Source organism: Protopterus annectens, chromosome 3.part1 (assembly GCF_019279795.1).
Source record: "Protopterus annectens isolate FY-2018-M chromosome 3.part1, PAN1.0, whole genome shotgun sequence".
Lineage (NCBI taxonomy): Eukaryota > Metazoa > Chordata > Ceratodontiformes > Protopteridae > Protopterus > Protopterus annectens.
In genome coordinates, this window is record NC_056732.1 from 1425799156 (window position 1) to 1425871244 (window position 72089).

Genomic DNA, 72089 nt, shown 5'->3' on the forward strand with positions numbered 1-72089 from the left:
GTGTGTGTGTGTGTGTGTGTGTGTGTGTGTGTGTGTGTGTGTGCGTAGATATACAGAGATATACAGCTATGATAGGAAACAGCACACAGGAATGACATGTTCACAAGCTATGCTAATGGAAGTGAGGAGCCCCGGCAGGAGGCATGACACATGCAGCATGCCCTTCCACCCCCCCACCCCCCCACAGCCGGACACAGGAAATATACACACAATCAATGTAAAGTGCCCACTGCTCCCCAGACCAAAGGGAGGATACAACCGGGGGGGTACACAGTGCACCCGTTGTTTCTAATCATGGAACACTTACTGGAGCGTCCCTTGTGGGACACCCCAAAAATTGGCCAAATCATACGAATGTGATAGATCATCCATTTTGTCCGTGGTGTATACAGACTCGGAATACAAGTGTGGGTAACACTGATGACCCATGGGCTGAGACAAATTTATGAAATGGGTCCCGTGAAGTGGAGAGTAGGCAGCATGTAGTGGTGTGTCCAGAACCCACCAGGTCCCAGAGTAAGGATAGGTGCTGTTGAGGAGGCGAGGTTGGGGAACTATGGGTAGCTACTTATGGGTCTAGGTGTGCAGGTGTTGGCTGATGTTGGCCAATATGGACAGCCCTAGGGATGCAAGCGAATGTGTTCATTGGGCAGAGGCTTCGCCCAACAAGCAGCCACACTCAGTGCGAGACCCACTAATGCAAAGTGTAATCTATATGGCAAGGAATGAAATAACCAGATGTAGATGTATATATATATATATATATATATATCTGTTACAGTAAATATACACATGTATATAGCTAGGATATGATATAGCAGTTACGAGTAACATATGTTCACAGGTCGGGCATATGTTGGTGGGAGGTCTAGTAAACAAATGAGTAACACGTAGCATCACCCCCCACCCCCCCCACCCCCAGCTAGGCTGGTGAGACATACAGTCACACAATAAAGGTAAACACACCACTGCTTCCCAGACCACCGGCAGGATACTACCAGTGGGAAAGATCTGCAAGGTCTACACTTGAAACATAGACATCGATGTCCCTTGTGGGACACCAAAAATTAATGATCGGAGCCAGTCCCGGTAATGATTTCTCGAAGCAGGCTGTAGATGTACATGGACCAGTAGGTTGTGCAAGCCTGATAACACATGGGTCGACACAACGAATGACATGTGTCCCGACACGGGGAGAGTGGGCAGTCTGTAGTGGTGTGTTTATACCCCACCTGCACCCACAGTAAGGAGGAGTGCTGTAGAGGAGTGGCAGGTAGGGGAACTATGGGTATGCGATTATGGGCCTAGGCATGAAGGTGTTGGCTGACAGAGCAGTATTAGGACCGCCCCATGGATGTAAGTAATATTCTGATGTGGGCATAGCAGATGCCCATACCTCCCAACCCCTAAGAGCACATCCACTGAATAGTCCATAAACCATTGGGGGAACACATAAGGACCATACCATTGAACTGTCCCCGAATACCAGGGACGTCCTTGATTACTACTCAGAATCTAACTCTGTCCCACCTAAACCCTCCTAGAACTAGTGATATTAGGAGGAAAGGTGGTGGAATACATGTAATGAATAACTACAACATTTAAGACTCATAAACAGCATGTACCTCAGACAATTTGTATGAATACATATGCTCTTGGTCTGTCAATGTGTCAGGTTAATAGCACCAAATTTCCAAATGTGTCCCTGATGTTGTTATGCAGTGTCCCTGATTCAGTGTTCATTATTCCCCATTTGTATGAGAGGTCTGATAGTGACAGAAAGCACATATTCCACTGACTACCTTAGAAAGATGATAGATTAATAGGTTAGGGTTACCACCTGTCCACCTTTGTGAAAGACAGTCCCCTTTGGGCAGTTGTGTCCTGCAAAATATTTGAAAATATGGCAAATGTCCTGAGATTTTAGAACAAAGATTTCCCTATATTGTCTGTAGTAGTTGCATAAAACAATTATTTTGTATCTGAAACACGTAAATATTATAAGAAATAGAATAAGCAACTATAATGCTACAAGAATAAGCTGTTATTTAGGCAAAACAGTGAAGTTCTTTCCTTTGTACTGGCTGAGGGTATGCTTTCCCTGCAAAATCTGATGTTTCTACATAAAAGTCCCACCTTGGGCAATTGAAAAGGTGGCAACCCTATAATAGGTATACGGTAGCATGACTCGGCCAACGGATGTGGGTCCCAAAACTCAATTACTTGTCTGTATTGAAGAGTCTCGGTTCCCATGTATCAGCCAGACGGGTGCAGATTGTAAGAGGAATACACAAATAATATGAATAAATCACTGGACAGGCTGCCAATTACGTACAGTCGAACGACATGCTGTCGCCTAAATGGGCAGCCATTCCCGATACTATAGGCATGTAATCCGATGTAATAGGCATCACAACAAGGTAATATTGTGGTCCTCGCTCCCACCCAGGGGTGTGAGTGTCAGATGCAAGCACCAATGTTGGTGCATTTGCTAGTGTGGGAGCGAGCTGGTGTAAGCCTGTTTGGCTACCAGTATGCGAGTATTGCACTGGTAAAGCAATGTAGAGGCTAACCGAGTGTAAGAAGCTGTAACCAGAGGTTAGCATTGCTTAACACCATGCAAACCAACACACACCTGTTCACAACTGCTTTAATGTGCCTTACTCCCTCCGTGTCCAATGGCCTTGTTCTGCCCTGCAATAAAATAAATGGCCTCTGCAAGGCTCGGAACCAGGACCCTGCACACACAGCTAATGTGATTTACCAATATGCCATGGCAGATATACAGACAACGGACAGTACCACAAACATATCATACAGCACAGTCATTCAACAGTATAGGAATGTATCCCATCATGTAGATGCATATTTGAGTGTTTATGTCCAGCATATAGGTACATACATATATAGAGATATATCAGGAACATACCATGTGGCAACAAAGCATTACAAATGAATGAAACAGGAAACACCAGCGACACTTGTATTATGTAGTGGTGTTGTCCTATGTAATCACAAGACTCCCTCAGACAGACATGGGTCATTCATACACGCAAACAGTTGTACATTGGCTGTATACATCACTCTGTGCATATAATGTACATTAACACAACAGTACTCGTCAAATCATTATGTGGAAACCGTACTCTTACAAAGTGCTGTGTGCAACATCATCATCATGATAAAGGTAAATGGGGTAACCATAAAGGGACCGGTAGTGTTGTGTGTACAATGGGGCTGTCCTCATCACATGTACCTGGACCATTTAGGAGTGATGTGCATACCAGGATCGTGTGCCTGTAGGACAGGGGTGAGGATAACAGGAGTATGTTGAGATGCATATTACAAGGGTTACATGTGTCCAGTGGGCACTTGTGTGAAATGGATAGCTATGTATAGGGCAGATGTTGTCCTAGGAGCCGATTAGCCTTATGTTTCCGTAGGATGAGGGTGGGATGTGGGGGAAGGAGAGTAGGTATGGCCATGGAGGATAGGTAGGATCACAGACAAGACAGAGTACAGGGTCGGTATATGACACATGTGGGGGGATACACCTCGGATGGGGATGGGTGTTCGGCATTGACAAGCCCATGGGAACAGTGGGACGGAGGTCCCCAGCCATGGGCAGCTGCCAGTGCACCCAAACAGCTGCAAAAGAAGCAGTGCTGGGGGCTGTCCAGGAGGGGCAGCATTACCTTGTAAATGTGACACTCCGCCCTTGAGCTTGCGTATCTGTCTTCGGAACCCCTTAGTGAGCCCCCAACACAACACATCCGGGACCGCACGACAGCAGACATGTTCCTGTCTGGTCCTGCTCCCAGGGGGGACATGCCCATCCTCAGTGGTGGTACCACCAGAAGGTGGTGCAGAGTCAACAGAGGTTGAGGTCCAAAGCTAGGCCCCAGATGTGCTGGTGCCTGGTGCCATGGTCAGCTGAAATGGGACAGGAGGTTCTGCCAGAACCTCCCAACCCATACAGCCTATGGTGTTGCAGTTTAAACCCACATATGGCTTAGTGATAGACAACAGCATTTGGGATTACCTACAACAGTATGCATGGATATCATCATCAACCCAACACAACAGATGGTATATATTTGCAGAGGGAGCACAACACATGCATATATACTGCATGACATCTGTACAATGTGTAGTAGATGTGTGAATGCAGCTATGAACAGTTGCCCATTATTGGCTTGTCACTGGGAACCCCAGACAGTGTCTGTCATACAACTGTTTCATGTGACATATGTCCAGTCAGGGATGCGATGGCAGTAACACATCCCTATCATCATGTACTGTCTGCAGTCCTCCCACTATGCTCCTGCTGTGCACAGATATGTGTTCAGTGTGTATCACAGGACACAAATGGTTCCACACACTGACCAGTTCACAGATGGCCCTACAGATGGGGGTCCCTCATGAACAGAGTGCTGTCATGTCTGTATTAAAACATGCAGAATAGCCATTACCACACACAGCATGTTAAACAGGCAGTAGTCTCAATGAAGCATATCTACACTTACATGCTGTAGTCATGTGTGGCACATCACCCTCTTGCATTTAGGCTATTTCCCACTGTGTATGATGTTTGAAGTACATCCAGATATCATCTGTGATGCCACTTCAGAACACCACATCCAGGTACCACTCACAGCGACTGTCATGGCCAAATGCCAACATGATTTTCCTAGATAGTGTACTGTGTTTATCATACAAATGGCTATGGGAACACCATCACAGCTGTTCCACATGCAATCAGGCAGAGGAGGACTGCAATAAGTGCAAAGGCCATCACCTGATCATGTCCATCACTTACAATACACATGCTGCTGCTGAGCAGGTGTACACCTCCACAACCACCAGAGAGTGTGTGGGTGGGACAGGCAAAGTACACCAGAGAAGGGCTTTGAGACTAAACCCTAAGCATCGTCTGACACATGCCTAACAGTACAGGGGTCAAACCCCTGACTGACTAGTCATTACTATTACATGTGCATGACATTACTACATGTGCCACAAAGCCGACATGTTGCTGTGCTGTAAGAACATATATGCGTGTAGGTGAGAGACATGTGCAACCGAGATATAGTAGACATACCTTAGGTGTAGCACACATGGCTGCCCACGTGAACGGATGCCATTGTCACCACAATCACATTCTCTAATGGACACGCATTGACACTCTTTGCCAGGGCCACAAATACATAACCTAACTACTTAGTCTGCCCCACTGCAGTAATGCACAGGACTACATGCACCACAGGGGGATATCTGGAGGTTCTATGGGCTAGGGCATGTGAAAGTGTTTGACAGCTATTGGTATGCCAATGAGGGTTATACTGGGCATGACTGTGGTTGGGAGCATCATAACCCATGCGCAGACCCAAGGTGCCAGTACTGACATGCATGTATGCTTTGCTTCATGGGTGTGTAGTGTTTGGCTATGCAAGATGGCTGTACAAGGCTGGGTGAGGGGTAATCCTTGGCATCGCATCACCCAACAATGGTGTGCAGTGCAGTACAGGGGTGTAGTGTCTGCAATGTCCCACACAGATGGGTACTGCATGATCTGCCCTGACATCCTGGTTACCTATGTGTATGGCCATAGCTTTGCAATGCATGCCATGTCTGTGTTTGATAGTCCTTCACATGGACATTGCCTGGGATGTGCATGTCCCACAATACTGTACAGTGACATGTACAGGTGTACCTGGTTTGGCAGGCACATGTTGTGTACACAGACTGTTATCCCTCGATATGCCAATACTGGCCTTGTGTGGCGAAACTTGCTTATAGTGAGCAGGCCGACCCTGCACCTGCATTGATAGTATGATACAGGTATTCCCTGGTGTCAGTGGCATTGGTCCATACATGGCACATGTATATGACATTGTATGGCCTTTGTGGGTCACATTTGATGGCACCACATATGTTGCAGGCATCCAGTGGGGAACATAGTGAAGGCACATTGTCCACAAATATGTGCCTATTGTACCACTGTACAGGGTTCCATGTCCTCTGCAGCCCACTGCATTCACACCATGCCTACTATCTGTCATCATTGTGCATGGTACTAGAACATAGTGGGAGGCAAGTGTGTTTGTGTATGGCACATGGGTGCAGGACATATACCGGGTACTAGTAGGGTAGCATACTTTGTTCACCAGGCCTTTTTCCAGATGTAGGGGTATGGCTTGCCAACACAGTCCCATGGCTGACTGACAGCTGTACTCCTTGTGAGGTGGCCAATGTGTCATAAGATGGACACCATATAGGAAAACTACAAAATCCACTCCCCAACATGCCCAGTGGTTAGACACTCACAGCCACCTCTACACAGGCTCTGAGAGCCAAACACACCCACTTGCCATGTCCTGTATTCGAACCCCTACCTACTATATCACACTGCAGCAATATGCTTTTAGGGCATGCGCTACGTTGAATACTGGGTTACAGCACTCCTTCCGGTGTATTCCTAGGTGGGTGACAACAGCAGGATTGGCAAAGGAGGTCCTGTGATTTGTACAGAGAGTGCATACTCTACAAAGCACTGTACTTGTCTCACGCAGACAGACACACACAGTTGGCAAGTCTGGGATTAGAAAACCGACCTAACTACTTTATCACACTACAACATTACGCAGTTACAGAACGTGCTACCGAGATTACTGGGTCACAGCATTCCCAGAGGTGTATTTCTAGGTGGGTGACATCATCAGCCTTGCCAAAGGTGGGTATAGGAATTGTATGGAATGTGAGCAGTCTAAAAGCATTATTCAATCCTCAGGCAGACGGAAACAAACACACACACACACACACTTGGCAAGTTTGGGATTTGAACACCGACCTAACTATTTTATCACATTACAGCATTATGCAGTTACAGAATGGGCTACTGAGATTACTGGTTCACAACACTCCCAGAGGTGTATTTCTAGGTGGGTGACATCATCAGCCTTGTCAAAGGTGGGTATAGGAATTGTATGGAGTGTAAGCAGTCTAAATGCATTATTCAGTCCTCAGGTAGACAGAGAGAAACACACACACACTTGGCAAGTCTGGGATTAGAACACCAATCTAACTATTTCATCACACTACATCATTACACAGTTACAGAACGTGCTACTGAGATTACTGGTTCACAGCATTCCCAGAGGTGTATTTCTAGGTGGGTGACATCATCAGCCTTGTCAAATGTGGGTATAGGTATTGTATGGAGTGTGAGCAGTCTAAAAGCATTATTCTGTCCTCAGGCAGATGGAGACAAACACACACACACTTGGCAAATCTGTGATTAGAACACCGACCTAACTACTTCATCACACTACAGCATTATGCAGTTACAGAATGCGCTACCGAGTTTACTGGGTCACAGCATTCCCAGAGGTGTAATTCTAGGTGGGTGACATCATCAGCCTTGTCAAAGGTGGGTATAGGTATTGTATGGAGTGTAAGCAGTCTAAAAGCATTATGCTGTCAGGCAGACGGAGACAAGCACACACACATGCCAGTGGTGGGAACAGAACACCTGTCTATTTACAAATTACTATTACAATACTACATAGTTATGAGTCATGCCACAGAGACTACACATTTCAAGGCTGTCATTATGACCTTCTAGGAATGCAGACATCAACAGGGATGCTGGCAGTTAAGATGTACATACCTGTGAACCTGTGTGTTTAAAGTAGGAATCCATCCTGAACTGGAGTATGCCAATCTATGGAATGGACGGCTACTATCACTATACAGGGTTACAATGATCATGCCCATGCACATAGAGGCACATAACCGACACAAGGTGTCACTGGGCATGCTCACACACTTAGTAGCACAGGGCTGTTCGGAATGCACTATGTGTCCATCTACACAAGGTTATATTGGGCATGTTCATACACTTAGTAGCACAGGGCTGTTTGGGATGCACTCTGATTCTAAACACGGAAGGCCACAGTGGCCATGCTATTACAGTTAGACGTAAAGAACACATTGTAATGGACTCCGGTGTTAGTAGTTGTCATTGTTAGCAGGAACACTGCACTACATATATCTGACACCGGTCTTATACACAATGTCTGCTGCTGTCCATCACCTTAAATGTACCATTGTATACCAAGCACAATACTACCACTCACAGTGATGTCTTCCTAGGAGTGGAAACTGCCTGTCCAACACAATGAGACAATGTCCTGCTGTAATTATGAGGTTGTCCAGTGTTTGTCATTTTGGGATGACATGACTGAAAGTAGACAGGCCTTTGCCACATATCGCATGCATCCATGATTCAAAGGAGTGGGGATAATACCTAGGTCACATTTGCCCATATAGTGCCATTCCAAGACAAATGTCCTAAACACAGGATAACACCCTGACACCTAGAGGACAACTGCATTATATGCTTATGCTAACCAGTGCTAGATGTGTAGCGTCTGTAATCACAGCTGCTCACTGTAGATCCAACAATGGGGAATACTGACATCTGTGCAGTGAGGAACACCTGGCTGAAGGCTCTGTAGTGCACAATAGCACTACCACAAAATACCTCAGAACCAGACATGTGGGCTATAACACAGGTACGGGCCACTCCAGGTGGTGGTGCCCCCACATACATAAAGGCCACTCACATGTACTGACCAGTACTCCCACAAAAGGCATCACAAATGAGTCAGGTGCAGGACACAGTGTCAAAAGTTGCATTCAAGGATGTGACCATCAGACACTACCATGGCCTCGTACCACCAACACACATCCATACATGTGGTAGGACACATAATAGTACACCACCATGTGACCCTTGACCAGTGGACTGTACCAAGCTCTACATCAACTGTGCAGAGTACCCATGTACTGACACAGTTGCATCATGTGTTATGCAGTGCAATGATACCACTGTCTGTAACCAGGTCAGCTGCACACATACCAGGGGCCCTCAGTTATTTACAGCATTAACAGATGACTGTTGCTGTACACCAGTAACCACCCTAATGTTTGGATATGACACACATGTACCTGCCCTGGATATATACATGCCACACACATACAACATATATGTAAATAGCATAGCTGTTGTTGTCCTTTGTACAGACAGGGGGCTACAGCCATTACACACATGCACATGGAATGTAGGTCCATGGCTGCTGAATGCTAACAGTACATAAGGTGTGATATCAATGTTGACAGAGGTAACATTCCCTCTGTACTGGTCATCCATTACACCTATCATATCATACAACAGTCCATGTGTCATGTATGTCATTACACATGTCCACCAACTGCAATGCCTACAAACTTGCCCAAATGACAGGATTGTAGGACCTACAAACATGTACATATAGTGGTGTGCATTTAGATACCATGTGTGTGCAGTTGCTGATGTATGCAGGTGACGTGTGTCTTAGTACATCATGTAGTTGCAATGTAGCCTCAACATTGCCAACTGTATATCGTGATATGCTGAAAGTACGGAAAGATGCACCTCAGGTATGGACAGATGTGTGGAAATAACTAAGTGGTGGGGCATCTTTGAAAATGGATGTTTGCTGAGGACAGCTCACAGGTGTGTCACAAGCAGTCCTACAATAACCTGTGTAACTGCTAAGCTATCGTTTTGTTAATTGAAGGGGAACACACACAACATAGACAGCGGTCAGGGTGACACAGACGGTAAATCACTTGACACCTATAACAGATAAGACCTCCCGTGTGCATATATCAGCAAAGTTGCCAAAGGAAGCGTCAGCACACTTTGTAATGCATGCAATACTGTTGTAAGTCTGTCATATGTATCATGAGATAGGCAGGTGTTTGATTCACAGTACTGGCAAGTGTGGTTGTGTGTGTGTGTCCATATATGTCACATATGGTGGGGAATACATCTCAATTGTTACTCACTCTCCTGTACACTGTTGTAGACATCTGTACAGACAGCAATGTAGAAAGCAGGACATAGGCAGGGGTGTGTATCTCACACATGTGAGGTATGTGTATGTGCGTGACATAGGTGTATTCAGTAGTGAATGCCACAGTGTGTGTGTGTGTGTGTGTGTGTGTGTGTGTGTGTGTGTGTGTGTGTGTGTGTGTGTGTGTGTGTGTGTGTGTGTGTGTATGTATGTATGGCTGTCTGGTCCCTGGAATGAGGATGTATGTTACCATAGTGAACTGATAAGACCCCTCCCCCCATCCAGGTGATGCAATGTACTATCCATGTTGATGTCTCCGATCTTAGGCCATACTGACTACCCATACATGTGTAATTTTTGTGGTGTATCATGTAGGTGCACAGTACTGTAATGATGATTTGCACATAGGCAGGGGTTCTCACCTCAACAGTAGCAACTGTGTGTGTGAGTGTGTGTTACTGTGTCTCTGAATACATGTGTGTGTTTGCATCCCCTTGGAACATGGGACTTTCTAACTGTGATGTGGAAGCTATGAGGTGCATGCTGGTATTTACATACATACCTGTGAAGGAGGAAAGCAGAAACCTATACTACATGGTATGCAACATTACACAACAAATGTAATCTACACTTGCATTAGACCATATGAGCACATCCCTGCACCAATGGTGTGGATGACAGGGATGCGGCACAGGCATCATCATATGCACAGGGTGATAATGTTTGCCAGAGGCCTAGGCTGCACCATTGGATGACATCATGTGTGTGGGTTAGGGCCTTTGATCTAATTGGGCGTTTGTGGATGTTATGCATGTGTGTGTTGCGGTGCCCTACATATGTTTCTGGTGTGTGCGTGTATGTATGCACACAGTTCTGGCATGTGTCTGGCCTACACAGGGGTATTATTGACAGCTGCAGACTGTACAGGCCAGGTTTTACAGTTCACGGTGTGCGGCCACGGCCACGTGACCTGTGCCTGCCAAGGGTTGCACTGGCACTACCAGGCAGAGGTGCAAATTGGGTACTGTCTGATGAGACATGTCCACTGGAACGCTGTCCCTGTTGGGACCATCCAGGGCCACGTGAACATGGCCTGCTGTGTCATGGTGTGGACAGCACAGCACCAGCTGCACTGCTACTGCTACCGCCACTATGGGACCGGGCTTGTGAGGTAGCTCATTCACGTAGACCTGAAACAGGCAATGTAGCAGGCCTACATCCCCATGCCTGATGCCTCACTCCTACCAGATGTTCCAACACAGACAGCTCACACTCTCAGATTTTCATGCCATGGTCAAGGACTCCAATCATGTCACCCAATCATCTACCCAAAGCTTCAGCAATCTGCTGTTGAGCATTTACCATTGCCAGGATGTTGTTGTTCAATGAACGGACAGCAGCCCTCTTAAGCCTCTGATCTTCTCTGTTGTGCCGTTCAGCACGTGCCTGTGCCTCCATTACAGCCTGAAACATGCATCTGGTAACACCATCTTCTGCACTCTGTCTTGCAGGGGCATGTTGGCCAGAGGTCCTCCTACGAGCAGCACAGGCCACATGCCTGTGTGGGGCATCGCCATTCAGTTGGCTGACACCATGGTATGCAGGCAGACCTTCCATAGCCTCCACACTTTCCTGATCCAAGCTACCACACACTAACTGTCCCTCCTCTATGGCCACTGGTGATGGGGTATGTGTAGGCATGAGAACTGTGTGCGGGGATGAGGGGGATTTAGGTGGAATGGCAACCAATGGCTCAAATTCAGCCCCTGACAACCCTGCCTGTGCCTCAATCATACATACATCATCACTGCTAAAGTCTGTGGGAATACTAACATCAGATGGACTGCAGGAGGGGAATGCACCTACATCACCTTTGAGGGGCAGACAAGAAATGTACATTACAATCTATACAATACAGACACACACAGACACACACACAGACACACACAGATACACTGCTACCCACCACATCCAAACAAACCATCCTACATTACATATGAGCAGGTGGGCAAGCCCCCCTACACCCCCCATGTGAGTGGCTGTGCCCCCCACACCCACCCTACTTTAATATTCTACCTCCGAGATCGCACAAACAGATGCACAAAGCAAACCCACACCCACACATTACAGTCCCCCAGGAACACACACCACACTCAGAACACACTTACACACACTACAACCCTCAGGAACACACTTACACACAGTAACCTACCTGAACCACAACACCAAAAGCACTAACTAAATGTCCCTTAACATCGGGATTTTAAAACTCGCGCTTCTGGTGTTTAGGTACTGTGGTCTTTCAGTCTTTAAGCATCGTGATTACACGCATCGGTATGTCAAGCATTCAGTATTTGGTAGGTATCCCATTTAAATGTACCTCCATGGTTGTGTAGATGTTGTTAACCTATATATATATATATATATATATATATATATATATATATATATATATATATATATATATATATATACGTCTATTATCATTCTAAAGCCCTGCACTTGCTCATATAAGTAATCTCATAGGTAAACACAAACTAAAGCACTACATACTCTTATCCTTCTTCAAAGCACTTGCTCCCTATTGGTTCTTTCTGATCAGTCAATAAGTAGTTCCCTATATTATTCAGGCATGTCCAAAGGTCAGTTTCGAGTTTACTCTCCAGTCCAGCTGGTGAATCTGTGAATCTTGAGGCAATGTTACAACTGCCTTATGTATACAGACCACCCTCTCCTCCTCCCAACAAGCTCAAATATATGTGAGAGATGCAGCTATATAGCCAAACTGGAGGCTAAGCTCTCTCAACCCAGTACTGGCATAGCCTGTCAGGAGGAGAAGGTAACCACACACACCACAAATCCAGTCTCACATAGACCTATCGCATCAGCAAACCAAACACATAAACACGCAAAAACATACTCGGAGGCTCTAAATAAAAATCTGCCTAAGCAGCAGAGACCTCCAAAGCAGACATCCAAGCAACACCTACCACAAAACAATATCCACATAGCACATAGCTCACAAAGTCAGTGTGCCACACAGGCACAGCCCTTAAGGCTAAACAACACACCTAATACACTTGTAATAGGTGACTCTATTGTCAGACACACTGATGTCCCACTCACCAGGCTGAACAAGGAGAAGGTCACTGTAAGCTGCCTGTCGGGTGCCAGGATCTGCCACATAACACAAGCACTTGGGTCACTCCAAAGCAAGTACAATTATGACTCCGTCATTGTCCATGCTGGTGTGAATGACCTGAGATGTACCTCCCTGGACTACATGAAAAAAGACATACAGGAGCTCTTTGATCATGTAGCCCAGGCCGGTATGACCCTGACCTTGAGTAGCATCTTACCCTCACCAAGAATGATGCCACAGTATAAAGACAAAATGATCAATTTTAACAATTGGCTAAAGTATTAGTGTTATTCAAAGGGGATCCAATGTTTGTCAGCCTGGGATGACATGCTCGACAAGCCACGTTGCTTCGCTAGGGATGGCTTGCACTTGTCACCCCTAGGTTTTCGAATACTGGCTAAGGCTCTTGCCTCCCCCATAGTGCCTGTATTAGGCAAGGCTCAAAAGACAAACCCACCCCCATAGACAACACAAAGAAAAAAAAACTAAGGGTAATGCTGCTCAATGCCAGAAGTCTAAACCTCAAGATGCATGCACTCGAGACTCTCCTCAGTATGGAGAATATCAATATCTTGCAGTAACAGAAACCTGGTTCAAGGCTCCCGAGAGCACCCCAGCACTACCAGGCTATACTTCATACCATGCTTTCCAGCCCCAAAACTCGGACCTAACCAAAAAAGGAGGGGGAGTATCCATATTTATCAAAGATACCCACACCTCCAGGCTAGTGGCACTGCACGAAGCTTCAGAGACCATCCATGTGCAACTAATATTTGGCAAAACTGCCTTTCAGTTTGTAGCCTGCTACAGACCACCCTCCCAAACACAGGAACCTCACTCGGCTTTCCTGAGAACACTGGAGAATATGAAGTTCTCTCCAAACACTATTATACTGGGTGACATCAACTACCCAAACATCGATTGGGAAAACTATTCAAGCCCAAACACCCTCGCCCAACGGTTCCTAGAATTTATAAACTCAAATGCTATGGAATAACTGGTTACCACTCCCACAAGAGGGGAAAACATACTGGATCTGGTCATCACCAACATGGGGTCTCTATGTTCCACACCAGAGGTATACCCCTCATTGGTAAGATCAGACCATAAACAAAACTCAGTGGACATCCATATTCCGTCCCCACCCCTAGCCAAGGAAACCACTGTGAAGAACTTCTCAAAAGCAAACTTCACACTTCTCAAAACTGAGGTGGATCCTTCAAAGCCCCCGGGCCAGTGGACAATATGACCCAAAATGCAGAATCCTTTACAAAAGCATTCTATGGACACCTACAGGAATACATGGAGCATGCTATCCCAAATAAAACCAAGACTCACTCCTCCAAAGGCAGGAGACCTGTCTGGTGGACCCCGGCCATAAATAAGCTATACAACAGAAGGAGAAAGCTACTACATGACAAAGCAAAATCCCAAAAAGGGAAGGTGTCACTGATCAGTGCTAGCAAGAAACTATGATCCCTCATAAAATCTTCTAAGGCCAGCTTTGAAAGAAAAATTTCACAAGACACTAAAGATAATCACAAGGCCTTCTTTAGTTATGTCAGAAACCTGGGAGGCAACTCCCAGATATGCTCTGAGTTAGTGCAAAATGACAAAAAATTCACTGAACCCACAGACATTGCCAACATCCTGGCAGAAAGGTTCAGTGCAAACTTCTCCCCCCCTTCCCCCCAAAAGAGGAAATGTCTATCCCAACAGAGTGTAGCCTTCCTGAGATCACAGATGCACAGGTGAGAGCTGCCCTCTCCAAAGCACAAAACACAGCATCAGTGGGACCAGACTGTGTCCCGGGCTGGGTCTTACACAAGCTCCAAGAAGAACTAAACCCTCATATAAAGTCACTGTTCAATCTCAGCCTTACTACAGGATATGTTCCCAAGGAATGGCGTACAGCAACAGTGGTCCCACTCCACAAAGGTGGTGCCACAACAGACCCCGTAATCTATCGCCCTATAAGCCTGACTAGTCTGGTCTGCAAAGCTATGGAACGTATCATCATGGAAACCATAAACAAAGACATTGGGAACCTCCAGACACTGGATCCAACCCAATTGGGCTTTGTTAAGGGCAGATCTTGCCTCTTGAACCTGGTCGACTTCTTTGAAACAGTTACCAAAGCCATAGATGAAGGGAAGGTAGTCCACACAGCCTACCTGGACCTTGCAAAGGCCTTTGACACAATACCCCACTCGGGCATCAGAAATAAGCTCACCCACATAAATATCAACCCCTATGTCACAAGATGGGTTGCAAACTGGTCAGGGATAGAACCCACATGGTCAGAATAGCAGGTGCCATATCAGACTCTAAATCAGTTACAAGTGGTGTCCCACAAGGCTCAGTTCTGGGACCTCTCTTGTTCGGTATATATTTCTCTGAGGTACAGGCTAACACGGGTGGACTATGGCTGACCAAGTTCGCAGATGACTGCAAACTGGGTGCTCTAATCGACTCTCTGACTGACACAAGCATCCTCCAAACGGGTCTCACAGAGATGGATAACTGGTGCCAGAGTCATGGCCTAAAGCTAAATGCCAAAAAGTGAATAGTCATCCCCTCTGGAAAAAAACAAAGTGCCCACAAATTACCACATAGGTGGTAATCCATTAAGTACGGAAGAAGTAATTAGGGACTTGGGGACCCAAGTAGATAGCAATCTCTCCTTTGACAACCACATTGCCAAAGTGGTTAGAAAAACCTTCTATATAGCCCATCTTATCATGAAAGGGTTCACATCTAGATCAAGAGAGGTCATTGTGCCCTTCTACTCATCACTTATCAGGCCCATAATTGAGTACAATGCCCCATTTGGGATGTACCTTACCCGACACCTTCAGCAACTGGAAAGACCCCAAAAGTATCTCACCAAGAGGATCAAGGGGCTCAAACTGATGCCCTATTCAGTTCAGCTAAAGAAACTCCAGCTCTACTCAGTTGCATACTGTCTACTCAGAGGCGATCTGTGTCTGAGGTATAAAGCCATGTCCAACCCAGAATTAATGGACATGCTTCACCTCAGGAAATCTAAATCCCTTAGAGCTACATGCTCCAGGGACCTGAACCTCAGCACAGAAATAAATAGGACATGCTGGAGGGACAGATTCATATCCCAGAGGCTCTCCTCACTCTGGAACAAAATCCCAATCCATGTCAGGCAGAGCCCCTCACTGACACTCTTCAAGAGAAATCTTGACTAATGGATGGGAGACCGTAAGTTTACCCCTGGGATCTCTTCTGTGTCGCTGCTTGACAGAGGTACAGTAAATAAACCCTAAAAGGGCTACCTTCTGTGACCTACTATACAGAGGCACAGTCAACTAATCTAAAAGGGTGGCGAAACCCAAACATACTCTGGCTAGGCTTATAAATGCCCTAGGGCAGATAGCCTAGTATCAACCTATGAACCTATATACCTATATATCAAAATATATTTCTCTCTCTCTCTCCCTCTCTCTCTCTCTCTATATATATATATATATATATATATATATATATATATATGTTGATTTATACATATATATTATATATATATATATATATATATATATATATATATATATATATATATAGCATACACCTTTCATTGGGTACATGGCGGTTTGTCCTATTTCCACACATTCCTCCCTTTTATGTTTTAATCTGTCAGAATACACAGCTGCCATTGGTACATCTCAGGTAACTTAGTGGTAGGTTATTGTGAAGACTGAATACATGGCTGCGAGTTCTAATCCTGGCAGTGGCCATTTTCCCTCTCAGAGCAGGCACTGGTAGTGCAAGGGTGATTAATGCACATTTCAACAGTTGTGTGTTTCAAATGTTTATTATTCTGTGGAATACTACCTATATATGCAAGCTGTGGTTAAGGTATACTATGTAACATGTAAATCTTCTCTGACTTTATTGGGATTTGAACCAGGACTGCACAGATATTATGCAAATGCTGTAGCCATTACACTATTGACATTAATGTTCCTTCTGCCTGTTTCCTATGTCCATGAGTCCTATGTGTAAGCTTGGCTACACAACAGGCAGAGCCACCCACACCCAGTGAGCTTCTCAAAATGCCGACATAACACATGAATTGAGAGACTATACATTAACATCCTAACTACATTTGGCATAGCCCCTCACTGACACACTTCAGGGGAAAGCTTGATGTGTGACTGGCCAACAGTTTATATACCCCTGGAATCATGTGTCCCAGAAACATACAGCCAGGGTGTGGGGGAGCCACTCAAGTGTTATAGCTGCAAGATCTGTTGGAGAAATTGAATGATGTTGGGTTGTCATGTTAACATGCCCTTTTGAGATCACTATGTGCCCCTATCACCCTACAGCACCCTAGTCTTCAACAGCTTCCAGCAACTCTGCCTGGAATCACTTCATTGGCTATGCTTGACAGAGGCTCAGTTACTTCATCAATGGTGCAGGTAAAGCCACCACACTGTAGTTATGCTTCTAAATGCCCTTGGGCAGATAGCCTACTACCTATCTGTGAACCTCTACAGTGTAGGCCATCTCCAACATCATATGTGATTATACAGAGCTTTCTGATCACAATATACAGTGTAAAATCACCATGAGGTCAGACAAAAGTTAAGTACAGCAATAGCATACAGACTATTGATACATAATCACTCCAAAAGCCTATCTTGGAAGCTAGTGGACATGTATAGGTTTCAGGCTTTGTATTGATTACCAGTAGGTTACCTACAGGAAAGATGGGACAAAAGCACAGATGGGATACATGCCTGCAACAATGCCATACCAACTTGCATGTGTCAGCCTAAGGCTTTGGAATGCTGGACAAGGCTATTGGCACCCCCATGGTGCCATTTTTAGGCAGGTCTCAGAGGTGAATCTCACCTTCATGGACTGCACAATAGCGGAATCAATTAGGGTTAGGCTACTCAACACTAGGGGGAAGTACTCACAACATGAATGCACTCACAGCACCCCTCAGTATGGACAACATCTACAGGTGTTCTGTGACTGGGACCTGTATAAGGCTCCTGTGAGCACACCATCACTACCAGACTACAATCCATAACACACATTTCAGCCACTGAACATGGACTGGCACAGACATGGAGGGGGTGTATCCATATTCATTGGGGATACCTACAGCTACAAGTTAGTGGGGCAGCATGATACCTCTGTGATCATCCATGTGCAGCTAACATCAGCCACGACTGCAATGCAAACTGTGAGCTGCTACAGATAGCCCTTCATGACCCAGGTGCACCACTACAACTATCTGGAGACAGTGGTAAACATGACAGTCCTACCAGACACCCTGTTATTGGTCCATGTCGGCTACTGTACACTTAACTGGATAACCTACTTGAGTATTCATTTCCAGGCCCAGCATTTCCTGGGATTTATCACCTCATATGGCCTGTATCAGTTGATAGATGGACTAATGAGAGGTGAAAACATACTAGAAGTGATAATCACTGACATGTGCAACAGGTGCACTACAGCAGAGGCAAACCAGTCACTGTTTAGATCTGACCGTGAACTATTCACTGATGATTTCCACTCCCAATCATCTCCCCCACTCAAGGAACACACAGTGAATACCTTTCCTACAGCTAAATTCACAGTACTAATGACAGAGGTGGGAGGGTTTACAGCCCCCATGCTCAGGGATGACACTGCTCAAGATACAGACGGAATTACAAATGCACTATATAAGCACCTACAAAGATGGTTGGGTCGTGCCATCAATGGTAAACCAGGACTCGCTACTCCGACACAAGGACACCAGTCTGGAGAACCATTGCATTATACAGGCTATACAACAGAAGTAGGACAGTAGTCCAGAACAGCAACAAATCCCAAGGCATGCAGACGTCTGTGACCAGTATTAGCAAGATACTTATGTTACTCATGTAATCATACAAAACTGACATCCACAGGTAAATAGGCATGGATTTGGAATATGACCACAAAGGCTTCTTTGGCTATGTCAAGGATGTAAGCAGTAACACACAGATTGGCACTGTGCTGGTGCAATATTACACTGAATATACTGACCCTACTGATATCACTAACACACTTGATGATACATTCGGAGCAAGCTGTGGTGCCGGGTTTCGAGCGCATTTTCATCCACGTTCACATGCACTTTTGGTTACCTTGTGTGCTCTAAGCTAAGCAAAGCTATGGCTACTTCCACACCCCTATCCTGTGGCTTTGCTTAGCAACAGGCAACCTGGATTAGCAATGCTCCAATGTGCTTACAGCTAAGGTGGTGCACCCCTCTCTTGATGGCATCTTTATCTCCAGGCCACACCTCGGTGTTGAACCACTATGCTGTGAGATACATCCTTACGCTGGTGGGGATTTTGCGATTCAGTATTACTTGTCTCATTTGCATGGCATTGACTATTAATTCCTAGTTACCATGCAGAATACTGTCACAGACCCTTAGCAACCCTTGTGCCATGGTTGTGGTGTAGCATGCGTGCCACTGACTATTATAGGGAATTCATGAAATGCGTTACATTGCTGTTTTATTACATATAAATATATTTTCATTGTGATTCCGTTTGCGCACAGATGCACTGCGATATTACTTTGCGTTAATGTGGCCATGACATTAAATGTTCTTTTTTATGTGTTGTGCATGTTTTTTTTATGCCAATGGCTATATATTTAGCCATTGGCATATATTAACAGTATAATACGTGAGTTTGTTCCACTGTCATGGCTCTGATTTTATGTTTGAAAAAATGTAAACTGTTTTTTTGGTTTACATTTCTGCATGCTTACGCTACGCCTGCACCACTTCATGAATCACTATATACCTTCATTTGCATGCTACACTGCTGTGCATGGGGTAATTAGCATACATGCACTGGGAGCTGTGCAGCTGTGACGTATGCTGGTAGTGCATGTGGCAACAGCTCGTACCTGAATCGCTCAGCGGCCATATTTGGCATTAGATCGCCGACGCTATGCCTGCACCTGGTACAAGCTTCATGAATCCGGGGGTTAGCATAGACTTCTGCCTTGTACTCAAAAACCAAGTGGAATACAGCCATAGAACAACTGCACTGGAGGGGGAGAATGTTATGGGCTGCTGCTTCTCTTTTGCATGTGTATGTGCAACAGGCACGTCTACGTTATTACTGCGGCTGACAGACCTCATGCAAGAAGAAGAATGGCATTTAGACCCCGTTTAACTTTCATGGTCTGCATGAGCTGCAAATATAAAACAAAAACCAAACTGCAGAGAACAAACAAAAAGGCAGCGTGGTATACCAGACCTTCCAAATGTATTGTTAGCTCTTTCGGGCGTAACAATGTACGACCTTCTTCAAACAAAAAACATGAAAGAAAAAACTTACTTGGTTTAAATAAACCACCAACAGTGACATCATCAGATCATCAATTCATAATTAAAGAAACATTACACATAACTAAAACATAATCCCCCTGGATTCAGCAGGCCCTGCACGGTGTGCAGAACTAGTGCAAGAGCTCAAGTAAGCAATATGTTCGCCGTGCGATCCAGGAATAAGCTGCAGGGATGTGCACGAGTGCTCCTGCACTAGTCTTGCACAGACTGAGCTCCTTTATGCAAATTACCCCTTTGCAGGTGAAGTCCATGCAAATGAGGTGAATTTGTGATCCAGGCAGCTGTCAGCTGGATGTGCAGGACTAGTGTAATCTGCAGAAATGTACTTGGTTAGTAACCGAGTACATTTTTGCAAAATACAAAATGGAGCCATGATAGCTCCAAATAAAGGGTTTATATAACATGTAAAGCATGCCAATGGTCAAATATATAACCAATGGCATAGAAAACAGTTACAAAAATAACTTTTATTTTTTTAGCCAATTTCAGCTGTTTAAGCATAGGGCAGCAGCTCGCAAACAGGATTGGGCGAAACATTCTAACCAAAATCATTATTTTTACATTATACTCAATGGCACGCAGAAGACAGCATGGCCAGTGAATAGTGGTTGCTAAGGGGGGAGGCTCAGTGTAGGACCTGTAACTATACATCAGCAGGTAATCCTATGCAGATGAAGGTAATGATACTGAATCCCAGTTTTCCCCTCAGTGCTAGTCAGCACTCAACAGTGTAAGAGCAGGAATAGCTTGGTGCAAGCCTAGGAGTTAGCTGACATCATAGGGGGTGTGTCAGGCATACTGAAAGTGGATTGGAGCCCTGTGGCTTGGGTATGCCCTTAGCTTAGCAGAGCTAAGTAGGGGGGGGGGTGTCTGAGGCTGCCTAGCACTCTTTACATTGCCTAAGCGGGTGTGCATGTCATGCACCGCGTTTTAAAGGGGGAAAAAAGTAAACCAGGAAATAGCAGCTCTGTGCACATTTGAGCACTTTGAGCGGCATGCCTCCGGGCTTAAACAGGAAGGCAATGAGAAGGGAAAACAGCAGTAGGAAGGTAATCTAGAAGAACTAGCATAGCTGGCAGGAGAAATGTATAAGAATCAGCCAATTACAAAGGCAGCAGACCAGCCCAGCCCAGAACACTACTATAAACTATGCAAACACCTTTCCCTCTGGTATTTCCCACATACTCTACACCACCAGTGTATACAAGTGTGGAAATTTTAACATCAAAAACAATAAAATGATAGGGGCTGCAGCAGCTATTAAACATCAACATGTGGAAGAAGCTGAGGGTGGAGAGGATGTGAATGCTGTCAACCAACCCACAGTGAGGAGCCGGAGAAGGGTGTACTGACCCAAGATAACCTACCAGGGGCTACATGAGTTGGAGAGAGTGGATCGCTATAGGGTGGACAAGGACCTCCTACAGCAAATTGTTGAGCTGTGCCAGCCATGCCTGATACACAGAACTAACAGAGGGGAACCCATCTCAGTGGATACCAATGTATGTGTAGGCCTAAGAATACTAGCCACAATTACATCCCAAAGCCCAACTGGGGATATCATGGGGATCTCACAGGCATCAGTATCCAGGGCATTTCACCAGTTCCTGGATGCCATGTCAGCACATGCCGGTGAGTACATATATTTCCCCAACACCCATGAGGCATTGGCCAGCAATATGCTTCTCTTCCAGCAAATAGAAGAATACCCTGAGGTAGTTGGTACTATAGACTGCACACATATATGCATCAAAGCAGCACCCGGTGAGTGGGGTAGGGTCTACATCAACAGCAAGGGCTTCCCCTCCATCAACTGCCAGGTCATGTGTGATGCCCAGGGCATTATAATGAATGTGTGTGCTGGCTGCCCTCGAAGATATCATGGTTTCCACATCTGGCATCTGATGCAGCTGTACCAGAGATTTGCCAATGGGGACATCCCTTACGGTCACCTAGTGGGGGATGCTGGTCATTCACTGGAGCCATGGCTGATGACACTCATCAAAAATGCACACACACCCGAACAAGAACTCCATAATGAGGCACATGCACAAACCAGAATTATAATAGAGAGTGTGTTTGGGATGTTCAAGTCACGGTTCCAGTGCCTGGACACATCCGGTGGAGCCTTGAAGTACTCAATGGCTACATGTACTCAAATTGTCATCGTATGTGCCATGCTACACAATATGATCCTGTGGAAACAGCTGCAGCAGGAACAGCATGGGGGCAGGGTCACACAGCCCCCCACCAATGCCAAGGCCTGCACAGGCACAGAGTGACTTGGAGGAGGAACAACCTGAGTCTGCCCCAGTAGGCAGAAGGAGGCATGCCCAGTATGTCCTGGCCTGGGAAATGAGCCAGTGCATAGCACATACACAACAACAGTAGGGACCCAGGGAATGACACCTCCCTCTGATTTGCACATACAGTAAAAGGGATGCCAAACATGACACTACCTGTGCTCAACCATGTATAGGGAGTGTACTATGTGCATCCAACATAGGCAGCCCTCCAACACCACCCTCAATACTGGCACACCCACAAGGTAAGTCACTCTCCTTACCAATTGCCGAATGGAGTAGTATGTGTTGTTACTTGTATCTATGGTATGGATGTGAGCATGCAAAGGAATTGGGTGGCTGAATGGGATGCCAGCAGATAGTAGACACCTATAGTGGCAGCATGAGATCTGTAACAAATACTGGTGTCACCATAGTAGCCAGTACTACACACGGTGACAAAACCCATTGCAGGAAATGTGCTGGGCCACATGTGTGTCCATATGACAAACACACACATGCCAGTCAGGGAGGTTTACATACCCAACAACAGTCTTAGTCAGCAGGACAGGTGTAGACAAACACAAAGACTGTGCTAAGGCCTCTTTATGATGCCTATGGGTAACCTCCCCCCAGGCCTCCACAGACAGACTACATCAGATCAGGCAGTGGGATGTCAGATCTGAAGGGTATGAAGCCAGAAACTGATATGTAGGTCAATCAAACCTAAGACATGTAGTACACTGATATGCCTCTAGTCAGCATGATAGGTTAGAATACTGAATGAAATGGAGTACCTGACATATCAGTACAGTCATAGCAAATGTGTACAAGTGTCAGGTGTGCCCCCCCCAATCCCATGTAGAAATGTAGAAACAGTCAGGTGTGCCCCCCCCAGTCCTATGTAGAAATGTAGTAGTCCTCACAACTGCAGTACTAAACACAATACTCCCCAGTATAATACATACTCACAGTAAGCTGTAAGCCATTGTAAATATATAAAGACAATATGTGTCACCATCTGAAAGATGGACATGGCATGACTGTTGGGCCAAATATACAAGAAGTGCACAGGGGAAAGTACCCCAGACAGACAGTGTATAATGTGTAACAGAGAAATGGACACACCATTGGAATTGTACATTCAGGTTTGCATCACATTATCTGGCCTTGTAGTAGGGAATACTGATGTCATCTGGCTAAACACTCGCAAATCACAAAGGTCATAGGAATGATGCATTGTGTCAGGTAGGGGTTGGGTCACAGAGCACATATCTATCTGGTTGGAGACCACACTGAGACCTATAGTGGAGGATGTTCCAAGGATTTTAAGGGACACAGCACATTTTTTGGGTTCTGTTTCAGAATATTTATTAACAAGTAATGAGACAAGGTCAATGTTTGTGACATTGGATGTTAGTAATCTATTTACTGTTATTGACAATGTCTATGGAGTTCAAGCAATAGAACAATTATTATGCTGTAAAACACAGTTTAATGATGATGAGGTTCAATGTGTGCGTAAATTATTGCAAGTAGTTTTGGATAACAACGTATTTTTTTGTCAGGGCATGTATTATAGACAGAAACAGGGTGTTGCCATGGGTACACCCTGTGCCAATTCGTACGCCAACTTGGTATTGGCGCATTGGGAAGATCAGGTTATATTTAATTCTATACATGCTTGGACACAATATTTTCGTTTTTATGTACGTTTTGTAGATGACGTTTTTTTCATATGGGATGGAGATGTACAACAGTTAGAAATGTTTGTTCAATATTTAGAAGATAGTTCTACATTCTTTAGATTTACCATTCATTATTCCAATAGTAATATAGATTTTTTAGATGTTAGAATAGAAAGGAATGTGATGGGGAAAGTTACCACGTCATTGTTTAAGAAAGAATGTTGGCGTAACAATTTACTTCATTATAGTAGTATGCATCCAAGACACACTTTTGACAACATAGTTAAAGGTCAAGTGTGTAGGATTTCCAGGATATGTAATGATGATAACAAATTTAATGAGGAAGTGGAATGCTTCCAACGGAATCTAATAGGTAGAGGGTATAAATCTGATAGGACTAGCTCCCTAATAGATCACAGTAAAATGAAGAGGAAGAATACAGCTAAACCATGGATGAATAGAAGGATGCATGAAGGGGTAAAGAAAAATAAAACACTTACTAAGGGAAATGATAGTGAGGGCATTAAAATGGTCCTCACTTATAGCAGTGACGTGGGTAACATTTGTGACATTATTAAACGACACTGGCAAATATTGTACACTGACCCAGAGCTTAAGACAAAAATAGGGAATGCTCCGAAATTTATTTTTAGGAGGAATAAGAATCTAAAGGATATATTATGTAAGGAACCCAGTAATAAGAGAAATATTAAGATTAATAGTAAAGGTACCTTCCCATGTTATCAATGCAAGGCTTGTCAATTCATATTGCAATCTCAAATATTTGTACATCCCAGGACAAATAAACAATATGTTTTTGAAGGATATGCTGATTGTAAAACCAAAAATTTGGTATATATAGCTGTATGTCAAGGATGTGAAACTTACTATGTGGGGAAAACAAATAATATGTTTAAGACCAGAATTTACAAACATTTATTAGATATTAGACTTGGTAATGAGTGTAATGCTTTGGCATTTCATGTAAAGGATAACCCTATGCATTCATTTTTATTTATGGTGATACAGGTTGTGATTCCAAACACCAGGGGGGGCAAATTGGTAAATGAAACTGAATGTGCTGAAACCAGGTGGATAGTGCGACTAGGAGCAGATAGGTCTCCTGGTATTAATGGGTATATACCTTTAAAACCCATCCTAAAGAAAAGGAGGGCTTTTTATTGAAATGTGATAGGCTGATATTTATTTTAAATATGTGAGGTTTCATACTGTGTGTTATCTGATGAAGGGCATATGGCCTGAAAGCGCTTATCTGTGGAAATAAAGTTTTATGGTACTTTTATCGACGTGGTTGTCCTCTGTTTGCTTGTTTTTTGGATATTCGTGGATTTGCTACGTACAGAGGACTTTGGTGCAAGAGACTGTTTTTTCTTACCTCTCTGGATTTATCCTTGCTGTTGGGAATGAGTACAATATGACCCCCACCTGTGTATGGCAAAAGCAAAAGAATGCAGCATGCAGTGCAGGTGTCCCATGCAGGTGTGTCCCTAGCTGTAAGCAACACCTTGCCAGCATCCACACCACCTGAACAATACTGATAGAAAGTATTGGCATGAGCACCTGGCACACCTACCTTGTCACCACAGGGGAATATAATGTATGGCAGTCTGGTACTGTAGGACTGATAGAATGCAACGGCCTGCGACAGCTGGCCTGCATCACTGCCAAATGGCCTACAGTCCTCTGCCAAAGGCCTGTGTCTCACCTGTACTGCCAATGTACGTTATGTCATGGGCTCCCAAATAACAACATAACACACTCCACAGAACCCATATGCAAGGTCATATGAACAAACCACAGTAACATGTCCACCATGTCCCACTGCATGAACTGTGGACCAACAACAATACACTGCTGTGATGAGATGATAACTATAGGGAAAATATCAGAGAATGTTTGCATAATGTAAGGAAGAGGATAGAGTAATGGGGGGGGGGGGGTTGGGAGCATAGGCAGCATGTAATGTGCAAACTCCGAAATACAGCCATGTGCACATACTATCCCTGTCTGAAAACACAAGAATGGGTGGCTAAAAACCTGCCTGTAAACCACAATAGGGGTAATGTCCTGACTTATGCCCCCTGCCTCAGGGTAACTTGTGTGAATCTGTGCAGCTTTGAGGTATTGTCACAGCAAGATAAGACCATGCTGTCATGTCACTGGATGTACAAGTATGGGATCCTCTGCCACCAATGTACCAAGGTGCTGAACCGGTTACACAGACCCAGCAGCAAGTGTCTGCAGCTCCCCCTCCAGAATGGCATTAGTTTGCAGGAATATGTAGTTGTTTGACCACAATACTGGACACACCTGCATTCACCCTGTGTTCCCCAGGGCATCACTGTGAGCAAAAATGTCTACCTGACAGTACTTGAGGACATAAAACATCACAGTGTATAACACTACATGTGTCTGAATTTCTCTGCTAACACCAGTACCATGTAGCAGAAGCAGCAGATACAGAATTACCTACAGTACCCACTATCCCTTGCCCAGTTTGACCCCATATTGCCAACTGATCTACAGATATCCTGCAGAAACAGTTTGCTAGCTGTAGGTGTAGAGCACAAAAGTCTGCACTGGAGTACAATTTACCTGGAATGGATCCACACATTCAATACAGAAGGACATACTGGACATGGTCCCACACTTAGAGAAATGAAGGCAATGTCAGACAACAACATACTCATAGGTCATACTGGGCATGCTCACACACACAAACAAATGAAGCCCAGGTCTGGCAATAACAGTGGACTATACATATCTGACAGTTGCAGATGTTAGTGCATACACTCCTCAGTATGCACCAGTCATGCTTTGCACACACATTGGATAGGAATACACACAGATATCCAAGGACAACACACTATAATATGCCAAAAGTACACATACATAGATATTCGGAAGAGAGTGACAGTGACAAAGACCCTTCCATCATGAGGCTTTTCCCACCCAGCACACAGCCAAATGGCTAAAACCACATGATGTGTAAATGTCACTCATCATAGAAATTAGCCACTGGTATCCATCAGCATTATAGACTCTGTGGTGCTTGTACAGTCATGTCGCACAGTTAGCACTAGCACCACAGAGTCTATAATGCTAAGGGATACCAGTGCTACTGTAACTAGCACCACTAGTATCCATCAGCATTATAGACTCTGTGGTGGCTAGTGCTAACTGTGCAACATGACTGTACAAGGCAGTAGTCATCTAGCAGTTGTATGCATGTACCTACGGAATATAAATCTGTGGGTGCCTTAGTGTGGTGTGTCTACCTCTAGATGAATGGGTCATGGCCCATGCACACACACTGCCCACCCCATAACCATACTATACCAAGCCTGCTGATGTCAGTCACTGTGAAATACTCCTTTGGGGAAGGGCTAACACAGTAATCTCTGTGGTGGGTCTTGTAACTGTATAATGCTGTAGTATGATATAATAGGTAGGAGTTCTCATCCCAAACATGGCAACTGTGTGTGTGTGTCTGTCTGTGTAGGGAGCAATGCTTTTTAGGCTAGTCACACCCACTACAATTCAAATGCCCTACTTTGGCAAGCCTGCTAATGTCATTCACTTTGAAATACACCTTTGGGGAAAAAGTAGCCCATTAATCTCTGTGGCTTGTCTTATAACTGTGTAATGCTGTAGTGTGATAAACTAGTTAGGTAGGAGTTCTAATCCCAGGTATAGCAATTGTGTGTGTCTGGCTGTGTAGGGAGCAATGCTTTTTAGCCTAGTCATACCCACTACAATTCAAATACCCTACTTTGGCAAGCCTGCTGATGTCATTCACTTTGAAATACACCTTTGGGGAAAAATAGCCCAGTGATCTCTGTGGTGCATCTTGTAAGTGCATAATGCTGTAGAGTAATAATCTAGTTAGATAGGAGTTCTATTCCAAGACATAGCAAGTGTGTTTGCTTGTCTGTATAGGGAGCAATGCTTTTGATGCCATTCACAGTCCCTACAACCTCCATTGCCCTTCTTTGGCAAGCCTGCTGATGTAATTCCCAGTGAAATACACCTTTGAGGAAAGAGTGCTCCAATAATCTCTTTGGTGTGTCCTATAACAGCGTAATGCTGTAGTGTGATATAGTGGTTCGGTAGGGGTTCTATTCCCAGACATGATAAGTATGGATGTTTGTGTGTTTGTTTGTCTGTGTAGGGAGCAATGATTTTGAGACCATTCACAATCACTACAACCTCTATTGCCCTTCTTTGGCAAGCCTGCTGATGTCATTCCCAATTAAATACACATTTGAGGAAGGAGAGCTCCAATAATCTATGTGATGTGTTCTGTAACAGCATCATGCTGTAGTGTGATATAGTGGTTCAGTAGGGGTTCTATTCCCAGACATAGTAAGTATGGATGTTTGTGTGTTTGTTTGTCTGTGTAGGGAGAAATGCTTTTGAGGCCATTAACAGTCACTACAACCTCCATTGCCCTTCTTTGGCAAACCGGCTGATGTTGTTCCCAGTGAAATACACCTTTGGGGAAAAAGTAGTCCAGTAATCTCCATGGTGCATCCTATAACAGTGTAATGCTGTAGTGTGCTATAGTGGTTTGGTAGGGATTCTAGTCACAGACATGGCAGGTGTGGATGTTTGTGTGTGTTTGTCTGTCTGTGTAGGGAGAAATGCTTTTGAGGCCATTCACAGTCACTACAACCTCCATTACCCTTTGTTGGCAAGCCTGCTGATGTCATTCCCAGTAAAATGCTAGGGAAGGAGTACTCCAGTAATCTCAGTGGCATGTTCTATAACTGCGTAATACTGTAGTGTGATAAACTAGTTAGGTAGGCGTTCAAGTCCCAGACATGCCAACTGTGTGTGTCTGTGTTTGTCATTCATATCCTGTGTGGAGTTGGCTGTGAGTGTGTAACAACTGTACTCATTGTTGAGTGGGTTTTGCAAATTTCTTATATGGTGGGCCTATTATATGTCACAATGTCCACCTTACAAGGATAACAGATGTGAAATAGCTGAGAGGCTGGGGTGCCAATCCATACCCCTACATATGACATCAAGGCCTGGTGAACAAAGTAAGCAACACTTGTATTGCCCAGAGAACACTCTCAACCCATGTTGCATGCATGACCACACTTGCCTAGGCAACAACCACTATGTTGGTAGTACCATGCATATTGTCAACACAGAGTAACCAGGGTGTGATTGCAGTGGACTACAGAGGGCTTGGCATCCTGTCCCATCACTACAATAGGCACATAATTGCAGACAGTGCGCCTTCACTATGTTCCCCACTGGACGCCTGCAACAATTGTGGTGCCAACAAATGTGACCCCCAAAGGACATACCATGCCTGAAAAACATGCCCTGTATGGACAGATGGCACTGACAACAGGGAATACCTGTATCATGCTATCAATGTAGATGCAGGGTCAACCTGGCATCCATTACCAGTTACTGGCTTATGAGACCAGGACTGGCACATCTGATGATAACAATCTGTGAACACAACATGGAACAAACACCCCAGGTACAGTTCCACATGTCACTGAACATGCATGTGGGGCATGTGCACATTCCAGACACCATCCATGTCATGGACTATAGAACACATAAATGGCAAGCATTGCTCAGTACTGGCCACATACAATAGTAACCCAGGTGACTGGATGGTGGACACAGTACCCACCTGTGTGGGCCAATCCAGACACTACAACCCTGAGCCACACTGCGGACCATTGTCATGTGGCCTGATGCAAAGGTATAACCTTCACCTAGCGCCTTGTATAGCCTTCTGGCCCAGTCATCCACTACACACCCGTGAAGCAATGCACCCATGCATGTCAGTACTGGCACCCTGTGTCTGTGTGTGTGTGGAGTAAAATGCTTTCGACCACATTCACACTCACAACTCCCATTGGCCTACTGATGCATGCTGTCTGATGTCAGACACCTTCACATACCCTTTGCCCATATAACATCTGGAATCCCCTGTGGTGCATGTGATACCTGCGCATTACTGTATTGTGGCAAAGTAGCTAGTTAGGATGTCTATTCCCGACCTTGCCAAGTGTGTCAATGTGTGTGAGTCCCTGAGAGAGTGTGACTTTGTTGACGTTGACACCTGTTCATGTGGACAGACATGTGTACTACACCTACCTTATCACTACCATATCACTGTTGCAGATGTCACTCACCATCAGCGATACCTTTGGACAGCTCCTCAACATGTAAGTTATGTGGCGCATGCAATAACTGCATAGACATGTGATAGCAATACATAGTCAGTCAGGGGTATGAAACCCTGTACTGGTAAGTGTGACATGAACATGCTTAGATTTTACTCTCCCATCCCCTCCCTGATGTACTTCGTCTCTGTCTGTCTCCCTCACACTTTCTCTGGTGGATGTGGAGAAGTACACCTTCTTTGGTTAGGCAACAGTTTGTGTTTTGTAAGTGATGCTCATGATTAGCTGCGGGCCTCTACACAACTTGCAGTCCTCCTCTAGCTGATTGCATGTGGAAAAGCTGTGGTAACATTCCCATAGCCAATTGCATGGGAACACACTCCAATATCTAGGAGCATCATGTTGGTGTTGGGGCTTTTCATTCACTGTAAGCAGGACCTAAATTTTGTGTTTGGCGAACAGCATTGCAGATGGCATTGGGATTTACCTCTAACAACATACACTGTGGAAACAGGCCAACAGACAGGAAGGGGATGTGCCAGACATGACTACAGAATGTAAGTGTTGCTCTTCTGCATGTGAAGTAATGTCGGTTTAACAGGGTGTGTGTGGATATGGCTGGTCTACATGATTTAATACCTGTCATGACAGTGTTATGTGTTTGACTAAACTCCCATCTGTAGGGATATCTGCAGACTGGCCAGTGTGTGGAGCCTTTTGTTTCTTGTGTTACTCACAGAACACCAATCTAAGAACTACAGAAGCATAGTGTGAGGATTGCAGTCAGTACACTTTGACAGCCATGAGAGTTACTGACTTCATATCCCTCATAGGATACATGTCACAACAAACCCTAGTATGAGAGTAAATATATGAGGTTATCACAGCAACATGCCAATATTGGGACAGTATTTGTAGCTCCAACCACAAGTCTGTCAACCTTTGTACATATGTCATGCAGTCAGAGGTGCATATGTACTGTACACCATTATTTATTGACATCATACCTGATAACAAGCCAGCCAGATATCAGACTGCTGGACATGTTATGTATAATAGGGGTTGTTTCTGAGGACATAACTTAGGCATTCTGTAGTTGTGTGTTCAGTACTGGGGTCTGTCTACTTATGGTGATTGTTGACAGTATGTGTATTGCACATATGTACCTTGGGCTGTGCACAGACTGTGGTAGATGCCATTGTTCTTGGTCCTGTTCTATCTGATGTTGCATGCTGCTCCAGTGTATGGCACCCTATTGGCTCACATGTCTGTAGGGCCAGACACACACACATGTCCCATACCACAGACAGGCATTGGACTACACTGTGTCATGACACAGTGTATGTAGGTGTGTGTGGGTTAGCCATTATGTTAATCCCTGTGGACACATTTCACAAAGACAGGATGTTATTTATCTTGCAAGTGTCTGACATACCCTTCTTATACCCCATCATGGTCACCACTGTGATGCAGTGCATTTAACAGCAACAATATGTGAACATGTACAGCATGCATTATGGGTAGGTGTGTTAGATGTGTGCTTGGAATATACCATAGCCATTACATGCCCGGTGTATTGGTAAGCATCAGCATAAACCGTACTCACCAGCTACAGGCTGCTGCCTTGGTGTTATACCAGAGGGACCTATATAAGAGTGTGAGAAATGCAATGTCAGTGTCCACAGCTGTGGGATTGCTACTGGGTGGGTGCAGCATTACAGTACATCAACAGTACAAGTCAACAATATGACCACTATGCACATCTGTTTATTACTACTATGCAGCAACAAACTATATATATGACATGTCAGATATGCATGAACTACCTGTGCAGATGCAGATTCATATGCAACAGTGATCTACTGATGTGCCCTGTGGCCTTACCTGCATGCTGCTTAGCACCCACCTCCACAACAGTGTCTGCCTGTTGTTGGGTGTGCAGACAGGCAGGTGCCATGAGGCTGGCTAGGAGCTCCTCAACACATATCAGGGGGATGGATGGCATGACCCCACCTTGTTGTGAGGTGATCCCCCCTGGTCTGCAGCAGCACAACGACGGGCTTTGCGAAGTAGGTCAGAATAAAGATGCCGGACCTGCTCATAACTGCTTTTATGCAGACCCAACATTATTGACCCTGTGGACTGGGTCGTTCCACAAGGCAGTCCACTCCTACTGCTTATGGGTGGCCCTGCCAAACAGGACAGGGTAACGCTGGATTAGATAGTTCAGCACAACTTCGTTTTTTGCTGCTAAATAAGCAGGTAGGCGGCCATGCGACATCTTGCCTGAAAGACATAAAGATGGAAACAGGTCTGATCAACTCATACAGCAAGGTTACCATAGTTCTTAATACACATCTTTGTCACCACACCACCATATCAGTGACAACAAACTGTTTGCACAACTCAATAGGTATGGCTACAGCTTTCTGCAAGTGGGACATATATTGTATTGTACCACACTTTCTGCTATGTGTTTGTAGCCATGTTCCCTGTGTGGACACTGTCATTGCTGGCCTGTTATGGACTATTTCACCTGCATGCCATTGTCAGGACCACTATGGTTCCATATATGAATGTGGTATGCTTGTCATGTGATTGTTGCACATCTGACATTCTGTGTTATTGGGGATATCTGTGCATGCTGTTGGACATGTTCGTGGATTGTGTAGACTATTACTACCCATATATGTTCTATAACAGTGACGCAGTAGCATGTTTAGGGAATAGTTGCCAGCAGAACCACCTCTCCAACCTCATCTGGCCATGCTACCAGGCCACAGCACATGTGGGACCCACCTTGGGGCCTCCTCATCTACTGGTCCAGCACTACCTTCTGGTGCAACCACCTCAGTGCACCAATCAGTGTCCTCCACTTGCTACCTGCACGCAGCATGCTGTATAGTACTTCCAATTACCACTGTCATGGCAACCCACTACTATCAATCCCTACATCATGCGGGCGTGGTCCCTTTATCTTTTCTGTATGGTGGACGCCCTTTCTGTGTGTGGGCAGCAGTGTTACTGACAGCAGGTAGCAATACCTCTTACAAGAGAACTTGCACAGTCAGGCCAGCTACATATTTGTATGAGGTTCCAGAACTGCAAAGAGAGTGTGAGTTCTGTTGTTGTATGCATTGTATAGCACCAGTGTTACAGGTTTTGCATGTACATACTAGTTTAACATGGATTGCAGTCTGTCTGCATAGCTCTCAACTGTGTGCCTATCCACTTGATGGCCAGAGGTGTGCATGTTATATTTTGCCTGTCCACCACACAGCTCTTGTGTCAGATATATCACTGGCTGTGTGTGTGTGTGTTGATTGCTATCAATACATGGCTGCATCCATTTGTGTTTCTGACTTCATATTCCCAACTAAGGGTATGTTGCAGACTATCCTGTAACAGCAGCAGCTTGTTTAGTCTATGACAACAATATTTAACATATGGGCCTGTGTTCCAGCCTCTGTTCTCTGCCTACATACCAGGCTTTGTCCATATGACATGCTGTCAGGGGATGTTATGTAGTGGCCTGTGAGTATGTCATGCTGCCATTCCTGCCATCATTCCACTGCTGTTGTAGCCCCCACACATATTGTGGGGTTGGGTCCATATATGTGTGGGCTTCATCTGCACAATACATGTGTGACCTTATGCAGTCCAGAGGCCAGTGTATGTAACAGTGGTATATAGCCCTGTATGTCAGTCTATGGGGGGGATGCACCATAACTAATCTAGGCTGTTACAACATGTGAGGGGTATCAGGGGTAAGCTGCATTAAGGTATCTGGATGTACATTACCATACAGCCAACCTTGGGTAAATTCAGGTCTACTGCTTTCTGCCATACAGACTGTTCTGTTTGTCAGTGTGATTGTGATGGTTTCAGTTATGCCTTGTTATGCAACATATACATCCCATTGGGTCAACTGAGATCTTTACCCCCTAGGAATTGTGTACAGAGTGTAGAGAGAGGCTCCCGGACTTCTGCATTACTTACTGTTGATTGATTGCTATCATGTGGCCCATTCTGTCTTTACTGTTGTACTACTTGAAAGCCTAGGCCTGGACAGAACATATGTAATGCTTTCCAGAATACTGTATTCATTTATCTAGTTGATAGTTGCATTAGTCTGTTTATATGTATTTCAATGTCTAAACAGCTATATGACATGGCATATACAAATGTAATAGTACACAAATAAAGCTTTCTCATGTATGCAAACCTGTGTGCAGTGTTATGTCCTTTGACCTCTCTGTGGGTATATGTTTCCGGCAACAATTGTCTTTTGTATGGGTGAGTCATACAATGTCCAGTTGGTAAGGTGGAAACTGTAGGCATACTGGCTGTTCCATATGGTGTGCACCCTCTAAATATGTATTTTCCTATACATATCTCTGTATGTGAATGTGTAGTTACATATATATATATATATATATATATATATATATATATATATATATATATATATATATATATGTGTGTGTGTGTGTGTGTGTGTGTGTGTGTGTGTGTGTGTATATGTGTATATATATATATATATATATATATATATATATATATATATATATATATTTATTTGCATATATGTGTCTGTGTGTATGTATATTAGGAATGTGTATTACTTCCACATTGTATATTCCCTATGGTAGCCAGACTGTACTGCAGTACTGCATGATATGTTATTGAAACCAGCCTAACATCATACAGGTGGTTTGGATTACTGTTAACATCTTGTGCCCATGTTGTGTCAGGCCATGGTTATGGGACTTGCAACTGTTGGTATTGTATTGCAGGGCAGACCTGTTTGTCTGTGGCAGGGGATATCAATACGTACAAGACATATGTTGCTTGGGCCCCCTCACCCCCATTAATGGTGCCTGCAGTCATATATGTATTTTTATTCTCTTTTATATCTATAGAGATATATCTGTATATAGGTTCATAGGTAGGTACTAGGCTATAGGCCCTAGGGCCTATACAGGCCCAGCCAAAAAAGGTACCCTGGCTTTTGCCACCCAAGAAAATTATTTTCCTGTGCCACTGTTGAGCAGAGCCACAGAAGTGATCCCCGGGGTGAATTTCCTATTTCCCATCCAGTCATTAAGATTTTTCTTAAAGAGTACTAATGTGGAGCTTTGTTTGATATAGATAGGTAGTTTATTCCAGAGTATGGGAAGTCTCTGGGACAGAAATCTATCCTGCCGGCATGTTCTGTTTATTGTGGTGACAAGGTTTAGGTCCCTAGAGCGTGTAGCTCAGAGGGATTGGGACTTCTTTAAGTGGAGCATGTTCAACAGCTCTGGGTTTGACATAGCTTTGTATGTTAGGCAGAGATCACCTCTGAGTAGGCGATATGCGACGGAGTAAAGCTGGAGCTTTTTGAGACGGTCTGCGTAGGGCATCTGTTTGAGGCCAGTAATCCTCTTTGTGAGGTATTTCTGTGGCCTTTCCAGTTGTTGTAGATGCCTTGTGAGGTACATACCAAAAGGGGCATTGTACTCTATAATGGGTCTAATGAGTGATGAGTAGAGGGGAACAATGACCTCTTTTTTCCTGGATGAGAAACCTTTTGTGAGGAGGTGTGCCACATAGAAGGATTTCCTGACTACTGTGACAATGTGATTATCAGAGGAGAGACTATTGTCCACCTGTGTCCCAAGGTCTCTTATCACACTTTCTGTGTTAAGTATACTACCGCCTATGTTGTAGTTCATGGGTACAGAGTTTTTACCAAAGGGGATGACAATGCACTTTTTGGCATTGAGCTTGAGGCCATGGCTCTGACACCAGACATCTGTCTCAGTGAGGCCCTTTTGTAGGATGTCCACTTCGTTAGGAGTTTCAGTTATGGCTCCTAGTTTGCAATCATCTGCGAACTTCATTAGCCAAAGACCTTCTGTGTTAGCCTGTACATCACAGAAGTAGATACCAAACAGGAGAGGACCCAAGACTAAACCCTGTGGTACTCCATTTGTCACTGGTCTGAAGTCAGATTTGGAGTTTGCTACTTTCACAGTGTGGGTTCTGTCAGTGAGCCAGTTGGCAACCCATCTTGTGACATATGGATTTATACCTAGTTTAGTGAGTTTATCTATAATTCCAGAGTGGGGGATGGTGTCAAAAGCCTTGGTAAGATTTAGATAGGCTGCGTGAACCACCTTAACCTTGTCTACGGCTTTGGTGACTGCTTTAAAGAAGTCTATCAGGTTTAGGAGACATGATCTGCCTTTTACAAACCTGAAGTGGGAGGGGTCCAGAGTTTGGACATTACCAATGAATTTGTTTATAAGTATATATATATATATATATATATATATATATATATATATATATATATATATATATATATGTATAGACATATATATGTAGACATATATCTATAGATGTATGCATATGTGTATATATGTATATATATATATATATATATATATATATATATATATATATATATCGACAGATATGTATATATCTGTTTAGATATAAATATATACATACCCACACATACATCTACATGTTTACATTTCCTCTACTGTTGAATTCCTGTGCTGGATGATATGTCTGTAAAAACATCAGGTTTACGTATATCTGGCTTAGTGGTAAATCCTTTTGACTATGGTGTGCAGGATGCTGGGTTTGAGCCTTGCTGAAGTTGTTTATTTTGTTGCTGGGCAGAACAAGGGCCATTGGATACAGAGTGATTAAGGCACTTTTAAGCAGTTGTAAGTGGGTTTGTGCAGAGGTAAGTACTGCTAACCTCCGGTTACAGTTTCTTATACTCAGTTAGCTTCTAAATTGCTTAACCTGTGTAGGCATTGCTTACCCCTGCACAAACAGGTTTAAACCCACTTACTGCTGCTTAAAAGTGCTTACTCACGCTTACCCCCGCACTAATGTCTTTAAAAGAAATGAAAAAGTGTTGATAGGAAAGTGGTGAAAAAGGGCACAAAGAAGGAAAGACAGTAGGGAAAATGACTAGGGATGTTCAGGAAGGGTGTAGGTAAGGTCCATAGCTGCCCATTTCTTCTACAGCAACAGCTGTGCATATACACTGAATTTGGAGATAGATTTGGACACTCATACCCTTGAGAGAGGTTGTTAAGCCAATTAGACCAGATTACATGTGTCCAGTGGACACGTGTGTAAAATGTACAGCTATGTATAGGGCGAGAATGTTTGGGAGGAACAGATTGCCTTTTTTTTTCAGGTGAGAGTGGGATGTTGGGTAGGGATAGTAGGTATATTTTGGGAGGTGTGTTGGGTAGGTTAGCAGACAAGACAACCAAGACGCATACAGGGGCAGTATATGACACATGTGAGGGGTAAACTCCTTGATGGGGAGGGGTGTTTGGAAATCAGAAGCCCATGAGCCCCATAGTGGAAACAGTGGGACTGAGGTCCCCACCCATGGGCAGTCACCACTGCACCTTCACAGCCCCGAAGGTGGCTGTGCTGGAGGCTGAGTAGAAGGGCCAGGCCGACCCTCTAGTTGTGACATATGGCCCTCAAGCTGGTGTAGCAGATCTCCTACTTCCCGCTTACTCTCACACTAATTTCTTTAAAATAAATGAAAAAGGGCTGATAGGAAAGTGGTGAAAAAGGGGCACAAAGAGGGAAAGACAGCAGGGAAATTAGCTAGGAATGTGCAGGAAGGGTGTAGGGAAGGTCCATAGCTGCCCATTTCTTCTACAGCAACAGCTGTGCATATACACTGAATTTGGAGATAGATTTGGACACTCATACCCCTGAGAGAGGGGTGAGGATAACAATAATATGTTGTTAAGCCAATTAGACCAGATTACATGTGTTCAGTGGACACGTGTGCAAAATGTACAGCTATGTATGGGGCAAGATTTTTTTTGGCGAACAGTTTTCCCTTTTTTTTTCAGGTGAGAATGGGATGTTGGGGAGGGATAGTAGGTATATTTGTGGAAGTAGGTTGGGTAGGTTAACAGACAAGACAACCAAGATGTATACAGGGGCAGTATATGACACATGTGGAGGGTAAATACCTTGATGGGGAGAGGTGTTTGGAAATCGGAAGCCCATGAGTCTTGTAGTGTAAATAGTGGGACTGAGGTCCCCACCTATGGGCAGTCACCACTGCACCTTCACAGCCCCGAAGGTGACTGTACTGGGAGCTTAGTAGGAGGGCCAGGCCGACCCTCTAGTTGCGACACATGGTCCTCAAGCTGGTGTAGCAGATCTCCTACTTCCCTACAGAGGTCGTTATGCACCCCGACCCGGACCTGGCGAGGGGTGACAGGCTCCTGTCCATGCTCGCTCCTGGGGGGGGTGAGCCCCATCCCCTGAGGTGGTTCCATACTAAGGTGGTGCAGGACTAATAGATGAAGAGGTTTTGGGTTGGGCCCCAGATGTGCTGCTGCCTGGTGCCATGGCCAGCTGAGGTGGGGCAGGTGGGTCCGCCAGGACCGAACTTCCCAGATGTGCTATGGTGTTTAACTTTTATCAACATATATGGGTTAGTAATAGTCAACACATTCCAGGATTAGGCATAACATCATGCATAGATATTCCCATTAACTCAAACACCAGATATTGAACAGTTGCATAGCAAACAGAACACATGCATATATGGAACCACAGTGGTCATTACAACAGCATGCAGGTAGATTGATGGTAGCATGCCACCAATGTGGGAGTATTTCAACACTGCAAATGCATAGAAACAAATTTAAATAATTATCAAACAATATGACATATGTCCCAACAGTAGAATTAATTCAACACATACCGATTCAGTTGTGTATTTAGTTTATTGTTGCAGATATGGTGGGGGGGGGAGATTTCAATTAACAACTAGTATATTCCTGTAGTTTGCATTAATTTCCTAGTCAGTGTTGTTATCTGTACCTTACAGATACTAGTACACTACCCTATTGTCTTAGTTTGGACAGTGGCATGTCTGTCAACAACTATATACATAAACTGAGTTTTACCTGCAGTGTACATCTCTTACCTGGTATACCTGTGGAGGTATTGTTTGTTTATACTACCTAACTGTTTCTACACATACTCCCAGATTCCAGGTTAATGTTATGCACATACCTGTTCATCTCTTTGTGCACACACTCTGGGCATGTCTTCACCACATGCAGGTGAACCAGGACATATTTCTACTATTGCCCTCTTAAACCTTTAGTGACTTGTACAATAACAGGTTTGTTTTATTTGACTTTTTCCAAATATGCACAGGTCTGACAGTGAGTTATATGATATGACATGCTGCCTAAATGTCAGAAATTGGCACACTGATATGGCCGGGGGCAGGGTAACAGCCAGCAGATATGGGCCAAATAACTGGACATTCTGGACGTTTATGTACACTTGTGGGGTATGATTCTGCATACAGCTTACTACCACTCCCAGGATTCAAACCATACCTGTGTCTGCTAAAAATAAAACACTGTCCATTACAGTTGAGTGTGCTATATAGATATTGCTGTGTATCTCTTGTCTTATTTCTGTCTATAATTCTCCTGTGGTTTTACATTCTGACCTTGTAATTACAACACTCTTATACAGGATTTCCTAGACAATTGTATTATGTAGTATAGTGTGGGTGGCACTGATGAGTAATACCTTATTATTCTGAGCAACTGCAATACTAACAATGCCATACAATACCAGAGTAAACAGTACCAGTACAGGGTATTAGTCTTTTATTTATAGGCACAGTGTTAGTATCTGACAGACCTGTGGGAGCAATGTTTGTTAGCACTACATGAATGTTGCCACACAAATTATCAGTTTCCACATTAGTATTATGCACATATGTCTCACTCTGTTACTGTACACACTCTGGCCACCGCTTGACAACATGGGGGTGGAGATGGGACATACATGGCTAATTACTCTCATAACATTTTAAGGAGTCACTAAAGTGACAGGTTTGTTTTTATAGATGTCTGACAATCAGTTGCATGTCTTGTTTGCTGCCTAAACATCTGGGATCATCCCACTGATTTGCCAGGGGGGCAGGGTGACAGGCAGCAGCTATAAGCCAATTTACTGGACATTCTGGACATTTATGTACACTTGTGGGGTATGATTCTGCATACAGCCTACTACCACTCCCAGGATTCGAACGATGGCTGTGTGTGCAAAAAATGCAACAGGTCACATCGCAGTTGAGTGTGCTATTTGGATTTTGTTGTCTGTCTTTTCAGTGTTTTCTGTCTAAGTGTCTCTCACTTGTACTATTTGACATCTTGGGATTACAACAGTCATATACAGATATTCCTACACATTTTATTTATGTAGCACAGTGTGGGTAACAGTGCTTATTACAAGAGTACTATAAAGTGATTGCAACTCTACATTAACATATGATACCAGAGTGAACACATGCATTCCAGCAGTTAGTCTTTATTGTCAGGCTATTATGTTTTTATTTACATACAACCTATATGAGACTCTTCCTGTCCTATTCTCTAGTGTATGCAGTACATGCCTTAAACAATACAGGTGTTATACAGGCAATTAACTTACTACTACTTTTAGATTTATTTCCTATGACAGTACATGCAAGAATATTACTAACCTGCTTTGCGTCGCAACCGCTGCAGTCTAAAGGCATGGGTTTTCTGGTTTGCAGCCCACTCACCTGGCACTGTGAATGACATAACAGGAATATTTAGCCATACCTATCCATAATATACATGAGCAGGCACTTATTAAACAGGTAGTGGACTGATACTTACACATGGCTGGGACATCCCTTGTCCTTCTAGCCTGTTGGATCCACTGATTCAAGAGATCCCCCTTTCTCTTCTTCAGGTTGGCATAGTAATGTCTGACCTGCTCACCAGTTCGGGGTATGCCCGTGGCACTGGTGAGGTCACAGGCGAGACGGTTTCAGGCTTCCCCCTTGTACTGGGAGCCCTGGTACTGGCCCTGCATCAGTCTCTGGTCATGGCCTTTCACAAGGAGTCCTGCCATGAATCTGGACTCCTGGATGCCCCAGTGCTGCACCCAAAAGCGCACACCCTCTCCCATTCCAGACATAGTGCCTACAGGGGGAATCTACAACCAGTTATGAGATGTATTCCCACCTTTTGGGTTTAAATAGGGCCGGTTTTCCACACTTTGCCATGATTGGACAGTTTTGAAAATGCTAAGCTATGGGCAAACCTGCTTACCTAAGGTTGGCATTGCTTAAAGGAGTATACCATTGGGCAGACTGAGTTAGCTGGCCTACACATTGCTTACACCTACTAAGCTCGGCTGTGCAATTCTTATCATTGGTTAATATTTAATTTGCATTATATTTGCATTTTGGCACTGATTTATTATGTTTCATGTCTACGTACACTGTATGGTGTCCTTGTGTTTATTAGGGAATCAACACTTTATTACAATGACACCTCACATCTGGGCTTAATGCAGTACTCCAGTTAACATATTTATGTTCTGTAGTAGGATATACAATATAAAACTGTATATAGATTCCTTTCACATGTTCAGTTTGTATTTCCTATAGTGAGGATCTGTTTGGTGATACCAATTTTATGTACTGCTGTGATGGCTTAGTGGTTAACTATTGTGGCTATAGTGTGCAGCGTTCTGGCTTCAAGACCTGCAGAAGTAGTTTCTTTTTTTCTGGCTAGAACAGCGGCTGATGTATACAGAGCGATTAAGGCACTTTTAAGCACTTGTAAGTGGGTTTGCGTGGGTTTGTGCAAAGGTAAGCAATGCTTACCTCCGGTTAAATATGCTTACAGAGAGTTAGCTTCAATATTGCTTAACCTGTGTGTACATTGCTTACCCCCATGCAAATGGGCTTAAACTTGTTTACTGCTGCTTAAATATGCTTACTCCCACTTACTACTGCTTAAATATGCTTACTCTTGCTTACTACTACATACTCCCACTTACCATCATGCTAATTTAGACAGTAATGTCTAGTGGTTCTTGGGAAGGTGGTGGATTTGGAAACTGTATGGATTTATCATTCATTACACATTTTTCCTTCCATTTGTATCCCTGGTTCCTGTTGTGTACAATGACACCTCAAATCTGCATTTAATTCAATACTCCAGTTCACAAATATATGTTATGTTGTAGGTAATGCAACAAATAAAATTGATCATAAAGTGATTTGACTTGGAAAGTGGATTGTACTGGAGTAGGACTCGAACTAGGAATGTCGACTCATAAGGCGAATGTTGTGCCCACTACACTATTGCTGTACTGCTTTATTTGCATATATCTTGCTTTTTATCCTCTTGTGCCATTTATGCTGCATTAACCGTAGCTAAGCGATGGGTAAACCCGTGCGCCTATGGTTAAATTTAATCTGTTGTAAAAAAAAAAAAAAACACTTCTTTATATTTAATGTTTTAACTATTGCTCTTGTAAACTTGGAGGGATGTTGCTGGGAGTATGCGAACACCTATGAGAGGACTCGTTCATTCGTTTTCATACACTGCTGTTCTTCATTGCAGGGCCGTGTATATTCTGAGAGCTCTGCTCTCAGACATGCCCCCTGCACTCGTACATGCTCCATGTCCATTTAGGAGCTCAGGCAGCGCACCTTCATTGATATGCATGGTGCACTGCCATCCTGCTCCTAAATAGCCACTTCTGTGCAGGATTAAGCTAGTCCTGCATGGAAGGATAGTGAATCCAGGGGTTAGTCTTGCCCCATAGAGTCTGTAATTGATATAATTTATGTAAACAAAGTTAATCCTTGTGGTTTAGTGAGTATCCTACTGGCTCAATGGAGAAAAACATAGCAGTGAAAAAACACGACAATTTGAAGGGAATGCAGAAGGTGTGGCCAAACAATTTCTTCTAGCCATCACATTTAAACAGCTATTTATGAATAACTTCTTAATATTAGAAAACAGAATAAGACAATTAACTAATGAAGAAGTATAGCTATAGTAGAGATTCAACACTGCTAACCCATACATCACAAGATGGGTTGCAAACTGGCTGAGACACAGAACCCCCAGGGTCAGAGTTGCATCTACTTTCTGAAGTACAAGCAAACACAGGAGGTAAATGAGAAATCTATATAAGATTAATCTTAAATCAAGGAAATAATGCTTGCTTTTTTGCTTGACAAGCTTTTTCTAACTTTTATGTAAGAGAAGTTTGCTTGTTTCAAGCCATTTTGCCCTTAATTATCTTAATAAGATTATTTACCTTGCTACTGAGATTTTATCACTGACTCTAAGCAAATAAATGCTTAAAACTATAAGATTTATAACCATGTTCAAGCATGCATAATTGGTTTGTTATAGTCAGACTTTCTTATTTCAAGTATCTTTTTCTTTCACCTATTCATTAATTTATGCAAACATTCAAGTAGCACAACATGTCTTTTAAGAACAGGTATATCTGTTCAGTTAGCCTTTATTGATGTAAGATATTGAAAAATAAAGTTTGCCATTCATCTGGTCAATATGAACACAAGCAGAAATAATATAAGATTTTATAGACACCTTTCAAGCCAATTAAGGATCACCTTAGAAACATGCATGTCTACTTAAAATAAACATTTGTTGAAAAGTCATTAAACAGCACAAATGCAAAAATAATATCATAATCTCCACAAATAACAATGCAGTTTGTGATAGTAAAGGATACAACTGCTTGTGATTCTGATGACATGAAGAACATGTGGCTTGGACAGTAACGCCAACAGAACATGCAAACAAAGCATTTCACCATTTGTAACTAAATTTCTCCATTTTTACTTAAGCATAGCAACTTTGTACACTGTTTTCTTGTTCAAAATATCCTTAGGGTGGCACAGTGGTGGTGAGATTATCAGTCATGCTATAACCACTGAGGTTCTGAGTTCAAATCCCATGTGGGTGCAGTTACAATGCTCTTCCCGTGTTCACGTGGCTTTATTGTGGGTACGGTGATTTCCTCCCACAGTCCAAAGACATGGACATTAGGTGACTTGGCAGTGTGAAATTGACTGCATGTATAGTGTGCATGTGAGTTTTGTAGTCTGTGCCCTGCGATGAGTTGGTGCCTTGAACAGGGTGTACGCTGCCCTGTGCCCTATGCCCTCTGGAGATGGGCTCCAGATCACGGTGACCCTGAAATGGGAAAAAAAGTGTTTTTTGATAATGTGTGCATGTGTGTGTGTGTGTGTGTGTGTGTGTGTGTGTGTGTGTGTGTGTGTGTGTGTGTGTGTGTGTGCGTGTGTGCGCGCGCGGGCATATGTGAAATATCCTCAGTACCAGTCAGTGTGAATTGAGAGCCCTTATACCTGAGAACACACTATGAGTCATTTGAACTGTTGTACAATTCTATTACATCCCCAAGATAGTATTTGATGTGTACAAAAGTTTGGCTGTTGCTGTGAACTGTGCAATAAGAGGCAAAATCAACAAGCTTTTCAGCATCTGCAAACTCAGTGGCCTGTGCAAGGTGTGTCTTCTCTACTTGATAAGCCATGATGTTTCTGTCAAAGCAAATAGTTTGAAATTGTTGATATGCCAAAAAATAAAACCTAGACTCAACAAGAAATATGTTTGTGATAACTCCAACTTCTGGCATATTATCATTCTGTACTTTGGCAAAGATGATGGACTTCTGAGTTATATATTTATTACCATTTATGACAGGTCACTTCAGTGACACATCATGGTTTACCTCATTTAAGCCAAATATGTCCCTCAGTTTGCAATATAAATAGTGTAGATCTTTTACCTCAGATACAGGTCCCATCTCCCTTTCACTTGCAAAAAATGGGGTGCACGGAGCAGTCAACATTTTGACAGCTTTCATATATTTGGTTGTGTTTCATCAAAGACTTGCAAATATTTTGGAAATTGAGTTTGGAGGCCCATTGTTTAAAGAAACAATGATTAGACTAGAGCTGCATAGACATATGTCTGACCATTGGCCCCAATGATTTTATTGTTGCAGTAAATGTATCATATAATGCTGTTTAGGTGTAATGGTACAGTCTGGAACAAGCCTCTTCCAGTGCTTTAACATATTTTCAAAGAGCAACTTCAACCTAGACACAGTTGCTATGGTAACAACAGGTACAAATGCTATTTGTACAATTTCTGTTAAGTCAATTATCAGTTGGACATATTCATTGTCTTTTAAATTCTTCAAAAGAAGTAGCAATATCCCTAGCAACAAAAGATTTTGCCCTGATGACTGCTTTAGTTTACCATCAGTTGAGGAGAATGTACTAAATGAAATTGGAGATGGATGATCTCTATGATCTAGAGGAAAATAAGGGAAACCAAGAACAGCAGAATTCATAGAATCCAGATCAATCTGTCCTGACTGTACAAGATGATTCAAAACAGATTTGATTTCCAATGGGGCAACACCCTCCAGAAATATATGCATAATATCTTGTGGTGTTTGTTGTATGATATCAAAGGCTAGAAATTCAATTAACTTGCTTCTTCTATTGATCCCATATGTTGTTTTCAGGGTGTTGCAAAGTAAGTCTGTCTTTGTCTTTTCTATTTCATCACACTGTCTGACATGTTTCCCTAATGTCCTTTTAGTGTATGCGTAGGATCACAGGATCATAAGAGGTTACTAGGCTAATGGTCATGGGGACCTTACAAGCCTATCCAAGAGTTTATCCCCAAAAAGAAACCTCAGTCAGTACCTGTTGCCCCTGTCAATGAGGGGCACAGGTAGAACCCCTGGGACAAATTTGTGGTTTCCCAGTCACTCATCAAGGTTGTGCTTGAAGAGGTTCAGCAGCGTACTTTGTTTCATGTGTATGGGGAGTTTATTCCTCAGATGGGGCAGCCTCTGGGAGGTCTCTTGAGCAGTTTTTGTTAATGTTGCATATTTGATTTCGGCCTTTCAGTCAGGTAATGTGTGAGGAGGTAGACTTACGAATATGGAGCATCTTTAGTAGGGCACGCTCTGAGATTGCCTTGTAGGTGACACACACATCACCTCTGAGCAATCTGTATGATACTGAGTAGAACGATAGTGATTTGAGTCTGTCCACATAGGACAGGTGTTGGAGGCCCTGGATTATCCTTGTGAGGTATTTCTGTGGCCTTTCCAGTTGGTGCAGGTGTTTGGAGAGGTACATACCAAAGAGGGTGTTGTACTCAATCCTCACTGAAGTGCAACTGCATGTTCTCAACAGAACATTTGCAGTGTATGCACGTACTGTAGGCAAATCCCACACCCTCTTTGAACCCAGCAAGTTCATGTTGTGTCAGGGTCTCTCCACAGACAGAAATCATGGTCCCATTTATTTTCTTCTCTCCGCTAACAGTTTGGATTTTAATTCCATTGTACAATGCATCCATGTCTTCCTTGATTCAGTTCAATATTACATCTACACCAGATTGATGGAGTTCTACTGTTCTAGCCATGGCAAGTAACCTGATAGCAGCCAGTTTAGAGCTGTATTTTGGGTCTATATTTCCCAGGGTATAGTACACTGTGAACAACTTGGGTTTGGATGCAAAGTATCTTAGTGGATTACAGGGTTTTATTTCATCTGTGTAAAGTATAATCTGTACTACATTTGGCATCTCAGAAAATAAGGAATGTGATTTTAGAAAACCTCCATCAACAATATCATGAAAAAAAACTTCCCTGCACCTCTGAGGTCCAATTTCAATCATGGACATAATCCTTGGGTGTGATAACAACTGTTCTAGACTCTTGATTAATGGTACATAATGAAAAGATCTCTCTTTGATGAATAAGTCTCCACATTTCTTCTTGCATATGGTTGGAGTAATTGGAATTTCCACTGCATCCATATAGCAAAACTGCTTCTTAATAACACTGTCCTGTCAAAATGTTGTTGCAACACTAGAAAGGGCCAGTAAAAGTATCAAACATATCCATTACATCTTTTTCAAGCTGACCTGTTGTTGCATGCTTCTTTAGCACTCTCTCCACCTGATTCCTTAGGTTGTCCAGTAATGACGACTGGCACTGTTTGACCCCAGCAACTATATCATTTATTCCTTTCTGAAAATGAGAGAGAAAGGTGGATAATGTAATTGATCATGGACACCATCAGATGGGCCACTCTGGATGCTTGGCAATTGTAGAACTTATTGTTTCTTATTGCAGCATGCATGTTTGTGCAGGCTACAGTGACCACTGCCCGCAACAAAAACACTAAACATTTCTCTATGTGATAGAAGTCTAAACTATATGAAAATTATCTCGTTAACGTTGAAATAAAATGCCATCAATACCTTTTGCGTACATCATAGATAGATGAGGAAATATATTTTTTCATCATCCTATCTGTTACAGAATAAGAGTGCTAGGGTTTCAAGGAACAAAATAGTCATGTTTGCAAAAGCTTATATACTATTGTATCTTGAAGGAAAACTGCAAGACAGGACTGGAAGCAGCAGTGCTGAAGCAGCCAACGACAGCAGGCGTTGCTGCTAGTGAGAGAGCTGAACACCTGTCATAACAGATTTGACATATTCACTACATGAGGGACCAAACAATAAGATGAACAAATAATTATAACTATAATTATCAAGAAGTAGGCAACAAGTTCTGCATAATGTAACTAACCAAATGTTGTTCTCTTTTCTACAAATGCATCTTACCTGTGAGAGATGATCCTTGCTTCTGGCATTTATCATTAAAGCAGTGGCATGAGGCACCAGATCCTGAAGAAAGTGGAAAATTTAATGTAGTATATATATATATATATATATATAGAGAGAGAGAGAGAGAGAGAGCTCATGTCAAGTCTAATGTTTGTGACATAAGAAGTTGTATGAAGTTTGAGGATCTACTGTTAAAGATTTAATCTTTAATAATAGCCCCAAAAATTGAATACAATATTATTAGTATAGCCAATTACTTAAAAGTATGGTCCATTTCAGTCAAATGCCACAGGGTAGGTAACTTACTTGTACTGTAACAAGTCCGTCTTGGTCAAAGCCCCTTTGTCCTTCACCTGAGTCATATGTATGGAGTTGCTGATCACTGATGCAGGGATTAGATTAAAGCTGATCTTGTTCAATGTCCTGTATAACACACATCAAAAAAGTATTATCATTTGAAATTGAGCGGTAGTCATATTTTGCTCTTATTTTGATTATTTTCATATTAATCCAGCTAGTCAGGAGATTCATTATAATTAACATTATTGTGTTATTGAATAGTGCAGACAGGCTCCCCTTTGCATCCCCAGTTTGTACATCTTCCAGCTCCTGACATTTGCATCTACTCCCTCCCACATGAGCTGAGGAGGTGAGGAAAATAAGCAAGATGGGATGAAGAGGTGATTATCAATTTTTTTTCTTTTAGTATTGCCAATGTCACCATGAAAAACTTTGTTTTATGGCTACAAAATAGAAGAAAACATGAAATTCTGACCCACATGCAGTTGACCAATTTGAGCTTTTATATGATGCATAGGTAATAATATATCTTAAAATTGTGATGATACTGAGCTACTTACTTCTTGCCATAGTACTTGGCTTTCCTTTGATTGCTGTTCACTTGGTCTAGTGTCTTCGACTACATGCTGAAGGTGTCTTCTCTTTACGTGATAATAGAATGAATTCTATACTCTATATTCTTCAGTGCATCCATCAGTACTGCACATCAACCAAACATCAGGTGTGCTGTGATGCAATCTATTAATACGGCTCAATAAAAGTTCCAGTGAAGCACTTTTAAACACACAGCATATAATGCACTGCCAAAGCATCTTGTTGCTATAAAGCAAAGGCATGCATCAAATCTTCCTATCTTCCTATGTAAAAATGTTGTTTCAGTATTAACTATGAGTTCATCACATCATCTGGCTACATTAGGGAAGCCTATGAATATTTTTTTTAATATATGCTATATAGTAATGTTTCTTTACATAACCTGATGAAGTGAGGTGCATTTCATAATTAAAGTATCAGTTTTAAAGAATACCTCAATGTCAGTTAAATTATTTCTTTTTTTTTTCAAATAAAATTTTTATTTCAATTTCACAAGAAATCTAAAATTTCTGCATATTATAAACAGTTAATACATGGAAGAGACAAGATAGCAATGTATTTTACATAGGGTCAAATAACACATATTATATTGTAGATTTACAAAATTATGACCTTATCACTGCAATTCAGAACCTAATCCACTTTAAACAGAAAAAGTAAATATTAATAGTGTTAAAATAAACTTGATGCATGACAGAAGAAGAAAAACGAGAATTCTTAATTCTATACCATATCTATCATAGAAACTATTTACATTATTTACATATATTTACACTAGGTTGTCACTCATTAAGGTATATTATAGTAAGAATTAGAGTTGAGGAAAAAAATGTGATTAATGGATATTGGTATACCTAGCACTCATAACATAACTTCTTAATAATTATGTTGTACACATCTCAGTTTTGTGCTTGAGGAAGGACTAATTATGAGTTGATTTGAGGGTAGTAAAAAGTGAAGTACTATATACTATTTTAACTTAGATTAAGATAGAATTTATATAAGTTTTCCCCAATATTTCCTGAAATAGGACAGTTTCTTTTTGCTCACAGTTTTTAATTTGTTGGCCAAAACATATTTGACAGCTACATTTTTGAATTCTGACCAGGAGATTTTAGCTCTGTCAAGCCAGTTAAGAGCTATGTAGGATTTAAGCAGTGCACTTAGTGTTACTATAAGATGTTTGGATTCTAATGTGTAGGTATTGGGGAAAATATTTAGAATTGACATTTCCCATGAGAATGTGGATTTCATATAGCCTGATTTCTCCAATTTCACTCTCAGAGAGCACCAACGTTTATGGAGAGTTTTGCAAGACCAGAAAATATGGAGAGTATCAGCAATTGTGTTTGGACATATGGAGCAAAAAGGTGAGGAATTGGAATTTATTTTATTTAGAAAAGATGGTGTATGATAAGCATTGTTATTAATCATAATTTGAGTATATATTAGTTTTTTAAAAGGTGTGAGTTTTGTGGTTATGTCTATTGATGCTAATTTTTGTTCGATTGTTAAATTTACATTTTTGGCCATCCAGTAATTTGAGTATAATATTTCATTTTGATATTTGGATCGGGTGATTAGTTTATAAGTATTTGAATCATTTTAGTTTTTTGTAGTAAATAAGAAATAATTTGTTGATAAGACAGAGATTCTTGTGGAGTTACGTTGATTCCCGATGTTTTTAAGTTTACTAAATACTGTATTTGTTTAATGATCAGGCGATATTTTTTACTTGGAGCCAAGTGCTACACAATATAGCCTAGGGGTTGATCTTTTATTTGATAGAAATCACATATTGTACAGTTTTTAATATATGGATATTTTTCTAGATTTAACATATTGTTATTTAATTTAATTTCAGGATTCATGTGTATTGATTGTGCCATAATTAGGGAGTTCTTTATATTTAAAGAAGAGATAAGAAGTTGAAAACTTGTTACTTTATTAATTATTATCAGATGTATATTGAGATTTCTTAGGTTTTTGCTGCTAAGGAAGGGAATAGCTTTTGGGTTAACAGTAGAGGTGTTTAAATATTGGTAATAAATTTTTATCCAGAGAGGGTACCAAGAGGTATCATAGGGCTCAAAGTGGGTTAGGCGTACAATATGATTAGCATTGATAATATGATAATATGTCTGGAAATCGGGAAGGCTTAAGCCACCTTTTTCTTTGGATAATGCTAGTTTTTTATAACTAATTCTAATGTTTTTTGGGTGCCATATAAATTTACTCAATGTTGTTTCCATTTTGGCAAGAATTTGTTTGTCACGCATTGGCTAATAGCCTGAAATTGGTACAGAATTTTAGGAAGTATATTCATTTTTATAATTGATGCCTTGGAGAGTAGAGAGATGTTTAATTTTTCCCATCTGGCCAAGTCTTTTGTAATTTTTGACCAAACCATGTACAGATTTTCTTTTATAATTTCCTTATGTGGGTGGATAAATGTAACACCTAAATATCTGAGTGAATATTCTATTTTAATTTTTGAGTCTGGAAAGAAAATCTCCTTATGATTAAGAGGGTTTAGCGGGAATATTTTTGATTTACCTGTATTCATAGCATAATTTGAGATTGCGGAAAACTTGTCAATAGAATTTAGAATTTTTACCAAATCAGTAGAGGGATATTGAAAATAGATGTTGAGGTCATCAGCATATGCTGTATATTTAGTTAGTACATTTGAAATGTAAATAGAATGGTTGAATGTTTTTTGACTTAACTTTAAAAGGAGAGTTTCTAAGTAGAGGTTGAAAAGATATGGGGAAAGCAGACAGCCTTGTCTGGTTCCATTTATTATATGTATAGGGCATGAATTATTTTTATTTATATGTAATGTAGTGGTGGCCTTATTATATAATACTTTGATCATGGTTATATACTCCTCAGGTAAAGCAAATCGTTTTAGTATTTTGAACAAGAAGTTTAGATTATCTCTGTCAAAAGCTTTATGCGCATCCACAGAGAGAGCATACTTCGGTGAGGTGTCTTTGACTGTCATATTTATTATAGCTTCTATTGATAATGTATTATCCCAGACTTGTCTGCTATTCATAAAGCCTAGCTGTTCAGCAGATGTGATATAAGAAATTGCTTTATTCATTCTGTGGGCCAATATTGTTGCTAATATTTTTATGTCTAGGTTTATTAGTGTAATTGGATGGTAGTCACTGGGGTTAATACCATGTGTATTTGGTTTTGGAATAAAGATCATTTTAGAGTTATTAATGTATAAATTAGTGATTCCACATTTTATTATATAGTTGTATACTTTGAGTAGGATTGGGACTAAATGTTTCATGAATGATTTATAAAATTCTGGTGTATAGCCATCAGGGCCTGGGGACTTTCCTGATTTCAATTTGTTGATAGCTAGGAGTATTTCTTCAGCAGTTATTGATTTTTTTGAGAAGCTCTATCTGCGTGTCTGTTATATGTGGGAAATGCAGGTCATCTAAAAAATTATTAGTTTCTATTTCATCTTCCAGAGGATGTGGGCCATAGATCTCCTGATAAATTTCTTCGAAAACTTTTATGATTTCCCCATCCGAGTTGAAGGACTTATTTTTATGTTTAATTTGTTTTACTGTGGAAGAAGGGGGTTTTATGTTGATTACTCTGGCTAGGATTTTAGAGGGAGTTTGGGCCCATTCGGAATATTTGTGTAGAAGTCTAAGTTCAGTGAGAGAGAGCTGATTCATTTGTATTTCTTGTATTTGTTTTTGTACAGAGATGATCTGTTTCTCCAGGTCTGGATCACGTCTAAGTTGCGTTTGTAGTTCAAGTTTTTTTAAATTAAGTTCTAGGTTTTCAATATGGGATTTAGCTTGTTTTTTGAGTATTGATGCTTTTTGTATTAGTATACCTCTAAGTGTTGCCTTGGTTGCTGCCCATTGTATGTCCAAGGGGATACTTATTGTTTCTAAATTATTGTTGGTTTGTGTAAGTAGTTCTCTTATTTCCTGACATAGTTCCCTGTTTTTCAAGAGGTTCTGGTTTAAGGACCAGTTTATACTATATTGCTTATCTGTGTTTATTTTGGTCTCATTTATTATTAGGTTGATTTTTGCGTGGTCAGATAGGGTTCTGGGATCTATATGAAATTTTATATCAAACATTTTGGAATATGTTGAGATTAAGAAAAAATCTATTCTGGACCAGGTTTTGTGGGGGGTTGAAAAGAAGGTAAATTTACTGATTCCAGATTATTGTCTGAAGAGTTCAAAGGGATCTAATAAATTAAAATCTTCTATTAGATCATTTATAAGATTTGTTAAATCGATAGGTTGATTATTATCTTAATTTGTTCTGTCTAGTTCTGGTCTGGTAGTCATATTCCAATCACCTCCTATTAAGTATAGATGATTTGGAAATTTTTCTAGGATTGAGTATATATCATAAATGAACTCATTCTGGTGCATACAAGGACCATATACATTTAATATTAAAATGTTTCTATTGAAAGAGGGAAGGAAACATTCTAAATAACACCACCTGCCATTGGGGTCGCATTCGCTTGCTTTTATAGTACAATTGAAAGAATTTTTAACTATTATTGCTAATCCCTTAGATGCAGTATCGTTTCCAGCAGCTATGATTGATTTTACCCATTTCTTTTTTGCTTCCTTTACCCATTGAGCTTTAGTCATATGTGTTTCCTGAGTAAATGTTACATCAGCATCAGATTTATATATTAAATGTAGGATTAACTTTTTTTTCTTAATATTCTGGAGACCTTTAACATTCCATGATTCCAGAAACATCATTTTGTCTTTAATGTCATTTTACTACCATTTGGGTTTGAAAGCTAATACAGTATATAAGGTGAGTTTTAGCTTTCCTGTGTGAATGATAGGTATGTTTAAGTGTACAGTGTTGAGAATGTAGTGTAATGTTAATGACAGTATAAGAGTTAATGAGTGACAACCCGCCCCTTGCAGACCCCACCCGTGCATATCCATGAAATTTCTTTTATCTGTAAGAGGTAATAAAAACATATATACAATCCCAATTATATTACAAAAGCCTATTGTTATTCTAAGATCCATCACATTCAGCACAATACTAGCTTCCATGCCTGCATTTGCTTATTGTGTATTAATTTATTATATACTAGTTTTATTGATTCATTGAAAAATAAAATTAGCTCAATTCAAAGGATGATACTTAGACCATTAACCCGATCAAGTAATGTAAGAGACTGTTTTGTATTTTATACAACACCTATCTTGTCCGCCCTGTTATAACATTAACAATCTTTGATTCATATGGATAGTCAAGTCTTAGGCCATGAATAGTTCAGTACATACTATTTCTCTGCTTCCTTTCTTCCTTTCCTTTATCTTTGGACCCAACTACAGCAAAATCCAGGTATTATTTAAAATAGTATTAGTGTAGGTATTGTCCACTCTTAAACCAGATAACTCAATTGTGATATATCGTCTAAAAGGATACTAAAGTTGTTTTATGCACTATATATATTTTATACTGATTAACGTATGTTATTCCATCCTCTTGAAGTAATTTGTCTTAGTTTGCCATACATATATATATATTATCTCATAGTTAATTTCTAATGCAATACTTGGTAGTAAAACTAACATTTTTGGTAAACATCTCTGTAAATTATACAAAATAAATTACTTCAAAAGAAATATTCAAGTAGTATGTCATGAGAACAGTAATGTTTAACTAGTAGCTATTTTATCATTAAAATATCATTTACTAATAACTAACACATTTAAAATCAAGAGATAAAAAATAAAAAAATTAAAATGTTACATACTTTTTAAGATTCATTTTAACATCAAGTGCCCTTTCAGAGCACCATGTAGTATCAAATATTTTAATCTCAGCTGTTTCTCTATATAAGTCATTTTTCCTGCAGCATGAGACATTACCGAGAAGCATGTAGAAAGATGTATAAGAATTTACAAATAAAGGATTGTTTGTTGAGATTTTATATTAAAATGTTCTGTTAAAGTCTCATGAGTTGTTGATTAATGATGTATTTGTTTTTTACATCCATGGAGTGTCAGTAATGCTTCTAGCATCTCTTATATGTGACATTATACTCTTAATGCAGTTGTTTTGTGGATCATTAAGGTCTCCCTATTTGATTTTCTTTAAGAAGTGCTTGTGTGCCATAATGTTATATGCACTTTTCTAATTTTGAAATATACCAATGCTAATGGCTAGCTTTTTCTTCTTTGGTTATTTGATCCTGTGCTCTGTAGGTAAACCTCTATTATTCTGAAAACATTATTCTGAAAACATGAGATTGGATTAGCAGTGTCACAATTCAAAACCATTTCTGTACCTTAGTGAGGCAGTAGTGGGGATTAATTTTACTCTTAATTTCTTCCTTTTCCTTAAAATACACCTTTTTCCTCCTTCCAGTTTGCCCTATGTATTAAATATCTTCTTTATATTTGAATTAGAGCATGGGACATCTCACGGCGGCCGCAAAAAAACAGACATTGAGCCTGAATGCCTCACAGCGTCATGACCATGCCGCTACGCACTATTTAAAAAACGGCTGTCAGCCAGTGAAAACCACGCCTTTCTGACTTCCAAAATTGCATCACTTCACTATCAAGCTTGACAGAGGGGCAAAGCTAAGCTCGATATTCTTTGTAAACCCAGAAGGAAGGGAGAGCCTCGGAGACCAATCAGCACACTCAACACGCTGCTCGACTATCGTACACAGGTCTGTGCGGATTCTAGGATAAAGAGCTACACCTCCTTCATTCATGACAGGTATGCGCTGATTAATCAAAATTTCTGGCATATTATTTTTAATTAAGTTAGAACTGTGCTATTTTCTCAGCTTATGGAACAAGGGAAAAAGAAGAAAACATTGCTTGCTTGAGTTCTGTTGTCCGGCAGTTTAGCTGTTAATTGCCTTGCTAATATTCTTTTAGAGAGTCTCAAAGGTTTTTAGTATTTAGTTACTGCTTGTGGCATAGAAACATACTCAAAGATTATGGTCTAAGGCAGTGGGATGATTTAACCCAAATGTGTAAGTCACAATACCAGAATAAGCGTTTTTGTTGTAGACCTCTCGGTTTTCATAGAATGCTATTAGCAGCAGATGTTGACACACTAAGAAATGAGAACAAACCTGCACCTGAAATTAAAAGTTGCAGTAACTATAAATGTTATCGCTGTTTATTATGAACATTTGCTTTTGCTTTTGCAGTCACCAGGTTTAAGAGTAAAAGAACAACATTGTACTAAGATTAAATACAAGTGCACAGTTGCTCATCCAAGCTGTCGGCATTTTGTGTCAGTTACAGTTCGTAGATTGTTTGTACTTTAAGCGAGAGTGGCTTGATGTCTGAGTTAGTTTAAGGATACGCTATAATCCTCGTTGAAGTCCTTATGTAGTTATTGTTCAAATGTGCGATGTTTACATTATTTTTATCATGATGAAATTCATTTTAGTATAAGAGAGTAGCATTGTATTGTTACTGTCAAGCTGTTACTTAAGGCAGATTAATTAAAATATAATGTTTGAGTTGAGCTTCCATTCTAGTTTGATTCAGCATTCATAGGGAGTGTGAAGCAGATTTATTTTCTTTTCTTTTCCGTATTCTTTTTTCTGTTTTGCACATTGTTTTTAATGAGATGCTGTAATTCTGGAACCATTATTCTTTGGGTTGATGTGATGTGATATTTAACTTGGATGTAGTTTGCGAGGTCAGGGGGTAGAGTTTGATCGTTTGCTTTGTAGTCTAGGCCCAAATGTGGAATTTTGAGACGCTGAGTAAAAAATTACAACTTAATCCGGTTTCAAGGATTATTTGTTACCTTAAAACAGCAGCAGTGTGCATCAAACGACCATCGCTAGACAAGGTTCAGCTGGAGAGTTAAAATTAAGCTGTATTTGAAGGTAGTTCTTTAAAGACACTTGAAAATGTTGATTTGGCTTCTTGCACAGTCTTTATCGAATAGTTGACATTATTTTGTTGGAAGCAAAGGGTCGCCGGATATTTAATTTGAAAATTAATATTTTTATTTAACAAGTAACTACAGAAGGGCGATAAGGCTTGTCTTGACTGCTTAATTGGAAGTGGTAGGTCTTGTGCTATGGTTATTCTATAGCCATTCCATGTGATACTCTTCTTTTTTTTGGCATTTACAATTATAGATTGTGCATGATCAGCATTTAGGATTCTAGCATAAACTTGTCTCGGAGTATCCGATAATTGGGCTTTCCTAAGTGCTCTGTGTATTCTCTCAATTTCAATCTTTTTAGATATATCTTTATTTTCCAGTACGTTGTCAATGATTTCTTTTGCAATTCCAAGTAGCTGTGATTGATCATATTTCTCCGGTATTCCTCTAATTAAGGTGTTATTTCGTCTGGCTCTTGCTTCCAGGTCAATAATTTTCTGTTTCATTTGTGTGATGATGGTGTCTCTTTCTGAGGCCTCATTTTGTAGTTCTTGTATTTTCATCTCATTATTTAGTATTTTAGCTTCATTTTGCTCTATTCTTGTCAACATGTGTTCCAGGTTGTTTCCGAATGCTGTTAGCTTTGTAGAGAATGTTTGTATTTCTGACTGAAGTGGGATTAGAGCTTCTTTGAAGTCTTCTAGTGTGAGTGGCTGTTCATTTTTAGCTTTTTGAATCTGTTTAGTTGCGTCAGATTGTGGTTTATTTGTTTTTTGTCTTTTTGAGGAAACCTCTTTTTCTGGAGAGTTAATTTGAGAGAATCTAGATTTAGTAGTTTGTTGCTCCATTTGTTCCATTTTGATTAGAAAGGATTTTTTCTTTGTTTGTTTGATTAGGCGATTTTTGAAGATTGGTAGGCCCAAGCACATGTAACCAGGATCACCACTGTGCCACTGTGTATTGGAGATTTGTTCATCCAAGTAAGTTTTTTTTTTCCCGGAAACTGAAGATCTGGTAAGTAAGTTTACGAATCCCCTTATGTTCCTTAATGCTTTTTGATTCGATTCGATATAGTAGTCACAAGTGATTTGATTAGATTGACTTGTATTTTTGAGAGCAGGCAGAAATGTGTGCTTTCTATCTGGCGGCCATCTTTGAAAGTAGTTAAATTATTTCTTTGTATTTATGATACTTAAATCACCCCTTCCTTTTGAAATGGTGCCTACCCATGAAAAAAGCACATTTCCTGCATATAGTCACCATTCAGTTGCAGTTGGCCATTGGCGCTCCTCCACCACCAATTGATGTGTGCAAAATGCCCCAAGTACAGGTGTGCCTCTGTGTGTGTGTGTGTGTGTGTGTGTGTGTGTGTGTGTGTGTGTGTGTATGTGTGTGTGCATAAAATGCCCCAAGTAGGGATAACTGGTGGTTAGTATTACTCAGGCTCAAAACCTCTACCTTAGGCAAAGAAGAAAAAGTCCAATTCTCTACCCCTACCACCAGTTACGTTTCAAGGACTTGAGTGCATAGTTCTCAACTGTTCAGATCTTTGGGCTGTTCCTCCTGATTTTTTTTTTTTTTTGGCAAAACAATGAGGACTGAATTTACTAATAATGACAGCCATTTAATTTTCAGTATTCCTAACTTTCAGGAAATGCATGGTAACAAAAAACATTTTATTCTAGCAACTTTCTAAGATTATGCAAGTAATGTTTAGGGTTGCCACCCCTCTGTTTTTTTCTGGACTATCCGGAAATCAAACTGATTCTCCAGTAGTCTGGAAAACACTGTCCAGACTCCAATATTCTGTTTCAAAAAAGGAAACAGACTACTGGAGTTTGTAAATCAGCTGCTTTACTATGCTTTTTTACAGAAAAGCATAGTAAAGCAGCCGAAAACAGGCAGCAGGAACTGAAAAAGAGGGCGTTCCCTGACATGTGATGCCATCATGACATCACAAAATGGGTGGGCGGGGTTACTGGTGATATGAGGTGTGTGGCTTTACTCCAGTTTTAGCCACAGTGAAAGGTGGCAACCCTAGTAATATTTCAAATGTGTCCCTGGTTTTTGGGCCTTTGTCCCCCCTTCCCATAAACTTTAGCTTTTTTGGGCTTTTTCCAGATATCTTGTGCTACAAAGTTGTGAGATATGGCTGAGTGTTAAGTGCATTTTACAAAAAAGTGAGTGTCAAGTGCATTTTATAAGGAACTGAGAGCTTCAGGGGAAGAGAAGTTTAGTGCTGCTTAGATGTCATCTGTTTACAATGTGCAGCCGTTGTTTAGCAAATGATATCATGACTATTGTGCTCAAATGTTTAGAAATATTAGTAGCACAGTAAGGGATATCCTTCCTTTTAATGCAGAAGGCTCTGGGTTCTACTCCCACACTATGTAAATCAAACACTGGTATTACAATGCCCTTTTGATTATTTGTTGCATTTTAAGGGAGATATGGTTCTGCACTCCTGAGTATGGCCTCCTTTGTATGAGATTCCTATTAACTATGAACTTTTTGTTTGTCAGTCATTCCATATTGCAATATTACCAGCTTACTATTTTTTTTTTAATGTAACATCAGCAATTTAATTTTTCAAGGTCAGCAGGCACTGAATTTGGAGATGAAACACTGAAATGTAAAGTTCTTTGCCACTAACAAACTTTCACGTTTTTTTTTTAATGTGGACTTATTCAGGTGTTTTTACTTCTGCAGAGATTATGCTTATTGACTGATATTGGTGGATTGTAACGACTGTTGTCTGACCCCCTGATTAACTAATCTGTCATGCAGGACTAGCTTAGTTCTGCATGGAAGTGCCCGTTTGGGAGCAGGATGGCAGTGCGCCATGCATGTTAATAAGGCGTGCTGCCTGAGCTCCTAGGCATAAACGGAGTGTGTACGTGTGCAGGAGGCATGTCTGAGAGCAGAGCTCTCAGAATAAACACTCCCCTGCAATGTAGAACAGCAGAAAGTGGGAAAAAATGAGTGTGACTGCTCATAGGTGTCAGCATATCCCCACCAATAATCCGCCATATGTACAACAGCAACAGTATATTAAAATGAAATGAAGAAACGTGTATTTATTTTGTTTAAAAATCTGAGTACAGTTAACCGTAGGTGTGCTGATGTGCCCATCACTTAGGTACGGTTAAAGCAGCTTAAAAGGCTGAAGAGGATAACAAGAAAGATATATGCAAATGAAGCAACACAGCAATAGCATATTGGGCAGAACAGTTGCCTAATGAGCAGACATTTCTGGTTCGAGTCCCACTGCAGCACAGTATATTTTACATAGCAAACCACATTATAACCAATAGTTTTATTGCAAAACCCACTAAATAACATATATTTATGAACTGGAGTACTGCAGGAAATGCACATGTGAAGTATCAGTGTCATAATGAATAAGGCACTAGTAAGCAGGTTTAAGCACAAATAAGCATGTTTAAGTGAGTTTGTGCAGGGATAAGCATTGCCTACACAGACTAAGCAATGTGGAAGCTAACTGAGTATAAGAAACTGTAACTGGAAGGTAGCAGTGCTTACTGCTGCTCAAACCCACTTACAACTGCTGCAAAGTGCCTTAACCACTCTGTATCCAATAGCCTGTGTTTTACCCAGCAACAAGTTAAACAGCCTCAGTAAGGCTTGAACACAGCACCATGCACACCATACACAACTTAATTTACCACTATGCCATGGCAGATATACATAACTCTGATGTTTTCAGTAACATTCAGCCCAGTCATGCAACAGTACATAGAATGTATACCAACATCTAGATGTATGTGTGTGTGCAAATATAGTAATATCTAAACAGATACTACATATCTATATATGTAGATATATATATATATATATATATATATATATATATATATATATATATATAGTTAGAAATATATGCATATATATAAATATATATGAACATATATACATGCAAATGCCAACACCTATACATATATATGTCAACACCTATATGTCCACATGTACACAGCAAGTTACATATCCGTAGGTATATACGGATATAGTTATAAATATGTAAGCAAATATATATACCTGTATAGGTATATATGGGCATACATCTGTAAATAACAAGGGTACATTAACAGAAACATATATGTCCACATGCACTGCTATTGGGGTTGGGAAGCCCCAAACAATATAAGTCTTGTACTAATTGGCATACCCCCCACAGCCAAACATGTCCGCCCTGCAATGCACTACCAAGTTTATTATATTTTGTTTGTTTTATATAAATAGGGATTTAAATATATTTTTATTTATTTGTTATTTTCTTATATTTCATTTCCCTCTCCCTCACCAACTAGGCGGACCTACCAGTACAGGCCTATCCAACCCAGCATCTCCTTGACCCATATTTTCTTTACCCACAGTTCCAACCCCCCCCCCTGCTGCACACACGCAGCCACCATCCATTTTTCTGGTTACTGGCCCGTAGCTACCACACCACCACTCTTTGTCAACCCTCCACTCCTTCTCCCCCGGGACTCATCTTGTATGTTGTCCGGACCCAAGTATCTTCAGTCTTCCACACGTTGTAGTCCATGCACATATGAATACAGCCATGCTTACCTGTGTAGACATGGTGTTACCGCAAAGAAAGTCATCCAATTTCTGGGTTGTCCCGCATGGTACGAATGTTTTCCTGGTAATAACAACAGACTTCATTTGTGACTTTGTTTACACCAACGGTTTTATTTGTGGGTATTGCAAAGCATATGTGGTACACAAGGTTGCCCACTATGCACACGATACCTAATAGGAACATCTAATTCAGTCATACGGGAAATACATGACCCTGGTAGACATGCAGCACTACAGGTTGCCCTCCTGATAACTAAATTATTGTCTAATGAAGATGCACTGCTTTAAAGTGCCTTAACTACTCTGTATCCAACGTCCCGTGTTCTGCCCAGCAACACAATAAACAGCCTCTACAAGGCTTGAACCCAAAACGCTATACACTACAGTAACAGTAGTTAACCACTAAGCCATCATAGCAGCATGCAAGACTGTGGTTTCAACAAACAAATCCTCACCACAGGGAAGTCAAACTGAACATGTGAAAGGAATGTATGTACAGGTTGATGTTGTATAACCTGCTACATAACATAAATATGTGAACTGGAGTACTGCAGTAAGGCCAGATGTGAGGTGTTAATGTACTAAAGTGTTGAAGTCCCCAGGACCCCATACAATGTACGTACACATGAATCACAGATACCAGAAACAGATATAATATGTACCAAAGAATAAATCAATGCCAAAAGGAAAATATAATGCTAATTAAATATTAAGCAATGCTAAGAATTGCATAGCTCAGTTTACTTGATGTAAGCAATGTGTAGGCCAGCTAACTCAATCTTCCCAGTGGTGTACCCCTTTAAGCAATGCCAACATTAGGTAAGCAGGTGTGCCCATAGCTTTGCCTTTTCAAAACTGTCCAATCACGGGAAAGTGTGGGAAATCTGGCATATGTAAACCCCACAGGCGCGAATACTTCCCATAACTGGTTGCAGCTCCCTACTGTAGGCAGAATGGCTGGAGTTGGGGAAGGCACTCAATTTAGACCACAGTGCTGGGGCACCCAGGAGTCCAGATTCATGGTATGGCTCCTGGTAAAACACCATAAGCAGAGACTACTACAGGGCCAGTACCAGGGCTCTTAGTATAAAGTGGAGGCCTGGGACAGTCTCACCTGTGACCTCACCATTGCCACTGGTATAACCCGGACTGGTGAGCAGGTCAGGCATCACCATGCTGACCTGAAGTGGTGGAGGGGGGATCTCTTGGAGCAGTGGATCCAAGAATCAACGCAGATGGCCAATGCCCTAGCACTGAGTAAATACCCATTCTGCTACATAGATAATGATTGCCTAGCTTGTGTATACACTGGATAGGTAATGCCTAAATATCACTGTATTTCTCTGGCAGCTGCAGATGAGCGGGCTGTGAACCAGCAAGCCCATGCTGCTAGGCTGTAAAGGCTGCTTTATGAGGCAGGTTAGTAATAATCCTGCATGTACTGTCATAACAAATAAATATAACAGTTCTAGAAAGTGTTGTACCAGTATAATAATGTATTGTGTATGAGATGTACTGAATAAACTAGACAATATGGCAGGAAGACTGTCATATAGGTTGTGTGTAAATAAAGGTGTAATATCTTGTGAATAAAAGTATAACCCCTGGAGTGCTTGTGTACATTCTGCTTTCATATGTTGCTGTAGTGTTGCATTCTATAAATAGTACTGTTGTATTAAACAGTGTTACCTACACTGTTGAACGCAGATGAAATGTGTAGGAAGTTCAGTATAACAATGTTGGAAGTCCCAAGAGGTCCGTCATATTGTACAACTGAGGGAGACTTAGACAGAAAACATTGGAATGCTTCCCACCAATTCCCTAGTAGGACAGTGTACTGTGATGTTGACTGTAATATTGTTTCCACGCACAGCAGGGGTTTGAATCATGGGAGTGGTAGTAAGTTGTATTCATAATCATACCCCACAACTGTACAGAGTTTGTGAGAATGTTCAGATAGAAATCTGTATGCATAATTAGACCCAACAACTGTACAGAATCTGCTAAAATGTTTAGATAGTAAGCTGTAAGCATAATCATAACTATCAACTGTCATACCCCTCAACTGTACAGATTTTCGCAGAATATCCAGATTTTTGTCTTATATTTTTGGTCTATTTTTCATAAAATTGTGGATTTCTGGCAAATCATTAAAAATTGAAGTTAGAAAATAATGACACACATTTGAGTTTTAGACTCCATACCCTACAGAAAATTCATGCTAATGCAAAATATATTATTCTATCAACTTTCTAAGTTTGTATGAGCAATATTTCAAAATTGTCCCTATTTGTACCACTTTTTTATGGCTTTGTCCAGATTTCTTACTCTAAAAGGTTGAGAGGTATGTCAACTGTACAGACTGTGGCAGAATGTTCAGGTAGTAAGCAGTATGCATAGTCATAACCCTCAACTGTTCTTATCTGTCCAGCATGTCCAGATAAATGGCCCAAATCTGCTGCCCTGTAACCTGTTCCCCTGACATATCAGTGTGATGATCCAAAAAATGTAGGCAGCTTTTACTGACATATAACTGATAGTCAGACCTATACATAGTCAGAGAATGTATATGAAAACATACCTGTCATTGTGGCATCTCACCCAAAGTGTATGACAGCTATTCTCAAAATATGTCACATTAATGTCTGCATCCTGTCAAGCCATGACCAGAGTGTGTGCAATAACAAATTGTTAGGTATGTGTATAACATCAACATGGAATCTGGAAGTATGTGTAGAATGTGTCAGGTAGTGTTAACAAAGATTTCCTCCACAGCTATGACAGGTAAGAAGTGTAGACTGTAGGTACAACACAGTTCAATTATATACTTGTCTACAAGCATGGAATCTGGAAGTTTGTGTAGAAATTTTCAGGTAGTGTTAACAGTGATTTTCTCAACAGCTATAACAGGTAAGAGGTGTAGACTGTAGGTACAACACAGTTCACTGATATACTAGTCTACAAGTATGGAATCTGGGAGTATGTGTAAAAATTGACAGGTAGTGTTAACAGTGATATTCTCAATAGCTATAACAGGTAAGAGGTGTAGACTATACGTAAGACACAGTCCACATAGATACTAATCCACAAACATACCATTGTACAAACTAAGGACATTGGGTAGTGTAATAATACATGTAAGGGACAGATCCCTGCAGTGACTAAGAAAGTTGTGAATACTGCAGGGATATATTACTTGTTAATGGACCTCTCTCTCTCATCCCCACCATATGTGCTACAACTTAATTACACACCTCAATGGGTACGTATACACTCCAAACTTCTGTCGGGACATACGTTCTATTGATTTATAAATATTCACATTTGGTTCTATGCATGTGCCATGTTAAAAAAAACTCCCATATTGGTGGTCTGTTGCCATCAATGAAACCTGCATGCTGTTGTAATGACCACTGTTGTCCCATATATGCATGTGTTCTGCTCGGTCTGCAATTGTTGTAAATCTGATGTCTTGAGTTAATGGGAATAACTATGCATGCTGTTATAACTAATCCTGAATGCTGTTGTTCTATTACTAACTGATATCTTTCTTAAAACTGCAACACCATAGCTTGTATGGGAAGGCCGGTCCCAGCAGATCCACCTGACCCACCTCAGCTGGCTATGGCACTGCGCACCAGCACATCTGGGGCCTAGCCTGGGACCTCTTCCTCTGTTGGTCATGTACCACCTTCTGGTAGAACCACCACAGGGGATGGGACTCAGCCACCCCCAGGAGTGGGAGCAGAGAGGAACCTGTCACCAGCCGTCAGGTCCGGGCCATGGTGCATAGCGAGCTCGACAATGAGATTCGAGATTTGAGGTCTGCGTGGTGCAATTAGAGGGTGAGCCTGCCCTCATACCCAGCCTCCAGCACAGCCACCTTTGGGGCTGTGAAGGTGCAGTGGTGACTGCCCATTGGTGGGGATCTCAGTCCCACTGTTTCCATTTGGGGGCTCATGGGCTTACGACTTCCAAACACCCCTCCCCATCCAAGGTGTTTACCTACCACATGTGTCATATACCACCCCTGTATGCATCTTGTTCATCTTGTCTGTTAACCTACCCAACCTACCTCCCCAAATATACCTACTAACCCTCCCCAACATCCCACTCTCACCTGAAAAAGAAAAAGGTCAATCGGTTCACACAAAGAAATCTCGCCCCCATACATAGCTGTCCATTTTGCACACCTGTCCACTGGCCACATGTAATCCTTTCTAAATGGCATCAAAATGAATTATTGTTGTCCTCACCCCAACTCAGGGGTTTGAGTGTCCAAATCTACTTCCAAATTTAGTGTATATGCACAGCTGTTGCTGTAGAAGAAATGGGCAGCTATGGACCTTCCCTACACCCTTCCTGCAAATCCCTGGCTATTTTCCCTACTGTCTTTCCCTCTTTGTGCCCCTTTTTTCACCACTTTCCTATCAACCCCTTTTTCTTTTCTTTTAAAGAAATTAGGGTGGGGGTAAGTGGGAGTAAGCACTTTTAAGCAGCAATAAGTGGGTTTAAGCCTGTTTGCTTGGGGGTAAGCTATGCCTACACACGTTAAGCAACTGAAAAGCTGAGTGTAGGGACCTGTAACCAGAAGTCAGCAGTGCTTACCTCCAAACAAACCTGCTTACAACTGTTTTAAAGTGCCTTAATCACAATGTATCTAATGACCTGTGTTCTGCCCAGCAACAAAATAAACAACCTCTACAAGGCTCGAACCAAGGACGATATACAATATACACAAAGTGATTTACCACTAAGCTATGCTGGATTTACACAACTCTGATGTTTTCAGTAACATAACATCCAGCCCAGTCATGCAACAGTACAGAGAATGTATACCAACATCTAGATGTATGTGTGTGCGTAAATATATTAATATCTAAACAGATGCAACATATCTCTATATGTAGAGATATATATGTATGTATATTTAGAAATATATGCATATATATATATATATATATGTATATATATATATATATATATATATATATATATATATATATATATATATATATATATATATATATATATATATATATATATATATATATATATAAACATGTATACATTCAAATGCCTACATCGATATATATATATATATATATATATATATGTGTGTGTGTGTGTGTGTGTACACCTATATGTCTACATATACACAGCAAGGTACGTATATGTATGCAGATATATATCTATGTAGGTATATATGGACATAGTCATATATATGTAAGCAGATATATATATCTATATAGGTGTATGTGGCCATACATCTGTAGATAGCAATGATAGATTAACAAAAACAAATATGTCCACATGCATCGTTAATGGGGTTGAGAGGCCCCAAACAATATACGTCTTGTACAAATAGGCATACCCCCCACAGCCAAACATGTCCGCCCTGCAATATACTACCAAGTGTTGCATATCCCATAACTAGGACCTGACATGACATGGGCACAAAATGTTAACAGCACTACATCCCACCTGTATGTCAGGCTGGTATTGGTAACATATCATGCAGTACAGTCTGGCTCCCATAGGAAATGTAAAATGTGAAAGCTATCAACATCCCCAGGATACATATACATAGACACATATATGCAGATACATATATACATATCTATATATATATATATATATATATATATATATATATATATATATATATATATATATATATATATATATATATCGATAGATAGATATACATGTGAGTACACATACACATGCAGAAATATGTACAGTGAGATACATTTGTAGAAGGTGCACAAAATATGGACCAGCCACTATGCCTAGAGTTCATACCTGAACAACTGAACACTGTATTAGACACCCATACATATGACAGTCATCGCCTGCAACATATACCCACAGAGAGGCCATAAGAAAAAATACCACACACAGGTTTGCAGAAATGGAAAATCTTTATTACTATTACAGTTCTATATACTATTGCTACTGTAATTGGAATTGTCTTCACAGACATGGTGTGTGTGGGGAAGGTCACATCTGCTTTCCACATGTGTGCCATTGCCTACTGACAGACATCCTAAGAACATCATAGTATAGTCCATCTGCTAGCATGTACTACCTCTCTCAGTTGCAGCAGAGATATTGGCCAATATGTGTGGACATTGTGACACACTCTGTATAGTCCAGAGGTATACACAGAACCCCTTAGTGCAAAACATGTGTACCATGCCTGACAAAATGGATGTTAACAGCCATGTAGATGAGTATAACACATAACGACTGGTATACATATATTACCATAAGTTATGCATTCACACACCCCTGTCTGGCGTGACATGTAATAACCACTGGTATAGGGGTGTCATGGCTACATACACTAGGTGGTGACATACATCTGCACAGCATCCCACTGCTCTGTATTACATACATGACTGTTAAGGGAGGCCCGGCAGCAGTATATCTGGCAAGTATTTGCACATGACATCTCACTGGGTAACTATACTAAGCTGCTAGGCATGTAACAATGCATTGTGCAGGCTACAGGCAGACTGGCTCAACACTGGCCTACATCTCCTATGGGGGAATGCACATGTACCTGCATATATAGAAGGCTGTACAAGCATGTCACAGCACAGGGTAAGATACACCTGTGTGAAAGTGCATAACCACAACCAATGAGAACACAGTCACAGCCACATATGACAAGCTAGCATAATATTACAGTATATGGACTGTCTATTCAACACCATCCTCATATGTGCCACTCACACACTAACCCTACATATACTGGGCCACTACACAGTTTGGTCTGATGGCTGACTGTGGTATGGGACATGTGTGTGTATGGCCCTGCAAACATGTAAGCCAATATGGTAACATACAGTGGAGCAGCAATTAACATCAGATAGGACGGAACCAAGGATTATGACAACTACCACAGTCTGTACATAGGCCAAGGTACATATTAACAATATACACACACTGTTGACATTCACCATAAGTACACAGACATCAGTACTGTACAAACAACCACAGTATGTTCAGGTTATGTCATAAAATATAACCCCTACTGTACATAACGTGTAGCAGTCTGATATCTCACTGGCTTATTATCAGATATGATGACACTAATTATGGTGTACAGCACATATGCACCTCTTAATGCATGACATATGTACAAAGGTTGACTGAGTTGTGGCTGGAAGCACATGCACAGGGCCAATATTGACACGTTGCTGTGATAACATCATACATTTACTGTTGTAACAGGGTTTGTTGCAACATATGTCCTATGAGGGATATGAAGTCAGTAACTGTCATGGATTTTCCCATCTGCAGACTGCAATCCTCACACTACCTTCTGCAGTTCACAGATACATGTTCTGTGGGTAACATGTGACACCAAAGGCACCACACACTGCCCAGTCTGCAGATGACCCTACAGATGGGGAGTCCTCATAAACATACAACTGACATGGCAGGTATTAATACATGTAGGTCAGCCATAACCACCCTGTTAAACCAACATTACTCCTAATGCAGTATAGCAGCACTTACAGTCTGTAGTCAGGTCAGGCATATCCCCTTCCTGTGTGTTGGCCTGTTTCCACAGGGTATGTTGTCAGAGGTAAATCCCCACTCCATCTGAGATGCTGTTTGCCAAACAACAGAATGAGTTCCTGCTCACAGTGAATGAAAAGGAACAACACAAACATGATGTTCCTAGATATTGGAGTGTGTTTCCATGCAATTGGCTATGGGAATGTTACCACAGCTGTTCCACATGCAACCAGCTAGGGGAGGGCGGCAATTCGTGCAGAGGCCATTAGCTGATCATGAGCATTAACAAAAATACACATGCTACTGCCTATGAAAAGAAGCTATAGATCTCCACATCCACTAGTGAGGGAGTGAGTGAGGCAGACAGAGGCATTGACAAGTCAGGGAGGGGTGGGAGAGTAAAACCTATGCATGTTTGTGTCACACACCTACCAAAACAGGGTATCAAACCCCTAATGACTATGTAGTGCTATCACAGTCCTATGCAGTTGTTGGATGCACCACATAGGTTAACTGTTGTGGAGTCCACAGAACATATATGTGATGGTGAGTGACATCTGCAACAGAGATATGGTTGTTATATGGTAGATGATGTACACATGCCTGTCCACATGAACAGGTGCCAGCGTCAACACAGCCACTCTCTCACAGGGATGCATACACATTGACACACTTGCCAGGGCCAGGGATACAGCTCATCACTAGTGAGATTGCCACAACACATTACTGTGCAGGTATCACATGCACCACATGGGTCATACAGAGGTTATATGGGCAACAGGTACAGGGAGGTGTCTAACATCAGACAGCATGCTTCAGTATGCCAGTTAGGGTTGTAGTGAGTGTGGATGTGATCATATGTATCATACAACATACACACAAACACACAGGGAGCCAGTACTGACATGCATAGGTGCATTTCTGCACGGGTATGTGGTGGTCGACTGTGTCAGATGGATATACAAGGCTAGGTGATGGGTATACCTTGGCATCAGGCCACATGACAATGGTCTGCATTGTGGCTCAGGCCTGTGGTTTCTGCATTTGCCCACACAGGTGGGTATTGTATCCACCATCCAGTCACCTGGGTGGCTATTATGTATGGCCAGTGCTGTGTATCTCTTACCATGTATGTGTTCCCTAGTCCATGACATGGATGGTGTCTGGGATGTGCACACCTCCCACATGCATGTACAGTGATATGTGGACCTGTACCTGGGGTGTCGGGCCCATGTTGTGTACACAGATTATCATCAGATGTGCCAGTCTTGGCCACCTGTGGCAGAAACTGATAATGGACAGCAGGTTAACCCTGCACCTACATTGATAGCTTGCTAATGGCATTCCCTGGCATTAGTGACATCTGTCCATACAGGGCATGATGTCAGGCATGGTATGTCCTTTGTGGTTCACATATGATGGCACCACATGTGTTGCAGGTGTCCAGTGGGGAACATGGAGAAGGTGCACTGTTTGCATTATTGGACAGATGGACAGGGTGTCATGCCCACTGTAGGCCAATGCAATCACTCCATAGTTACTATCAGTCACCAATATGCAGTGTACTACACACATATTGACTGTTGTCTCGGCATGTATGTGTGTATGTGAAATGGCTTGAGAGTGTGCTCTGGGTAATACTGGGGTTCCTAACTGTGATTTCCTGGCTGTGATGTGACATGTATAGGTATGGATTTGCACCTCAGCCTCTCGGTTATTTCACATCTGTTATCCCTGCACAGTGGATATTGTGATATAGGGCCACCATAAAAGACATTTGCAAAACTCACCCCACATTGAGCCCAGGTGTCACACAATCACCTCCACCTCCATACAGGATACAAGTTACAAACACATGCACCTATCACATCTGGGAGTTGAACCCCTACCTAACTAATTCATTACACTACAGCACTATGCAGTTGCAGTACATGCCACAGAGATTACTGAAGTACTATTTCCCCAAATGTGTATTTCACATTGGAAGACTTCAGCAGGACTGCCAAAATAGGCCATTGGACATGTACTGAGTGTGACTAGCCTAAAATGCATTGCTCCCACACAGACATTGAAACACACACAAAATATCCACAACTGACATGTGTGGGTATAGAATCCCTAACAGAGGTCTATATCACACTACAGCATGGAGCTGTTATAGGACGCAGTACAGGGATTACTGGAGTCCTCCTTCCCGAAATGTATATTTCACACTGGATGACATCAGCAGGACTACCAAAGTAGGGCATTGGAAATGTATTGAGTGTGACTAGCCTAAAATGCAGTGCTTCCTACACAAACATTGAAACACACACGAAACATACACAACCAACATGCTTGGGTATAGTACCCCTAATAGGGTCTATATCACACTACAGCAGTACGCATTTATGGCACACACTATGGAGATTACTTGGCTGCATCCTTCCCAGAGGTGTATTTTTAGGTGGATGACATCAACAGCCTTGCCAAAGTAGAGCATACAAATTGTATGGAGTGTGACTACCCTAAAAAGTATTGCTCTCTACACAGACAGGGTCAGACAGACACACACTTGTCATGTTTAGCAGTATGCAGTTACAAGATGCGCTACAGAGATTACTGGGATGCAGCATCCCAGAGGTGTATTTCTAAGTGGATGACATCAGCAGCCTTGACAAAGATGAGCATTTGAGTTGTAGGTAGTGTGACTACCCTAAAATGCATTGCTTTCTACACAGACAGACAGACACATCTGCCAGGTCTGAGATTAAAACAGCTACCTAACTAATGTATCACACTACAGCAGGTCACAGTTACAGGACGGGCTACTGAGATCACTGTGCTACAGCTACCCAGAGGTATATTTCTAGGTGGATGACATCAGCAGCCTTGCCAAAGATGAGCATTTGAATTGTAGGGAATGTGACTACCCTAAATAGCATTGATCTTTACACAGACAGACACACACACAAACTTGCTATGTCTGGAATTAGAGCAGCTACCTACCTAATTTA